Below are 72,089 nucleotides of genomic sequence, written 5' to 3' on the forward strand. Positions count from 1 at the left end.
CAAGGATACTTTGCTGTGGGGGACAGAGAGTGTCTTTGATGTGGATATCTTTACTATATTGATGAGGTAATTCCAAAATGACTCCTGGGAGAGGCTGAAACTCAAATTAGGTATTACGTTTTGGTTTGCTGAAGTGGGGCTTAGCTTAAGTGACTTTATTTTAGGCTTATTGTCTCTTTTTTAATAGATACAGACTTACACTCCCTACAGTCATTTGGTAACTTGTGTAATATCAATTTTAATATACACTCTCCTTACTGTACGTTAGTTTTCACATCTGATGCCTTTGAGTCCTTCACATAATCTGAGATTCTGCTTTGCTGTATCTTTTCCCTCCTCCCCGCCTCTTAAGCCAACATCCTTTGGTTTATAAACTTTTTTGTATGCTAACTTTTACCTATAATTTCTGAGAAAAAAATACAAAATCCAGCAAACTTAGTCTATTTTCTGCAAATGATGTTTTAGTCAAGATCAGGCATATAAGGCTTTATTCATCGCAACTATTATTGTTATGGGTTGACAGCCATCTGGTCCTTTACGTACAGTTGCAACTGGGTTGTGTAGAAAATTAAGCTGCAAATCAATGCTTTTCTGCAGTTTGGGGTTTTAATTCAGGAGCACTAGCTAATTCCCAAGTTTTTAGCATGATTATATTTATCTATATTTAAAGTACAAAGGAATCCACATGCTGGAAAGTAATTGCTCTGTTGCCATAGGGAAAGAGATTAGGAAAACTGTGAGTTTAAGGAAGAAACTGCCTGGGTGTAGTAATCCCTTTTATTATCTACTCTAAGCCATAAATAATTCTATCCCTAACCTAATAAATAATTATGTCATGAACTCTAAGGTCAGAGGATTTTGGCAAGATTGTTAAGAAGTACAACGATTAGAAACTTTCCATGTTCCGAAGGTCATATTGTCTCTCTTAAAATATGTATTTGACAGCAGTGAACGCGATGCAGATGCTAATGTGCACAGCAGGGGAGGACAATTACCAAAACCATCCATTTACTCCATGATCTCTAAGTCCCCTTCTAACTTTAAAATTCTATGCCTACGTCTAAATTAGAGTCATTTTCATTTAAAATGACAAAGCTAATCATATGTTTTAATTAAAATATGTTCCTTCCCTTAAGTGACTGTGTGTCAGATCAGGGAATTATGTTAACGGGGAACCCAAAATTTGTCTAGAAAGCCGGGGTCCTAGAGCAGGCAGAATTTAGGCAGTGACTGAGATCTCACAATACAAGTGTTCTGGCAGAGCCTGTGCTCTGGCCTTGGTCGGTTGGGCAGGGAGAAGACCAATCTGTAGAGGAGGACCAGAACAAGAATCGGTGGTGAACCGATTTACATGGAGTAAATAGGTAAGGCCAACGTGCCTTTCATGAAAAGGCAAACAGAGCAAACTCTGGAGGTGTGAATCTAAACCTGTTTTTCTGTTGGGTTTCTGATTTTCTCCTGCCAGTTTTGCTCCCAAGACACACTGTCTTAAGCTTCATTTTAACAATCTTTAATAATTCTACAGAAACAATTCTAGACAATGTTGTTAGTGGCAGTTCATTAGATTCTAACAGGGACCTGCAAGCCAGCAAAAAGGAAGTCATGATCAGCTACTGGGAAATTCAGATGTCTGTCCTGGTAGCACTCCAAAAACAACCACAAGAAGCTTGATCAAACTAGATAGGCCCAAGATGGTGGGTGCCATGACAGGAAACCCTGGACCAGATAAGGAAGAGAAGAGGTACAAAACTTTGCTTCCAAGAAATCCTTGGTCCAGGTAATGAATATTCCACCGTCTTATTAACACCTGTCAATAAGATAAAAACCCAAACCCCATTGGCTGCAGCTGTTTTGAACTTGCCCATTCTGACATCTTGAGACTGTGCTTTCACTTTAATAAACTTTCTTACTTGTATCACTTGTCTGCTGTGTTGCATCTGTCCTTGAATTCTTAACACTGAGACCCTTTGGTTGACATCTTTGGTACAGGTCTCGGGGCCTGAGGTCTCCTCAGCTCACCAAGAAACAATACGCACAAATCATAAGCGTATCATAAGAGCTGGGACTGGGGTAGGGTGAGTTTTAGGATCTCATGTGGGTTGGCTAGGTAGTTGCTGACAATTTAGGGGCTTGCGAGTCTTCTTCATTGCCATTGTCTGCTCCTAGAACCCAGATCTCCACTGTCAGGCTGAAAAGGAGTCTGAACAGTCAGGCCTCTGATCAGAATTGAAACTAATCAGCTCCAACGAGTAGATAATAAATTTGACTCAATTTCTCTGGAATGTCCTATTTCCTCCTTACCTGTGTAAGGCTCACCATCTCTGAAACCCCACTCCTCATATACAAAGCTTCAATAATGATTCCTGATCAAGTTGGCCACCTCTAATTCTGAATTCCTCTGTCTTTTTCATTAGAGTCACTGGCTGCCTTATAGTAGCTTTTACATTGTTTCCTTGGATGATTTAACTAATGCGATTTAATACTTCAGATGCTTTTCACAAGTACCCACCAGGACCACTACCTCCTTGAAGAAATTAACCAGGAAGTGTAAGATACAATAGCATAGTTCTGACAGGGCGGTGATTGTGTCTTTCATGTTCAATGATCTGTCACTAAAGATTGCACCCAATAAATACTTGATAAATACACGCAAGTGAGGACAAGGAGTGGACAATCCCTAGTTCCAAATGGAGTGAATAAGTAGATATTTCCATTATTGAAAACAAAGGAAAGTTGAAGAGAAAAAGATAAATCTTATGTCAAGAATATTAAATATGCCCATGTGGTAATCCAGCTGTTGGTACACACATCGCCCCTCATAGATGTGTAATGTGTATTTTTTTCTTCTGGGTGCTAAGCTTCATGATGGAAGAAACTGATTTTTGTTTGTTCCTATATAATAGTGGGATAGTGCCTGTCACACACCAGATACTGAATAAATCTTGGTTATGTTAATAACTGAGTTAATTTAGTTAATATCCTATGCATGCCCCATTTTAGGAGTGTTAAAGTCATTTTTTATAGTTAATATAGTGTGCTTTGCATGCCAGTTAACATTCTAAGCACTTTGATATATCGACTACTTCAAATCTCAAAACTACACTGAAATAGTCACTGTTGGGGTTCCTATTCTACATATGAAGACATGCACAGATAGCTTAGGTAAATTGTCCAAGGTCACCAAGCTACCAGATATTGGGTCTGAAATCTGAATGCCAACGGTATTTCTACAGGCTATGCTGTTCATCTTATTCTTCTGTTACTTCCATAATGGAAGTAATGCTTCATACTTTTATATTGACTAGACTTTAAGCAAAACAATTGGCTGATGAGAGAAGGATCTGAAAAGAATTTATACCCATTTATACTTGGTGTAAAAAAGATGAAGAAAAAAGAAAGCCCTCGACAGTAACACAGAAGCATAAGCAAGACTGTTAGAAGCTAACACTGGGAAGAGGAGAAAGGAGGAAACATAAATACGTTTTCTATTTTAAATAGCTCACCCTAGCAGCAATGTAAATGTTCATTTTAATGCTGCCACTGAGGAAAGGGTTTGAATTAGCAGGCTCTTGGAATTCTCTAAGAAAGAACACACTTCAGTGAGAAGGGGACCAGGGTAAGGCTGAGGAAACTTAAAAAGTGTAATTAGAGGGACATGATGATAGAAGACTCGTGAATAATGAAAACATGTGGGGAGTAACTGTGGTTCTCACACTCCTGGGTTTGAGAAGATGGATGCTAGACCCATGATCATAAAGATGTAGGAGAATCTGGATCATATTTCATTGCCATGATGAATTCAGTTTGGGATACTTTAAATTTAAGAAACTTAGATGTACCTCCAGCCTCTTTTCGGGGCAATGTGTGTTTAATTGCCTACTTATCACTCACACTAGTTTATCTCTAGAACCCTTTAAATTGAACACGTGCAAAACTGGATTCATGAGCTCTCTCCAAACCCACTTACATGCCAGTGTTCTCAGTTTTAGTAAAGGGCATCATCACCTGTCTGGAAGCCCAGCCTGAATTTTGGAACTTCCTTAACTTTACCCTCCCCCTGACCTTCATACCTTCACATGTATATCATAACCCAATTTACCAAATCTTCATACAAATGAATATATTTTTTTTCTGTCCCCAAACTTAGATCCTCATTATTTCTCATCTAGATTTAGTACTACTTTGCTAGATTAATGGATGTTAACTGAAAGGTGAGAAAGTGAAACTTGCTTTTCTCCCATTCAAAAAAAAAAAAAAAAAAAAAAAAAAAGCCTTCTCCCTACTTCACAGATCAACTCTTCACTTATACTTAGAACTCAGCTAAAAAATGATTCCACTGGAAACTTCTAACTAAACTTTATCTAAACTAGGATAGGTCACTCAGTTCTATGTCCCCTTTTCTAACATTTGACAACCCCATAGCTACCCATTCAGTGTCTGTCTTTCAAACTAAATTGTGAATACCCTGAAAATGTGGTCTCTGTCTTGTGGACCTATTTCCCTAGTACCTTACAATGGGAGATATTCAGTAATTCATTAAATGAAGGAGTGAAAAGAGGTAAAGCAATAAAACACCAAAAAACATCCATTTACCTTCATAACATGAAAACTTGCCAGTTTACACAGGAACAATTTTAACATAGAAGGTGTACTAGGAGGCATAAAAGGAAAATAGTTCAAATACACTTCCAGGAAGTGCTGCTGACATTTTAGAGGAGTTGAAAGAGGAAATTGAAACAATTGGCTGAAGTACCTTTGCTCATTGATAGTTACCCACTGACCTGAATAATTGAGAACTTAGCATCCTTGAAATCTTGTAAACAACGGAATCGGCACTAACTACTACAGTAATGCTTTATTAAATTTCCTTGAAAATGCCAACCACAGATTTTATTCCTAGCTTGAGCAAAATGGGAAATATAAAATCACTGCCTATTATCATAATGCATTTGATAATTCCATAGTCCAAAAAGCATTGTAACATCCTAAGTGTCAGCTATATAGTAGTTATATTCAGAGAAAAAAATGGCCAGGGCCTTAACCCTCAAAAGACCCAGAACAATCTGACAGCCTCTCAGGCAGTTAATGCCACAGAAAAACTTTTGGAGGTTGAATCTGACCTGCTTTTCACCCTTGGGAACCTCATACTCAAGTTGGCTCTAAGATTCCCCCTAATTCTGTCTCAGGACTCAAGAGAATAGCAAAAAGGTATAATCTTTCTTGTCACTTAAAATTCTTCAAGGGATAAAGAGGAGGTCTAAGATCAGTTCTTCTAATAAATATTGTTCTTTACGTAAAAACTTTTTTCTTTGAAGACTTTTTTTTTTTAATTTCCCAAGTGATTTTTAACATGTAACCATTGCCCTTTTATTCCAACATAGCATATAGACTAGCATTAAGTCACTCAGAGATTTAAAATCCAAACAGGTGATTTAAAAATACTAACTCATTTTCAACTTTGGTCGCTCTGGGGATCTGAATTAGATAAGTACTCCCTTTTAAGTGGTTCCAGTCATACGGCAGATGCCCTTTTACTTTAAAAAAATTTTTAACTATACATTATAATAAGGGATTTCAGTTTTTTTCAGCATGGACTGTCTCAAAGGAAGAATTAAAATGCACCAGATTACTAACTATATTGGAATGAGTATAATAGCTTTATGCAGTAAAGAGTCAATGGGGCTAAGATTTCTGCATAATGAACATTTTTCACAAGCTGATGAAAATCAATTAAGTGATATCATTTAATAATGCCTAAGTGTGAAAATGAGGTTTTTAGTTCCTACCTCCAATATTCAAAACCTCATTCTGGCTGGGGAGGCAGTGGAGGAAGCACTTTTGAAAACAATTAGAAGTGGGTACTCCTTTGATGATGAAGATCATCAATATTCAAGTTTGTCCTTTTGTGTTCACTAGTCAGCTTTATAATTTGTCTCATTAAGATGTTTTTATTTAATACACAAATTCAGATTAACACCTATTTTTTCCCCCCGTACATATTAAAACCTACTAGATTCTTTAGAGGCTTCCTTCAGCCATGAAAAACTGGGTTATCTTGTAGGAAATGAGGATAATTCCACTAACTGTAAGAATTCTTAACCTAAGAAGTAGGCCATCATCGGTTCTGTGTGTATATTTATATTAAATAACTTTAGGAGGCCCAATGTGCTGACCTGTATATAAAAGGAGCTCTTAGAGCAATTCTCTAGAGAATTCTTGTTGGACTGGAAGACCCCTGCCTTCACCACCACCCCCCTCCCAGCCCCTAATATGGTTCTTAAGTTGCTCTCTGAGTTCTTTCGATCTGGCACAGCACTATTTTTTTAAGGAAAAGAAGCCCAAGGGAAGAATGTTACTGTGAAGATATGTAGAAAAGATGTGGAAGCCCTCTAAAACCGGTAGGACTGTGCTCCAGTGTGGTGTCCATGCTCTCTCCCATGGCATATTTGAGCATTACCGTATGCCTCTCTACCAACATTTCTCTGCTAGAGAGTAAGTCCTTTTTTTCAGACCTTTGAATTGAGCATTTTTCATTGCATGTTTTTTTTAAATCCTTCGTCATGACCATTCATCTGATGTTCTATAACGAACTTACTTTCTCAGATTTAATTAGTTAATATTTCAGAGTAACTTTATCTTTCATTTCAAAAGACCCTGACCAGGCTGTAGATTCATTGCCCCTGGATAAAGTATTTGCTCAGGATTAGTCAACTGTAACTAAGGTGAAAAAGGGCAGTGTGTGGTGGTAAAACAAACAACCAAAAAAAAACCACAAAAAATGTGGCCACCACGAGAATTGTGTATACGATAGTTAAGTGTTCTTTTGGGGATAGGCATCTGAATAAATTTAACATAAGAAATGGACTTATTAGATACTGTCTATTAAATTGTAAGCATTTTTATTTGGATGACATAATGGCAGTAGTAAGGAAAAACACATTGTTTTGAATAACTACAGTTTCCAGGGTTTTTTTTTTATTTTTATTTTTTAACATTTTATTTATTTTTGAGACAGGAAGAGACAGAGCATGAACGGGGGAGGGTCAGAGAGAGAGGAAGACACAGACTGAAACAGGCTCCAGGCTCTGAGCTGTCAGCACAGAGCCCGAACGCGGGGCTCGAACTCAGGGACCGTGAGATCATGACCCGAGCCGAAGTCGGACGCTTAACCGACTGAGCCACCCAGGCGCCCCAACAGTTTCCACTTTAATAGAGCTCTGTATTTTTCACTGTAATCTAAAAACAGTGGAAATTAATATCTTGTATATAAAATTTTGAGAAATAATTGAGTAGTTCCACTTCTCTCCATTATTATGAAATAATTTTACTAAAGTGTTTTTAATGCTTCATAATATGGATGCTAAGTTAATTTTTGCTCCAGATTAAATCAGATACAAACTTTTATTTAAAAAAAATTTTTTTAATGTATACTGTGGGAGTGGGAGAGGGACAGAGAGAGACTGAGACACAGAATCTGAAGCAGGTTCCAGGCTCCAAGCTAGCAGCAAAAGCCCGATGCAGGGCTCAAACTTATGAACCAGCAAGCTCATGACCTGAGCTGAAGTTGGCCACTTAACTGACTGAGGCACCCAGGCACCCCAGATACAAACCTTAATAAAAACATTTTCAGATGGGGCGCCTGGGTGGCTTGGTCGGTTAAGCGTCCGACTTCAGCTCAGGTCATGATCTCACGGTCGTGAGTTCGAGCCCCGCGTCCGGCTCTGTGCTGACAGCTCAGAGCCTAGAGCCTGTTTCGGATTCTGTGTCTCCCTCTCTCTCTGCCCCTCCCCTGTTCATGCTCTGTCTCTCTCTGTCTCAAAAAAATAAACGTTAAAAAAAAAAAAAAACATTTTCAGATGTTACTAACCACACTTTGAGAAATAGATAACCATAAGCAAATAGAATTGACTTTCCTACAGCAGACATTAGTGAAACGTACCCATTCTTTGCTTCTTTCAACATGTCCTTTAATTGCAGATCACTTTAATATTAATCTCAATTTGTATTTTGTTCTTATAAAGTTGCTCCTTTATTTCTTGTTTTGAAATAAGATACACATTTAAAACATGAATTTCTGTCCATTTTTAAAAATTTTATAAGCTCCTTCTCCATGAGGACAGGTCATAATTGCTTTTATCTAACTCACGTTGCATAAGCATTCAATATGCCTAGTCTGGACTTTAGACATATTATACATACTGTTATTATTCTTACTACTATGTGGTACATACTTTTCCAAAATGACATGCCACTGTACTAAACATGTCTGATCCTCCTAAAATTGACATTTTCCTTGTTACTTTTCATTTCACCTTACCACCTTTTCAGTGATACTTTCTCAAGAGGAATTCTCAAGCTCAAATAACTTTAAAGATAGAAAAAACTGTTAGAAATGAATTATCGAATGGTATTCAAAATCCAGAAAAGGCAGATGTAATTAGCGACAAAAAACAAAATAAATTGTTCCAATCAAGGCATCTTTTTATTATTTCATTCTGTAGGTTACTATAATTGTGAAACGTATGGATTCTGTAGTCCTTTTTGATTCCCTTTGAAAATCTCCAGTAGAAGACAAATGGGTTCGTGGGTTACAAATAATATCTCAATAGTTCATTGTAATAACATAATATTTAAATATAGTTATTTGGTTCTTTGTTTTTTAAATATTTATTTTTTGACAATTCAAGAGAGAGCATGAGCCAGGATAGGGGCAGAGAGAGAGGGAGACACAGAATCCAAAGCAGGCTCCAAGCTCTGAGCTGTCAGCACAGAGCCCAAAGTGGGGCTCGAACTCACAAGCAGTGAGATCATGACCTGAGCCAAAGTCAGATGCCTAACTGACTAAGCCACCCAGGCGCCCCTATGGTTATTTAGTTCTAAATCCACTTTATAAAAATAAAAGATTGTGGAACATAATATTCAGAAAATAGGCTACTTTTAGCACCTAAGACTTAATCATTAAAATTTACTTTAAAAATAAAAATTACTAACTTTAGGGGCTCCTGGGTGATTCATTTAAGTGTTCAACTTTTGATTTCAGCTCAGGTCATGACCTCACAGTTTGTGCATTCAAGCCCTGCATCGAGCTCTGCCCTGATGGTGTGGAGCCTGCTTGGGATTCTCTCTCTCCCTCTCTCTCTCTGTCTCTGTCCCTCCCCTGCTCATGCATGTTCTCTCTCTCTCAAACTTTAAAAAAAAAGTTACTTTAAAATTCCCCTGTCCTGACACAGTCCTTGACCTATTATGTGCTCTTGATAAATATTTGTTGAATAAATGAATACCCAAGGTTAAAAAAAAAAAGTTACCTGATTCTAGTAAAGGTTGTTATCTACCATTTAATGGCTTACTGGAGCCCTTTTAGATGCATAATGAAACAATTTCCAAGAGCATATACTTTACAAAATACACATAAGTGGTCTTTTCTGAGGGGCATATTAGAAAAAGCCTGTGGATCCTGAGAAACTTAACAGAAGACCATGGGGGAGGGGAGGGGGGGAAAAAAAAAGGGAGGGAGCCAAACCATAAGAGACTCTTAAAGACTGAGAATAAACTGAGGGTTGATGGGGGGGGGGGGTGGGAGGGAGGGGAAAGTGGGTGATGGGCATTGAGGACGGCACCTGTTGGGGTGAGCACTGGGTGTTGTATGGAAACCAATTTGACAATAAATTTCATATTAAAAAAAAGAAAAATCCTGTGGACTGATAAAAGTGATTCTGATGAGGGCTCAGAAAGGAAAAGGGACCTGTAGAGAGGTTCCATTGTAGAGAATACATAAGTTATCATGTACAGAACTTTGATAGAAATATGGGTGGTGAAGACCATTCTAATGAGGTCTCAGAGGAAAATGAGGAACATGTTATTCGACAATGGAGAAAAGGTGGTTATCGTTATAAAGTGACCAAGAACTTTGCTGAATTCTGTTCATGTTCTAGTGTTTTGTGGAAGGTAGAATTTGTGAGTGATAAAATTGGATATTTATGTGAGTTTTTTTTTTTAACTGTAGTTGACATACAGTGTTGAATTAGTTTCGTGTGCACATCTTAGTGGTAGGACAAGCTTGTACATTATGCTAAGTTCACCACAAGTATAGCTATGATCAACATCATTGATCATGTTCCTTATGCTCTGCTTTTTATTCCAGTGACTTATTCCATAACTAGAGGCCTGTATCTCCCTGCCTACTGCACCCATTTTGCCCAACCCCTCCCCATCCCTCTGGCAACTACCAGTTCTTTGTATTTATAGTTCTGATTCTGCTTTTTGTTTGTTCATTTTTTTTAGATTCCATTTATGAGTGGGAATATATGGTATTTGTCTTTCTCAGTCTAACTTATTTTACTTGGCATAATACCCTATAGGTCCACCCATGTTGTCTTAAATGGAATGATCTCATCCTTTTTATGGCTGTGTGATATTCCAGTGTGTGTGTATGTACACACATACATATATACACCATTTATTCTTTATCCATTCATGTATTAATGGGCACTTAGGTTGTTTCCAAGTCTTGCCTATTATATATAATGCTATGATGAGCATTAAATATGGAGTTGTATATATCTTTTTGAGTTAGTATTTTCATTTTCTCTGGGTAAATGCCCAATTATGCAATTATTGGATTATAAGGTATTCCTATTTTTAATTTTTTGAGGAATCTCCATATTGTTTCCCGTGGTGACTGTACCAGTTTGCATTCCTAGCAACAGTGCATAAGGGTTCCTGTTTCTCCACATCCTCACCAACACTTGTTTCTTTTTGATTTTATACATTCTAACAGGTGTGAAGTCATATCTTATTGTGGTTTTGATTTGCATTTCCCTGATGAGTGATGTTCAGCATCTTTTCATGTGCCTGTACACCATCTGTATGTCTTATTTGGAAAAGTGTCTGTCATATCTTCTGCCCATCTTTAAATTAGATTGTTCGGGTTTTTTGGTGTCGAGTTGTATAAATTAGTATACATTTTGGATATTAACCCCATAGGAGGCACATCATTTGCAAGAATCTTCTCCCATTCAGTAGATTGCCTTTTTGTTTTCTCAAAGGATTCCTTTGTTGTGCAAAAAGCTTTTTATTTTGCTGTAGTCCCGATAGTTTATTTTTGCTTTCTAGAAAAATACTGTGATGGACAATGTCAGAGAAATCTCTTCTGGGATTTTGATGGTTTCAGGTCTCACATTTGGATCTTTAGTCCATTTTCGGTTTATTTTTGTGTATCATGCTCAAAAGTGATCCGGTTTCACTCTTACACATGTAGCTGGCAGTGTTCTAGCACCGCTTATTGAAGAGACTTTTTGCCATGTATATTCTCACGAGCTCCTTTGTCCTAGATTGACCATATAATGGGGTTATTTCTGGGTTCTCGATTCTGTTCTATTGATCTATGTGCCAGTAAAATACTATTTTCATTACAGCTTTTGGTATGTATTGAAATCTGGTATTGTAATACCTGAAGCTTGTTCTTTCTCAGGAGTGCTTTGGCTAGTCACTATTCAGTGGTTCCATATACATTTCAGTAGCACTGAAGCTTTGTGAAAATTGCTGTTGCTATTTTGATAGGGATCACATTGAATTTGTATATTGCTTTGAGTAATATGGACATTTTGACAATATTCTTCCAATACGTGAACATGGAAAGTATTCCATTTGTTTGTGTCATCTTCAATTTCTGTCATCAGTGTTTTATAATTTGCAGAGTACACATCATTCACCTCCTTGATTCAGTTTATCCCAAGGTATTTTGCTCTTTTTGGTGCAAATGCAAATACTTTTTACAATTTTTCTTTATCTGACTTCATTGTATATAGAAACACTACTAATTCATATTAATTGTGTTAATTTTAATTGTATTAGTTTTGCATCCTGCCACTTTGCTAAATCTGTTTATTTTAGTGTTTTTTGGTGTTTTTTTTTTGTTTTTTTTGTTGTTTTTTGTTTTTTGTTTTTTTTTGTAAAGTCTAGGATTTTCTATGCCTGTTACCAGTAAGTAGTGACAATGTAACTTCTTTATCACGGCTTCTCCTTATTTCTTGTCTGATTGCTGCGGCTAGGACTTCCAGCACTATGTGGAATAAAAGTGGTGAGAGTGGACATCCTGACCTTAAAGGAAGCTCTATTTAGCTCTATCTGAGTATAATGTTGTCTGTGTGTTTTTCGCATATGGCCTTTATAATATCGAGGTATGTTTTCTCTAACTTCATTTTGTTGAGAGTTTTTATTGTGAATGGATGTTGAATTTTGTCAAATACTTCTGCATCTGTTGAGAAGACTGCATGATTTTTATCCTTTTCTTGAAGTGGTACATGTATGGCATTGGTTTTGTGAATATTAAAACATGTTGCATCTCAGTAATTTTACTTGATCATGGCAAATAACCTTTTAAATGTAGTGTTGTATGCAATTTGCTAGTATTTTGTTGAGGATTTTTGCATCTATGTTCATCAGGGATGTTTGTGGGGTCTTTTTCTGGTTTTTGTACCTTGGTAATGCCTCCTAGAATGTATTTCGAAACTCTCCTTCCTCTTCTATTTTTTTGGAATAATTTGAGAAGAATAGGTATTACTCTCCTTTAAATATTTGGTAGAATTCACATGTGGATCCATCTCATCCTGGAGTTTTATATTTTGGTAGTTTTTTGATTACTGGTCCAATTTTGTAACTTGTAATCAGCCTGTTCAGATTTTATATTTCTTCCTGGTTCAGTTTTGGAAGATTATTGTTTCTAGGAGTTTATACATTTCTCCTATGTCGTCCAGTTTGTTGTCATATAATTTTTTATAGTATTCTTTTAACATCCTTTGTATTTGTGATATTTGTTATTCTCTCATTTCTGATTTTATTTATTTGTGGTTTTTCTCTTTTTTTTCTTGATGAGTCTGGCTAAGGGTTTGTCAGTTTTGTTTTGTTTTCCAAAGAACCAGCTCTTGGTTACATTGATTTTTTTTTTCTTTTCTATTGTTTTTAGTCTATAACTCATTTATTTCTGTTATTATTTCCATTTCTATTTACCTTGGACTTTGCTCTTTTTCTAGTTCCTTTGGACATAAAGTTAGATTGAGTTTTTACTTGTTTTTGAGGTAAGCCTGTATTGCTATATGCGCTCCTCTTAGAACTGCTTTTGCTGTATCCTAGAGATTTGGGGCTGTTGTGTTTTCATTTTCATTTGTCTCCACATATTTTTTTTCTTCTTTGATTGCTTCACTGATGCATTAGTTGTTTAGTATCATGTTTAGTCTCCACATGTTTGTGATTTTCCAGTTTTTTCTTTGGATTTATTTCTCGTTTCATGCTATTTAGAAGGTAAAAGATGCATGGTATGATTTTAGTCTTAAATTTATTGAGGCTTGTTTCATGGCCTAACAAGTGATCTCTTCTGGAGAATGTCGAATGTGCACCTAAAATGAATGTATATTCTATTGTTTTGAGATGGATGTTTTGTATGTATCTATTCTATCCATCTGGTCCAATGTGTGATTCAAAGACATTGCTTCCCTACTGATTTTCTATCTGGATGATCTATCCATTGATGTAAGTGGAGTGTTAAAATCCCCTACTATTGTCATATTACCACCATTAGTTTCTCTCTTTATGTCTATTAATATTCGCTTCATGTATTTAGGTGCTTCAGCATTGGGTGCATTGATCTTTACAATTGTTGATCCTCTTGTTGGATTGATCCCTTTTTTATTATGTAATGCACATTTTTATCTCTTGTTACAGTCTGTTTTAAAGATGATTTGGTTAAGTATTGTTACTCTGGCCTTATTTTCTACTTTCGTTTGTATTATGAGTGTTTTTCCATCCCTTTACTTTCAGTCTCTATGCATCTTTAGGTCTAAGATGAATCTCTTGTAGGCAGCATATAAGTCTTTTTTTAATCTATCCCACTACTCTCTTGATTGGAACGTGTAGGCCATTTACATTTAAAATAATTATTGATAGGTATGTACTTAATAGCATTTTAAAATTTGTTTTATGGTTGTTTTTGTAGTTCTTTGTTCCTTTCTTGCTCTTTTTCTTTGTGATAGATGAATATCTATAGTGTTTTGACTCTGTTTTTGTCTATGAATATCTGTCATAGGTTTTGGGTTTGTGGTTACCATGAGATTCACATATAACATCCTAAGTAAATAGCATCTATATTAATTTGATGGTCCTTTAAGTTCAAACACATTATAGAACAAAAAAAATAAAAATTCTTTTCTTCCTTCTTTTCCTCTTTTTACTCCTTTCTACGTTTTATGTATAAATTGTCTTATTTTACATCTTTTATTCATAAAGTCCCATCAACATTTCTTGTAAGGCTGTTGTAGTGTTGATAAACTCCTTTATCTTTTGTTTGGAAAGCTCTTTGTCTCCTTCATATGTGAGTGATAACCTTGACTGTTAGAGTATACTTGGTTGTAATTTTATTCCTTTCAGAATTTTGAATATATCCAGTGTGCCAAATTTCTGCTGAAAAATCAGTTGATAGTCTTATAAGTTTTCCCCTATACATAATTTTTGTGTCTCTTTTAAGATTCTCTCTTAATCTTTAACCTTTGATACTTTAATTTTTATGTACCATGGTGTGGACCTCTTTGGGTTCATCCTGTTTAAATTCTGCATTTCTTGGACTCGAATAAGTTCCATACACCCTTCTTTCTCTTTCTTTCTGGGGGTCATTATGCAAATGTTTGTTCACTTTATGTTCAAGAGATCTCATAATCCTCATTTTTAAAAACTCTTTTCTCTTTAGGCTGTTTGTGTCCTTTGTATTACCCTATCATTGAAATATTCTTTTGTAACTTATGTATAGTTGAGTCCCTCTAGTTTATTTCAGTTACTGAATTCTTCAGCTCTTTTTGGTTCTTGTTACTATTCTCTCTTTATTGAAGGTCTCACTGAGTTCTTGCACTCTTTTCTCCAGCCTCGTAATTATCTTTACAGTCATTTCCTTAAATTCTTTATGCAGTGTATTGCTTATATCTAATTCACTTAATGCTTTTTCTGAGGTATTTTCCTTGTCCTTTTGGAACATATTCCTTTGTCTCCCTATTTTGTTTGACTTTCTGTATTTGTTTCTATGGATTAGGCAAAATGGCCACTTCTCCTAAAGTTGAAGAAGAGGTCTTGTGTATGGTGTCCCCTATTCATGCTGTGTGTGCTTATTCACTTTTGGTGGCTGGCTAGAGCTGTGGCTGTATATGCTAGTTACTCTTGTAAATTAGGGCTTTGTACAGAATAAAGAAAAATAATTAAAGGGAAAAGAAAAAAAGAACAAAACCAAAAAGAAGAATATATAAAAATAAGACAAATTTTAGAGTTAAAAAACATGGCTTAGTTGGTTAAGCATCTGACTCAGTTTTGGCTGAGGTCATGATCTCATGGTTTTGTGAGTCAAAGCCCCATACTGGGCTCTGTGCTGGCAGGGTGGAGCCTGCTTGGGATTCTCTCTCTCCTTCTCTGCCCCCGCCCCCCCCACTCACACTGTCTCTGTCTCTCTTAAATAAGCTTTAAATTTTTTTTAAATAAAAATTTTAAAGGAAATAAGCAATACACAACTACCCTTTGTTATCTGTGGCCCAGCATCACAGGGTGGCTGGTGCGGGTTTATAAACCATGGGCTCACTGAGGTTGCAGGCTCATTGTGAGCTGGATCTTGCTTCCGTCTAGACTTTTAAGGTGGATGGGGAGAGTATATTCCTGCAGTTCCTTGGCTCTTTTAAACATGGCATTTATCTGTGCCCCAGAAAAACTAACGATGGTGTGGGCTTGAGAGCCCTGGGCTTGCTAAGGTTGCAAGCTCCCTGTGATGACAGACCCACCAATTATGGCATCTGCCCCTGCCCCTTTTGGCATCCAGACCCTGCTCCATTAGGGCTTTTGGGGTGGAAGGGAAGAGACTGTTCCCACAGTTTCTCTGCCCTTTTAAAACCCCAGCTTCTTATCTGTGCCCTAGTGACTCTAGAGATGGTATGGGCTTATAGACCCTGGGCTCACTGAGCCTACAAGACTGGCCTCTTTTGATATACAGACCCTGTTCCAGTGTAGGCATTTAAGGCAGCGTTGGAATGTAAATTGTGTTCTTCTCCAGCCCCTCTGACCTGTAGAACTTTCTCACAGCTCCTCAGTGGAGTTCTTGTGTTCTCTTTCATATGCTAGTTGTCTTTAAACTGTAGCGCTATTTTTTCTGTGCCCAAGGATAGAGGGATCTTTTCCTTGTCCCACTTACCCTTGCCTTTCTAGCATTAGGGGTGAGGGCTCCCTTTGTTACCACATTTCCATCTCTCTTGCTGTTCTCTCACCATTCTCTCTCTTTGGTTGTTTAGTAGCTGTTCAGTCAGTTCTCAGTTATTCTTCAGGAGGAACTTTTCTATTCATAGGTGCAGTTTAGTGTGTTCTGTGGAGGAAGTGAATTCAGTCTTCCTACTTCACCATCTTGAACCAGAAACCTAGCTGGAGGAGATTTCTAAGCAGTGTTGAAGCAGTGACTTATTTCCTCCTGACAGCCTATAATAGAATGCAAGGAGAGAGAAATAAATTGAAGGATTTGTTAAGCAATAAGAAAAAAGGAGCTAGATTTTAGAGATCTGAAAAAGTTTTCAGCTGATCTGCTTGCCCCCCAAAAATGAGAAAGCCTGTTCCAAAGAGAACACTCAGAGTGTGACTGACTGCCCATGTAGATAAGGAAATTACAGTGGATATAAACCATAGACCTAATCAGCCATCTAATAGAAACCAGGAATAGAGATGGGATTAAACCAGCAGGAATACTGCCAGCTGGGACTAAAGAGAACACAGCTAAGTGGCATGAAATTAGAAAGGCTGCTGGACTTCTATAGGACAATATAATAAAGTTTTTTGTTTGTGGACTTGAGCTATTCTTTACAAAAAGGGGAGAATGGCCCTAAACTCAATGCAGATCTCATTAGGGCCACTACCTCAGGCCAGCCTGGCCCTGAAGCCATGAAATTAGGGTTTACCCAGAGCCATAGGGGTGCAACCTCTGCCAAGCAGAATATTATAATTTATATCAATATTGACAGGATATTTTGCTGGCAACAGTGTTCACAATCTATTTTTTCCACCTTAAAGGAGTACTCATTGAATAAAAACTTGGCAAAGAATGAAATTATTTTGATTACTGTTTTCTCTTAATCATTAATTATCTATGTGATTTTTTTTGTTGGGTCCTGTCATTCTCTCTGCCTGGGAATTTTTATGAAGACAATAATACTTAATCTATATACTCCCTAGGGTTGTTGTGAGCAAAATAACTGTGGTAATACTGTAATTTTGGAAATGTGAATGACAAAATATAAGATACATCATTGCTGGTGCAATTTTAGCAGTTTAAATAAATTTGATTATTTGAGTAATGATAGTTATATTTAAATATAGTTCTGGATATGCAAGTTGTTAGTGTGTGAATGTTTTTGCCTTCTCTGCTGGATATGCAATTTGTTAGTGTGTGAATGTTTTTGCTTCTTGGTACATTAGTGTTCATTGTACATCTTAAAATACTTGGAGCAGAAAATGTTCTTTAAATTATTACCTCTTACATAAGAATTTAAGTTCTAAAGGTAAACGTGTTTTAGCTTTAGTCTTAGAAAAACCTACTTATAATTGTTTGTCTCCCACTGCTAATGTCACTTAAGGTGTAAAGAATGATTTTATATTAATCCTGAAAACATCACCTTGACATTTAAAGGGAAAGAAAACATTTTATGAGACTGCAAATGAGCACTTAAGATATTGAAATGTCTCTTTGATGAAAAAGCAAAATGCTCTTTTGTTTTTCTTAAAAATGCTAACTTTCGTCTCCAAAGTAACATATGTCAGAGCATCCTACATAGATTTGAGGTGAAGAAGCCAGCCCATAACTCTTCAAAGTATCGTTGGGTTTTGCTGTGAACTAAAGCTATTTTTTATCTTGAAAGATGGACCTACTTAGGAAATAATTTTCAAGATGTCTGCTTTGGGAATGAGCAAATTATGCTTTGAGGAAAAACAGACAAATCAACCATTTTTTCAGTGACATTTGTTTATTTAATGGGACTATACATTTTGTGGGCATCTGACAGACAGATGCATTTATCCTCTTCAAACAGAGGTTCATAATGTTTGAGCCACAGGAGGATGACAATTGAGGCTTCAAGAGGGAGGATGATATTGAGGCATCAGGACATCAAAATGGGTCTGGGAATCCATATGCATGACTACAGACTGAATAGTTCATTTTTCAAGTGTATGCTGATATTTATATTGCTTTGCCAATATATACACTCAAATTCATTTGCCACTTGCCGTTATCAATTAGTCTGTTGCTACCAAAATCACAACTGCTATCAGTTGAATACCTACATACTTTTTTTTTTTTTTTTGGAAAAATTTAACTCAAATTCATTAAAGAGGTCATTAGACTCAAGTGGCCCCTAATGCCGTGGTACCCTACCTAAGCAAACTAAACCCTAAGCTCGTTAGTTTCTTAAGGTTACAAAATTAAAACCTAAGGACAGCTAATTCCAAACAGCCAACAAGGCTTTAAGCTATGGCCAATCCATAATTTTCTTACTTGGCTTCTGCCTATTCTGTCTGAAAGCATCTCCCCCAAGTTCCTGTCATGGAGCACTCCGAACTGTTTCACATCTGGAGCTGCTTGGTAGGAATGAATTTTGGCTCAAGTAAGTTCTGAAAGCTTTTAATATGTCTTAGTTTATTTAAAAAAAAAATTAATGTTAATTTTTGAGAGAGAGAGCGTGAGCTGAGGAGGGACAGAGAGAAAGGGAGACCAGAATCCGAAGCAGGTTCCAGGCTCTGAGCTGTCAGCACAGAGTAGTGTAGGGCTCGAACTCACTGAGCCCGGAGATCATGACCTGAATCGAAGTCCGGACACTTAATTGACTGAGTCACCCAGGTGTGCCTCGTCTTAGTTTACTTTTAACACTACTGTCTAAAACTAATACAGAAATTAAGAATTGAGAGGTTACAGAGCTTAGAGAGTGGTCAAAACAATCTGTAAATAAAATATAGTCAGATCAGTGTCCTTTTGAATTTCCAATAACTTATATGAAAAGTAAAAATTGCCCTTATAGTTGAAAAGGAAACTTTAAGCCAAATCAATCTACATAGCAAAAATTGAATCTTTATTTCTTTGTGTGTGTTTTACTTCTTTTAGCTATCCATAGGTTGTGATAGGAATTATGTTAATACAATCAAAGCTTCCTAGGACTTGAGAATGTTCAAACATTTACTGATTCAACAGTATTTATTGAGCAACAAGTATTTATAGCCACTGTCTTAAAGCACTTCAGGTAAACTAAAGAATAACAAAATTGTGGTTCATTTTCTTACAGAACCTAGTCTAAAAGAATTGTGGAAATTAGAATAAGCAATACAATCAGGAAAAATCTAAAACTAAAGGAAAATGAGTGGTAATAAATAGGACAAAGGTTTTTAATGTATGAAGAACTCATAAAAGCTGATAACAAAAGCACAAAAACACAAATGTTAAAAATTGTCAGAATCAGGAATTAGACAAAAATGTGAATAATGAATGGGGAGAAGAGGCCAATGTTCAACTCACTTCCTGTAAATAAAATAAAGTGCACCTCTTAATACCTCTTCTCTGACATTTGGCCTATATAAGGTTGTTAAGGGAAAGTTCAGTCTGGCTGTCTCACACAAACTTTCTGTACTTCAGTATAACTTTTTTTAATATTACAAAGTTCATTACAATATGAACAACTTTTTTTCTTATAAGTAAGTACAAAAGTAGTAAAACTCAAACCAATATTTATAGCAAGACATTTAATAAGAACTATTAATATATTCTTTGTAGTTTTATATACAGTTCTTCAGTTTCCCGAGACCTTGATCTCTGAGGAGAAGGGAAGAAGAGGTAAAGGAACAGGTTGACAGGACATAAAGATCTTTGGAACAAGGCATTTACTCTCTAACCTCTGGTATCCAAAATGGAGTTTTTGAGTACACATCAGAAATATTCTTGAATTGCCAGGATTTGTGAAGAAAAACCCATTTTTCTGAATTTTTAAGGACCTCTCAGAAGGCAGGTCTCAGGGGAAACAACGGATATTTTACAACCAGAGAAGACCTCTCCTCTGCCCCTGATATAGGCTATGAGGCAGCAGGAGACCTGAGGGGGTCGACAATGATGATGATCACATCATGTGGTCCTCACGTAGGCCCCAGTCTCTCCCTATCTCCTGTGAGGTGATACAGAGTTGCTAGCAGCCTAAGTCTGGAAACAAGGAAAAGAGGTAAATGTCTGGGACATGGGTTCACCAAACTCTTCATTCCAAAATGCCAGTGAGGACCCCATCATGATTTAGTTGTCACTAATCAGGACCCAGGCCAAACCAGGAAGGAACCAAAGGATACCAGCTGTATCTGAAGAGTTCTTTCCCACTTTGATGTAGACACAGTAAGCCCTGATTGTAAAGTCTTATGCCAGTCGGAAGCCTCCTGAAATTGACACTCAAGACTTAAGATTTAATTCTATTCCCAGAGAGCAGGCAACACATTTCACTTTTTAGTTATCTCTTAGGTCACTCTCACCATGGGTTTTGGTCTTATTCTTCATTACAACTGAATTCATTACAATTAGCTAGACCTTTTATGAATTACATCTTCATCTAGTGAGTTCTTTTTATTTGAAGCTCTGCTCTATAGGTTTTTTGTTTTTTTTTGTTTTTTTTTTTTGTTTTTTTTGTTTTTTTTGTTTTTTTACAAAATACTAACCAATGAATAAATTGTTTTATAATATAATTTAGACCTCCCCACGTTATTTTATATCACTGTTGACTGAGGCATGGAATCATTAAAAACTGATTGGGGATGCATTTTCAATTCCTGTCATAGCAAGACTAGCTTCAGACCCTTCATGTTATCCCCTCTAACAAAGGTGTTAGTGATACTTAATTTTGTATTTAAATTTTTCAAATGCTTATTTTTGAGAGAGAAAGAGAATGAGTGGGGAAGGGGCAGAAAGAGAGGGAGACATAGAATGTTAAGCAGATTTCTGGCTCCAAGCTATCAGCAGAGAGCCCTACGCAGTGCTCAGACTCATGAACCGCAAGATCATGACCCGAGACAAAGTGGGACACTTGAAACCCTGCTTAACTTTGTATTTAAATGCCAGGACTTCAGTATATAATACTCCATGACTCTTTAATCATGAATATTGTGCTGTTAAAGAACAGTAAACACTTCTGCATTTGATTTCATAATTATATTTTTCAATAAGATATAGCAAACCAAATAACATGCTTTCATATAGATAACTTTAGTGTATCCTAATGAGTACTTGAACTTATTAAAACCTACCCATTATTTTGCAATATCATGTGTTGGTCAGAACCTTAAAATTCTGTGTAACTAGTAGAAAACCCATTTTAACTTCTCATATATCAACACTAATATAGGAAATATTTCTCCCATTACTAAGTATTATTTTTCATCCCGGTTCACAGGCCCTCTGTTTTTAAAGATATTCATTATTGGTCGATATCGTGGTTAATTTGCAATATTTGTACAAAAGAACAAATGAACATTGGCCAAATCTGAGATCTGATAAGTATCAGAGTAACTAGATATAAAATTTCATCTTTCCAGAAGGTAAACTAAAGATGTGTCTTTAAAAGATGAATTTGCCCCATTTTAGGGAAGACGTGGACAGTAGAGTCAGTTCTACCATAGATTAATATCTAGTGATTACAGAGTCCTTAGCCTTCCTCCTTGAACGATGGACCTCATCTCCTCAAATGCAGGCTTTGATTAAAAAGATAAATGAAAACTATTTTCTTGGTTCTTGCCTGCCCATTTCTGAACCGACATACCCATTTAAATTCCATTTATTTCTCTTTCTTAAGTGCTCATACCTCCCATCCCCACAACATATTTTCACCTTTCTTTTAGTCTCTGCGCTAGTTCAGACCCTGTGAAAAGAATGCACAAGATCGCTCTGTTTCAAAACTAATTAGAAAAATAAGGGGCAAAAACTTTCATGGAAGAACAAGCCAGAAAAAACTTGGATAAGAGAGAGCTCTCAGGGGAGTCCTAATTGGGACTAGTTGGGAAGGCCTGGAAATAGCTTGCTCTATTTTTGCAAGTGAAAAAGTTCTGCACTGGTAGAAGAGCCCAGAGACTTTGACAAGATTCACAGGTTTTCATTCTAGCTCTGATGCTTAGCTGTGTCACCTCCACAGGACTTGTAACCTTTCATTATGAGATAATGCCTATTTCACAGGTTTTAGGATTGTTTCAGATAATTTGTATACTGAGACTTTATGAAATTGTAGTATGTTGGTGTAAGTTATTAAGTGAGAAAGGTAGGGGCTCAGTATTATTAAATGGTTAGTTTACTTGGGTCAGTACTTTTATAAATAACTATTGGCCCTTGTTATATATATTTTTTTGTAAGTTTATTTATTTTGAGAGAGAGCAAGTCAGGGAAAGGGTAGGCAGGTGGAAGAGGGAAAGAGAATCCCAAGCAGGCTTTGCACCATAAGTTTGGAGCCGGATGTGGGCTCGAGCTCACGAACTGTGAGATCATGACCTGAGCCAAAGTCAGATGCTTAACCAACTGAGTCACCCAGGCATCCCCATTTTATTCTTGATGAATGTTTTCCTGTATGAGTTCTTCTCTGGGTTCATGAGAAAAAAATGATTGTACAAGTCCGTTCACTTAATGTTATTGAGTGCTTACTGTGTATCAGTCATTGTGCTAGGAAATTTGAGTGCATTATTTTCCAGTGTTATTCCAGTAACTTTATATGGATGTCACTTTCTCTACATAGAAAACAGTGGCCTGAATAAATGAATCAGGGTAATATTTTTATATATTACACTATTGTGTTTTCCCCTATATATTTTTTGTTCCTCATGCATCCATATGTTAAGATATTTTATGGACAACACTTCAATAAGTCACCACAGAATTTTGTAATACTGGTTAAAAAAAAAAAAAACCTCATTTCTTTCAAAACTATAGTTTGAGTAAGTAATAGTATTAATTTGTTTTGACTTTTTACTCTATAATATTGAGTTTTTAAAGTATCTTACATTATTTCATTTAATCCTCTGTAAAACACAAGGAGGTACATGCTATGGTCATACACATTTTATAAAGCTGTACTGGGGTACTATAAAAAAACCTTACACAGACCTGAAATAAGGTACCTTTCCCAGGTTACATGGATGTTAAGAAGTAGAATGAGGCTTCAGAAGTCGAATCTTTACCCCCAAGGGAAGGCCTCGGTGACGGGAGAGATTCTTATGCCCTGTATTCTTCGGATTTTTAGATTAGCCTAACTAAAGAAATAATTTTTTAAAATCTTGGAGGCCTGAAGATCCAGTGCACCTGTGCCTTTATACTGCAGTTAGCAAAGAAATTGCAAGAGTCCCAAGTTCCTCTAAGGGCACCATCAGACCAGAGTAGAAGAAATGTTAGCACGGTATGTCTAGGTAGATGGTCCAAATGCAACTTGTTGACCTCCTATCATATTCAGATGTCTCCAGCATTGAAAGTAAAGTAGTATGACTTTTTCCTGATCTGTAGAAAAGCACAGAGAATGGAGCATGTCACAACTCTGCTAAATTTCTGAGAGCTCCAGAAAAGCACAAGATCAGCCAAATCTTTACAGGGCCTCTCAGGTGGGGAAGAGAAGAGGTGGAAGTTGCAGAAGTAACTGAGAGAGCTGCCCACACCAGTGCCTGCATGGACAGAAACAAGAGGGCACAACGGAATAAACCACCAACCATAGTTTTCCATGAAGCTATTGAAGGTGAAGGTTCAGAGCTCCTCACTTGCACAAGATCCTGTAAAGACACGAAGTGTATTGAAATTGCCTTATTATTTTCCAGCACTCTAATTGAAGATTAAATTGCAAAAATCTAGTGAATGGATTTAAAATGTAGAGGTCAATGAATTTTGACAAACTTATATTCTCATGTAACTAGTAATCATATCAAAATACATAACATTCTTATCATGCCAGCAAGTTACTTGTGCCCCCAAGGCTTCTGTCCCACTCAGGCAAACACCCTGCCTATTGTATTTTTTTCCCCCAGGTTGTTTTGGCAATCTTCAGTGTACACATTTTCATATAAATTTCAGAATCCCCTTATAATTTCTTCAAAAAGACTTTTATCAGGAGTTACACTCTAAATTCTGCCTCCTTTAGTACTCAGTGCCTGTTGATACTCTGTTCTCTTAGCCTTCCCACTATTGTTTTTTCTGAGCAGCTTGGGGTCTCCCCCAACATGTGCATAGTTCAAGGAAGAGCTAAAGGTCTGGGGAATCTTGAATGTGGGTTTGGGGAGCTTACATTTATGACTCTCTTTTCAAATAGCATTTTCTCTTCACTTTCCCTCTGCTTTTGACCTTGAACTGTGGCCTCTGACTTCTCGGTTCATTGGGACTTCACCATTTGAGAGCTCTATTGCTGGCATGGCTTAGCAAAAAAAAAAAAAAAAAAAAAAAAAAGCTGGATAGATCTAGTTATAGACAGTCTCTTTCTCTTCTAAGGACCATGTAATATGTGGTCTCTAACTAGTTTTGTTCACTTTCGAGCACCTTGAGTTACATAAAAAAAATAATAATTTGTCTAGTAAGAAAGCATAATTGTCTTTGAAAGATGTTTTAATTTCCTATGTGATACTTTGGTATTTCCAGAAGCTGAACCTATCATATCCTTTTAAAAAGTCATGGAAATAATGCATTTTAACTGCATTCTGTCAAGAGCACTGCCTCTTTCTACAGTGACTTCCACTCTACCACGCTTCGCTTATGTCGGGTCACATTAGAGTTGTTGCAAGCGTTTTAGGAGTCTGGCAAAGGAAAAATAGACCTGGCAATACATATAGCTTGAATTTATTGGATGTTAGGTGATTCTCAAATAGATTATTACTAGCATTCTGTAAATGGATGGCTTCCGGGAATATTCTTATTGCCCATTGCACTTTCTCAGCCGTTACAATAAGTGTGTAATGCCAGAGGTTACCTAACACAAGATATATATGGGTAGTGAGTGAGAACAAGATTTGACATGTTCAAAGCCAGAAGATTTTTTCCCCTTTAATAGACTTTATTTTTGGAACAGCTTCAGAAGTACAGAAAAATTGTGAAGATAGTACAGATGGCTTCCTTATACTTCACACCTCACTCACTTTATTAGCATTACATGTTAGTATGGTGAGTCAATATTGATAATTCTGGTTAGTCAAAGCTCATATTTATATTTCCTTAGTTTTTGTCTAATGTACATTTTTTGTTCCAGAATTACATCTAAGATACTAGATAACATTTAGTTAGGTCTCTTAGACTCCACCTGGAAGTGACTATTTCTATTTTCCTTGTTTTTTTGATGCTTTGAACAGTTTAATTTGTTTTCATATATTTTTAAATTTCTTCTTTGGTTGACCCAGAGGATGTTCTTTAAACTCCATGCTTTTGGAGGTTTTCCAAAACCTTTCCTGTGGTTGATTTCAAGTTTCATAGCATTGTGATCTGAAAATGTGCATGGTATGATCTTGATTCTTTTATATTTATTGAGGACTGTTTTGTGACCCAGTATGTGATCTCTCTTGGAGGATGTTCCATGTACACTTGAGAAGAATGCGAATTCTGCTTTAGGATGAAAAGTTGTGAATAGATCTGTCAAGTCCATCTGGTCCACTGTTTCATTCAGGGCCATTGTTTCTTTATTGATTTTCTGCCTGGATGTTCTGTCCATTGCTGTAAGGGGAATGTGAAAGTCCCCTGCAATTACCACATTCCTACCAATAAGATTGCTTATGTTTGTGACAATTGTTTTACATATTTGGGTGCTTTAAAATTCAGTCCATAAACATCTATAATTGTTAGCCCTTCTTGATGGATAGACTCAGTAATTATGATATAATGCCCTTCTTCATCTCTTGTTACAGCCTTTAATTTAAAGCCTAGTTTGTCTGATATAAGTATGACTACTCCAGCTTTCTTTTGACTTCCAGTAGCGTGATAGATCTCCATCCCCTCACTTTCAATCTGAAGGTGTCCTCAGGTCTAAAATGGGTCTCTTAGAGACCACAAATAGATGGGTCTTGTTTTTTGTTTTTGTTTTTTTTATCCATTCTGATACCCTATGTCTTTTGATTGGAGCATTTAGTCCATTTACATTCAGTGTTGTTATTGAAAGACAGGGATTTAGAGTCATTGTGTTATCTGTAGGTTTCATGCTTGTAGTGATGGTCCTTGCAGAATTTCACTCACAGAGTCCCCCTTAGGATCTCCTGTAGGGTTGGTTTAGTGGTGATGAATTCCTTCAGTTTTTGTTTGGGAAAACCTTTATCTCTCCTTGTATTCTGAGTGACAGGCTGGCTGGATGAAGGATTCTTGGCTGCATATTTTTCCTATTCACATTGAAAATTTCTTGCCACTCCTTTCTGGCCTGCCAAGTTTCAGTAGACAGGTCTGCTACTACCCTTAGGTGTCTACCCTTGTAGATGGTTAAGGCCCATTTATCCCTAGCTGCTTTCAGAATTCTCTCTTTATCCTTGTATTTTGCCAGTTTCACTATGACCCGTTGTGCAGAAGGTCAATTCAGGTTAAGTCTGAAGGGAGTTGTCTGTACCTCCTGGATTTCAATGTCTTTCCTTCCCCAGATTTGGGAAGTTCTCAGCCATCATTTCTTCAGGTATACCTTCAGCCCCTTTCTCTCTCTCTCCCTCCTCCTCCTCCTGGAATTCCTATGATACAGATATTGTTTCATCTGATTGCATCACTTAGTTTTCTAATTCTCCCCTCATGGTCCAGAATTATTTTATCTCTATCTTAGCTTCATCTTTTTCCATAATTTTATCTTCTATTTCACCTATTCTCCCCTCTGCCTCTTCAGTCTTTGCTGTCACTGCCTCTAGTTTATTTTGCACCTCATTTACAACATTTTTTAATTCATCATGACTAATTTTTAGTTCCTTGATGTCTGCAGCAATAGATGCTCTATCTTCTATACTTTTTTCAAGCCCAGCAATTCATCTTATAACCATTATTCTAAATTATTGTTCAGTTATATTGTTTATATCTGTTTTGAGCAATCCTTTAGCATTTCTTCCTGGAACTTCTTTTGAGGAGAACTCTTCCATTTTGTCATTTTGGCTAGTTTTCTGTCCCTTATATGTTTTAAAAGCTTGTTATGTGCCCTGAACCTGTGAGCACTACTATATTAAAGAAGGGGTCATATGCTGTCTAGGGCCTGGCCCTTCAGGAGGTGTTTTGTGGAGTGTGTTACCTGCTCTCTGTTGTTGTGACTTTGGTTACTTTATCTCCCTATCCATAATGATGTTTTGGACCCTCTGCTAGGTGGGCATTGATTTTTTTCACTGAAGTAGCCCTGGAAAGGAAAACAAACAAAAAAACAGAAACACCAGCTATAAGTATACAACAAGGTGGAGGCAGTGCTGATGGAAGAAGTTTTATCCCATACAAAGAGAGAAATGACAGGATCAGGGAAAAAGAAAAGAAAACTGACCAGAGAAACTATATGGTTTAGTCCAGAGAGAGAGAAAGGAAAATAAAGAAGGAGGTGTAGAATATGTATCAAGAGAATAGATTATATATGTCTGCTTAAACCAACAATTAGAATAACCAGACTAGAGGAAGGAAGGAAGAGAAGAGGAAATACATATATATATATATATATATATATATATACACATATACATATACATATATATATATACATACATTGTATATATACATACATGCATATATGCATGTGCATATGCATATATGCATACATATATATATGTATATATATATATATATATATATATAATAAGAATTTTTCGAGAATTAAATCAGGCAATGCAACAGCACTGGTCTGGAGGAGGGGCTGTCTGGTCAGCGTGTATCTGGCTCCAGTAGATACACAGTTACCAGGAGTGGAGGGGCGTGGTTTGGTGTATGTGTGTCCTGCCTCCACTGTGGTCCCCCGCCCCCTGCCTGCCATTCCCTGAAGCCTCACCTTGATGGTGATGGGGAGAAAAATGGCAACACCCTGGTCTCTCCTCCCAGGATCAGGTGTCCCACACCACTCTGTTCAGGCAGTCCTCACAGGGCCCTGTGGGCTCTAGCAGGCCATTTCCCCCCCCACCCCCCTCCAAGTCTCCGGTGCCTCCCTGGGGCTTCTGTGGGATTCAAATTCAGATGTATTGAAGGGTCCTGTTCCATGTGCCCTGGTTTCAGGGAAGTGCCACTCCACCCCACCAATGGAGGGGCTCCTCCCACTGCCACATGGGCATGAATGAGGCAGTTTGTCCCACTCTGCTGACTCCCAAGCTAGTGCTCAGCTGGGATCTAAACCCCAATGTCTCTGCACCCCAGGTCTGGGAAAGTGCTGCTCTGCCCCTCCAATAAATGGCCTCTGGCTGGCGGGGGCAGGCAGTCTTTGTCCTTCGAATGTTCTCCAGGGAGGGTGTTGCTTTCTCCCACTGTGGACTGCACCTCTGAGCTAGTTACTGGGCCTAGGGCTGGCTCCCCCCCCCCCCCAGGTGGGTGAACTGGGCAGCCCTCCCCAGTCCAGAGAAAGACCTGAAGTTAGAGATTGGATCTTTCCCTGTCCCAGGTCCATGGATTTTTTCTTGTCCAAATACAGCCCTACACTTCTACAGCCTCTCTTTCTCTTCCCTTTGTCTCTCCACAGAAGGGGATCCCTCCCCCCCATGTCTACGGTGACTTTTTATCTTTCCCAGTTAGCATTCATGCACCTATGGCCTGCAAAGTTGTCTCTGTGGGCCCCTGAAAATGTCTCTGTCACTCTGCAGCCCAGACTCTTGCAATCAAAGTCCTTTGACCTTGACACTGCTGTGTTTGAGGGAGGAGGGAACTTCAGGTTCCCCTCATCTGCCATGTTGGATCTCCTTTCCAGTCTGAATCCTTTTGTAAGACCTTAGGAATCTCTTCCTTAAATATCTCTAGGAGAATTTCTCCTGTATTCTCTTTTACTTTCAAGGATTGTAGTTTCGGGCTTACCTTCTTCTGTATTTAGAAGCATGGTCTTTTTGAAACTCACACAAACAGTGTAGGTTCTGCAAATAACACAAAGTGATAGAACTAGAAAATGTTGCCCTCAAAAGGATCTCTCGTGGATCTAAAAATTAACAAAAAGATAAGGCTCAAAGTAGTTACATTCTCACAACTGTATGTTAAATTAGCATGACAGAACATCTGCTTTCTAACTTTGAGCTTTCTGCCATGTACCATGGTAAGTAAGATGAGCATCAGTTTTAAATTTTGTGCTGGGCTTTTTGTCTCTGAATTATTTGACGAGACAATATTGTAAGTGTTTTTGTGGGGAACTAAGGAGAGCCGCAAGTCACCCTGGACACTTGATAGAGTTTTGTTTTTTGTTTTTAACCTAAGGATGATGATTATAAAAACCCAAATGTAATTAACGTTTTTTTTTTTTTAATCCCTTTTAAGTGAACTCAAATTACTTACCAATGCAACATTATCCGGAACCAGTAAAGCAATTACAGGAACAAATACTTTGTTTTCAGTAAAATGAAATAGACCCAGGTGCAAGACCTATTTATATCTGTCTTCCCCCCTCTCCTTTTTTTTTCTGGAATGAGTTTCAAGGAGAAATGAAATTTTGAAACTAGATGACTCGATTATGTAAATGAATTAATTATATATGGAACAGATTCTATTTTGTTTTTTTTCCACTTTTCCTTATGACTAGAATTGTTTTTAGATACGTGCATTTTCCAGGGTTCTGAGAAGGTAAATGTTCCATAAATGTGCACCACTTAGAAATACAGTTCAATTAACTGTGTCCTCTATCGCTCCTCCAGGTACAATTATTTTGTAATGGGTAATACAATTTTAGTATCAGTGAGATGCATTGCTAAAAGTTTCCACGGACCTTCCACCTAATTTGAAGACACGATACTATTATGGCCTCATAAGTAGGTTATTAGGCTTAAGTTTATGCTAGAGGAAGTTTAAAAGCTGATATCCTTCCGCAGGACCACAACAATTACTGTTCTTTAAAAAAAAAACAAGTGCGTTTTTCACTGTTGGCAAATATTGTTTGCACTATCACTTTTTAAATCATGATGCTTTTTTGTGTACATAGGCCTACATCCAACACAGAACACTAGTGCTACCATATGGTTCGGCAGGAAATCGTTTACACCAAAACCCTAAAGGGCTTCTGAAAGTCAGGACATTTGAAAAATCCCTGTGACTCATTTCAAACATGACTGTTAAGTAGAGGAAATAGATAGACATGGATGTCTCTCTGATCTCTGCTCTTCAATCAACAATCCATTGTTCTTTCATTATTTCCCTTTTCCTAAGTGGAAATCTCTCAGACTCCTAAAGGAAAATGTCTTTATTCTGACCACATTCAGGTGTTTTCTAAGTTTTGTTCCTTCCCTATATGCCCATTCTTTGATTTTTTTTTTTTTTACCACATATAAATTTATATTGTGATATCCCTCCCATGTATAAGACCTATATCCTCAGTCTATTAATAAAAATCACAGAATTTACTAAAAATAGTTTCAATCAATCAATTGCAAGCAAACTGTCTTTAACATTTTCTGTGAAATAGCTGGCCACTTACTACCAGTGAGCTTTAGAGTGGTTCTCCTTTGTATCTTTGTGACCTGGCAGCTTTTTTATCTTAATTCTCAGCCCAGGGCACATGCATCCCAATGTTTATAGCAGCATTATTGACAATAGCCAAAGTTTGGAAAGAGCACAAAAGTACATCAACTGAGGAATGGATAAAGAAGATGTGGTATATATAATACAATGGAGTATTAGCGATCAAAAAGAATGAAATCCTGGCATTTGCAACAATGTGGAGGGAACTACAGTGTATTATGCTAAGTGAAATAAGTCAGAGAAAGACAAATATGATTTCACTGCTATGTGGAATTTCAGATACCAAACAGATGAACTTAGGGGAAGGGAAGCAAAATTATAAAAAGAAGACAAACCATAAGGGACTCTTAAATACAGAGAACAAACTGAGGGTTGCTGGTGGGGTATAAAGGCTAAAGGAGTGAGGGGGGAAAAAAAACACCAACAACTGCAGAGTGAATAATTGGAAAAATTAAAAGAACAGCATAATTGCCAGATACTAATTTTAACTTTAAGATTTCCATATAAAAGATTCACTTAGGGGTGCCTGGGTGGCTCAGTCGGTTAAGCATCCGAGTTCAGCTCAGGTCATGATCTCACGGTCCGTGAGTTCGAGCCCCGCATCAGGCTCTGGGCTGATGGCTCGGAGCCTGTTGCCGATTCTGTCTCCCTCTCTCTCTGCCCCTCCCCCGTTCATGCTCTGTCTGTCTCTGTCTCAAAAATAAACGTTAAAAATTTTTTTAATTTTTAAAATTAAAAGTGCCCTGTGTGCACTTTCTCTCTCTCCCTCTCTCCCTCAAAAATAAACTTAAAAACAGAAAGCTTTAATTCAAAGTGGATACACACAGGGGCACTCGGGGGGCTCAGTTGGTTAAGCAGCCTACTTTGGCTCAGGTCACATCCTCACGGTTCAGGAGTTTGAGCCCTGCATCGGGCTCTGCTGTCAAAGAATCCCAAGCAGGCTCCATACTATCAGCGCGGAGGTGGGTGCAAGGCTCAAACTCAACAATGGTGGGATCGTGATCGGAGAAGAAAGAGAGTAGGAAGCTTAACCGAGCCACCCAGATGCCCCAAGTTAAAGCTTTCATAAGCACCTGACGCACGTCTCTGCCCCTTTCCACAGGACTCTGCTTTCGCCATCCCCTTTGCAGGCCCCTTCTCTTCTGGACAAAGTCTAGAGAATGTTGGGAATTTAATATTTTTACTTCAATGATATGTACTGTGAATATACTAAAAATACACCATTAGGGTATTTTTGACACGGGAGTGGTGGTTGTCCCCTTAGCACCATCAATGATTTCTTCAAAAGCTGCCATTCCATTTCTCGGAATTCCTTTTCTGTGCTGCTCATGGTTATTTGCTGAGGAGAGGAACCAATGAGAGATTTGCAAAGTGGACGTTTAGTGGAAGTCAGGATTTTCAGTGTCACACCGGCCCCTGATGGGGCATGTTGCCAGAGCGCTTCCTGCCGTGCAGTTTACAGGCTTCCCTGCTCTGTGTGTCTGCCTCCCTCCCTCTACGCCAGCACCTCCTCTTTTGTAGCAAGTTAGCAGGTTGTGGTATCTCATTGCTGGCTGCCGCCTTCCTAATCTTTAGAACTTCATTCAGCTCCTTCTGCAAGGTTGGAAACCCTGATTCCTACATGAAATTTCTCATTATATTATCTCATAATAATTGTAGTGTTGTTTTTTTTTTTTTTCTCAACCAAACCCAGTCTGATACTACTTGCAGAGAAAAATGTTAGTATTTTTTACAGTACAAAAAAAAAAAGCCTTTCACATTTGGAGGTGATAATGATGGCTGAGGCTTACTCAAGCCAAAAACATGAGTAATTTTCAAAAGTATGTTCAACTTTCTATGATTTTGATTTGTAATAAGGAGCAAGGTTTAAGATTTAGAGGTTTTTCTTTTTCATAAATACCTAAAATTGAGGCCCAAATATGTTAAAAGATATAGCCAATACTGTGTTTTGTTTTGTTTTAAATTTCATACAATGGATTGAGGGGTTTTTTTTGTTTTGTTTTTAGATTTCAATATAAAAAGTTTTACTCTATAAAAATTTCACATAAAATGTTTTTTACATAGGTTATAGATGCTTTCTAATATATTTCCATAGAAAATACAGAAATAAAGATAATTATAATTTCTAGATACTTTCTGTTGTAGTTCTCTATAATACATATAAATACTGTTGAATGTCCATACCTCCCATCAAACCAAAGCCAGCAAAAACATTGTTACCTCACTAAATGCTTTCAAACAAGAATTCTAATTTTAAACAAGATCGTCTCTCTTGATTTTACTGGAAGTCAATGGTACATGAAAAAATTATTACATTGCTGACCAAGATCATTCTCATCAATCAGGTTGAAGAGCAGCGTGACCAAGAGAAAACTAAGCAAAATTTATTTCTTGATAAAATGCTAATTTCAATGTTTTATCATGCAAATTTCCTACTCTTAAAATGTTTATGCTCACCGTGCATCATAGTATGTATGAAAATAAGATGACTTAACAACTGCATTTTTTTGAAACCTGTGCTCTTATCAAAGAAGCTGTGCCATTTTCAAAGGCCATTCCCTAATACATTATATAAAACAACCCAGTAGCAAAGATTTTCTCCTTGTGACAATAACATGGGTCAAGCTAATGCTTTGAAAAGGACAATAAGGGTTGTAGACAAGCTGGCATGACTTTGGCTGCAATAACAAATCATAAAACATTGTTAAATAAATTCCATGTGCTGCTACTCACCATGAATCCCTCTAAATAGAGTTGTCCTGGTGGGAGGGCCACATTATCAAGCTCAGTATAAAATTCAGAGCATCTGCATGGAGTTAAGAGTGGAGAGCTCAAGCCTGAAACTACTTATTGTATCACCCAACAATGGTTTTTGCTGGAAGATGAATGTTTGCATCTGAAAATCAATCCGTATATTCCTTGACATATAATTTAAAGAAAGAACATGTGTGATAAAGAATTTAGAACTATCAAAACATTTTAAGTCCAATTTTACTATTTAAAATTGTAAAATTTTAAATGTTTGATGATACATAGTGCAGGAGTTAAGTTCTTAACACTGCAGGCTACACTCGCTGTCTATGCTTTTTACAGTTGCACATTCCAGTACACGCTGATTTGCAGCTGGCTCACTAAATATCACTAAACATATTTTTGCAGGAGAAATTGTTCAGAAACAAAATGTTTTTCAACATCAGTTTTTAAAGAAAACAAGTTGTTTCATTTGTACTTTAGGTAGCTCTCAAAAGCAACTTGTTCTTAATTAGTCAAAATATTTGGTGTTCTAGCACAATTATTTCAGCAAATTCGATTAAAGTTTTAGCCTCCATAAACTGAACACTCTAAGGAATTGTTTTAGAGCAAGTTTACTATTGTTGTTAAGCATATTTTAAACTCAATGCGTTTTTGAAGGCTTGTTATGCAGTTTCATTTGTGGAAACAAAATATGTTCTTGGTACCTCATTTACTTTAACTCTTCAGTTTTTTTGTACTTTTATGTTCCTTTTCAGACCAGATGAGAGATAATTTATTACAGATGTCCTAAGTGATTTTGGCAATTTTTCTCAGGGAAATTGGAGGTGGCAAAGTTACTGTTTTAACTTCATTTCATTGTCAACTATGTGAAGAATTTTCAGTAGGACTTTTCTTGAAACAAGTATGGTCTGAGTGGAAGTAAATGACTCTGAGATAAATATAGTTATTCTTTTTAATTTTGGGTCTAGTATAATTTCTAAACTTTTTATAAACCTAAGTTTGCATGAAAGGCTATTCATAATAAGTTGCTTAGGTAATGTAGTCTCTTTTTTAGTATAAAAAGTATAATTGATATACAAAGTATATTTGATATACGATATTCTGTTTCAGGTGTACATCCTAGAGATTTGATATTTTTATAGATAAGGAAACAATCCCTACAATAAGTCACCATCTGTCACCATACAAAGTTATCATAATATTATCATCTATTAACTGCTAATCTATTTTGCTAATTATTAAAATATTTTAAAGTTCGGGCTCCTGGGTGGCTCAGTCGGTTGAGCGTCTGACTTTGCTCAGGTCATGATCTAGCTGATCGTGGGTTTGAGCCCTGCATCAGGCTCCATTGCTGTGACACCTTGGAGCTGGAGCCTGCTTCGGATTATGTGTCTCCCTCTTTCTCTGCCCCTCCTCTTCTTGTACGCGCGCTCTCTCTCACTCAAAAATAAACAAACAATAAAAATAAAAATATTTCAAAGTTCTTAATTGCCTTATTACAGTTAATGACCGTCATATCCATCACTGAATATTGTACTATTTTCCTCAGAATATGCCTTTTAACTGGCAGAATTTTAAAACATGCAGCATAGAAAGTAATTTTATTTTTACTGTAAGTTCCATCTGTAATTTTAAGTATTTTGTTATTCATTCCTTGACCCTATTCCTGATGTTGTGTTACTGATGAGGTACAATGGTAGCCTGTGTGCTAACATAATCATTGATCACACACTAGTTCAGGAATGTCAGAAGTGACAAAGAAGTTGACATTTCCCTATTTTGTCTTTAAAGGGCTAAGGCTGGAGCAGAAGCTAAATGACTGATTTTACTAGTGACTGCAGCCAGAAATAATATGGAGCATTTATTCATCCATGTACACCTTTCACAAGAGATCTAAGTGCTTGCTTTCTGTGTATGAGGTGCTAGTCTCTGCTGGACATACCGTGGTAAGCAAAACACATAGCAAAACTTGCCCTCCATTCTGGATCCGAGGAAGGAGAGGCAGGCAAAAAAAAAAAAGTAAAATAGTAAATTCATAACTTGGCCAGATAGTGATAAAGCTGTGAAGAAAGAAAAAGGAGTTTGGGAAGGCATTTACAAATCATGGTCCGGAAGACCACTGAAGAAATAACCATTGAGAGATCTCTTAGCAATGCATCATCAGGGTCTCCCCTATGCCATAGTGTTGGGTTTGCTGAAGAATGTCTGCCTCTATCTTGGGGAGAATACTTAAGATGAGTCAAAAGTATTATTAGGAAACTGCACTCTAAATTCAATGAAAAATAAAATCAATGAAAATCTGTCTAGCCATTTTACAGAAGGTAGTAACAGACTATATTGATGGGATTTCATGGCTGATTCACTATGCTTTCTAACATTGTGCTTTTTACATGTCCATTTAAACAGGCATCCAGCTATTGACTTTTAAAAATGTTAAATGTTAAAAATCTATGTTAAAACATAGATTTTAACATAAAACATGTTTAAAATCTCTCTACTTAGGTAACTTTATTAAAGCAAATTGCAGCCTGTCCCTTTAAACAAGAATTATTATGGTTTAAGCATTTGAGCTTTTAAGGGAATGGACTTACCATGAAAAGGTAGGTACTGAAATGGGGCATTTCCTTCTAGCCCTTTATGAGTCTGTACAGTATTAGGTGAAAACTGGAATAGCAATGCTTTGTGGGTGAGAGAGGGTTTCCAGATTTTCAAAACCATGAAAAGAGCTTTATTTCCCACACCTATTCCATCATAGAGTTCTATGCTAATCTGATCAGCTTCCACTTCTACCTGCAATCCGTCAAGAAATCCAGTATTCACTTCAAATATATACACGTGTTTAGAAATACACATGTATCTGAGTCACCATTTTCTCCCTCCTGGACTACTAAAATAATACAGTGAGTAAAGACAGACTTATTTGCCCTATCTGGGTTGTGTTGAATTCAAGGCTGAGGTTGCAAATTTAGGAACTGCCTGGAAGAAGTAACTACTTACGACCAGTGTGTACCATGTTCTCATTGTGTTTCTCTTATTACTATTCAGTCTCTGTCTTTTGGGGTCACATGTAGAGCCGAGTCTGGACTTCACATGGTCTGATGTGTTAAGGGGGGGAAACTGCCTATGGCTTGGAGGAAACATACACCTACAGGAGAAACAAGCAGTTGATTTCAGGGGCCCACCAGGTTCTGCAGCGACAATTCTGAAGGAGGTCGGCAATCCCCTGGACAGTTTTGTGGAGCATTCAAGCCTTGTTCAATAACATGTTGAATTTTTTTAGGAAGGGAACCTAGTAGAAAAACCAGATGTTGGACTTGACATCATTCAAAAGGTAGCAACTCTGGGACTACTAGAAAGGAAATTTTTTACTTCTGCAAGCCAGAGGACTACTGAAATTGGGGCACAGACCCATTAGGCAATATTGTGCTTTTAGCATCGCTGTTAAGAGCAATCTGAGAATGTTTACAAGTTTACAGTTATTGATGGAGATAGACCACAATGATAAATAGGTATTTAAATGGGAGAATAAGGAAATGAGTATTCTATCAGTGCATCTTTAATCTCCAGCCATGAGCCTAGTTCTTTAACAATTATGTCTCAGATGAAATATCACCAGCCTTATTTTTGCTGCCCTCTTGATTAAGCTAAGAAATCACTCAATAAGTCACCTGGGTTGGATTCTTTTCTACCATTTGAACTGAATAGCTTCAATTGGTCTCTTAGAGACCCATCAGCTAAATATACTGCTGTAGTATCCTTGCCATGGGGCAACAGAGTGTAAATTTTAAACACAATTACAGAAGTTAGATCTGGAAGAACTGGGATAATTTTGCATTTAGATACTTGAGAAATTAGGTTTGTTTTTAATTTGGTAGGTGATTTGTGGTTAAATTTATTCTAAAGAGTTGCTCGTTAAAAAAAAAAAACTATGCTGGCATTTGACTAGAGTACTCGGAAATAATAAACAATAGTTACCTCAGCTATAGATTTTCAACCAAGAATGATGAATCACGGTTTTAAAAATGGTAAAGTTAAATTTCAGTTGGTGATTAAGTAATTCTCTTCAGGCATTTATGCCAACGATCATTGTTTTAAATCCCTGAAATAGAAATATCCTTTTTAGCTTGATAAAACAGAATGCATTTCTATCTTCTATAGTTTTTAAAAGATACATGAAAGTAATAGAAATATTTCTATTTGTATTAGATAACAAAGGTATTATAAATTAATGTAGGGTTTTTTTCCCTATGAACTTAAAAAGTTTTAAAAGCTAGACAAAAACATTCAATATTTCAAGTTTGTTTAAAGAAAGTTTACTTAGATCTCCTTTGAAGTTCAAGTATATAATTTTTTTAATAGGACAAGATGTTATAATGTGCTTATAATAGCATTGCTTCAATTTTGTTGACAAGCCTGAGCTCACCTTTCATAAAAGAGAATTTGACTTCATGTATATATCACAACTCTAATAAAATATGTAAAAGGTCCTACTTTATTTCAGTTAGAGGAAAGAAGAGATATTCCAGATAAAGAAGGGAAAAAAAAATCCCTGAGTATTCTAAGCTAGGCAATCTGATTTAAGGTGGCGGGGGGAGGGGGGGAGGAGCCAGACCAAGAGTAGCAAAGCCTCTCAGAGCCTTTTTAGAGACTGTTGCTTAGTAAAACAAATAAATAAATATTACTGGAACAGCTGCAGAAGAAAGTCTGGCACAAAGATAGGGCTCTGGTGATAATATGCTCTATTGCCTACTAAAACAGAAGGAATCACAGTAGCATAAATGTACAAAGGACGAGAGGGTAAAGCACCTATACAACAGTCAATAACGTAAAACGTCAATTCTTACTCAACCCTATTCAAACAACCATGCATGATTTCTCCCGAAATTACTACTCCGGGCTTGATGGTTTCTTCATTAGATTTCCTATTGCCACCTCTACATGGTGTTAAACCAGGGGTGAATAATGGTGGCCCTGCAGCATCATAAAGCAGAACCCCTTTGCTAACAGTCTCTAACTACAGAGCGAGAACACTGATTAGCTGTGGCATGTTACTTCGAGGGAACTCAGCTGGGAAATAATTTCTCTTCCATCATCCCAGGTGATTAGAAGAAGTAAAAAGCAATGTAATTTGCAGAGTGATTTTATTATTTAAAACATACATGAAACCTAGTGTGGCCTTAAAGTTTATGGAAATATAAATACTCTTTTGGGAAGCAAACACGATAGTTTTTAAAAGGAAAACCAAGATTGATTTTGACCTTTAGCTATGAGCTAGTTCTCAAAAGCAGTATTTTTGGAATGGGAAAGAAAATAATGATACTCTTGAGTTTTAGTTTTGCTTCTGTTAAACTGTATTACAGGGGCTTTGCACAACTATGTAAAAAGTTACCCCCAAATTTCAGGATTTAAAACAACATTCTTATTACCTCATAGTTTCTGTGTGTAGGAATATGGGTACAGCTTAGCTGGGTGCCTCTGGCTTAGGGTCTTTCATGAGGTTTCAGGCAAGCTGTTGGACTGAACTTCAGGCAACTTAAGACTAGGCTGTGGCAGAATGATACTCTCTTAAGCTCACGCACATGGCTAATGGAAGGCTTTGGCTCCTTACCACCTAGGCCTCTCCATAGGCTGCCTGAGATGCATAGGCTGCATTCTTCTTGTTAAAAGTCAATAGGTCCGGTCCCCACTCAACTGGAGGCAATTACATAAGGGTGAGACTAACAGAGGGCCAAGATCTTTGGGGCCATCTTAGAGATTGCCTACAACACCTGTGTTTTGGGGTTGTTTTTTTTTGTTTTTGTTTTTGCTTTTCATGTCTACTACTTTTAGGAGGAAGCAAGCCTTATTCTATCTAATGGCAGGCATTGGAACAAGGTCATCTTACTAAAATCACGATATGATGAATATAATCTTGTATTTAAGAGCACATGGCATAAAACTTAAAAACAGTCTTGAGGAATGATCATCTTAATGTTCTGTAGAAAATGACTTATGTTAATATGAATATTTACTGTTTCAAGAAAATAATACATGTTCACATACACATACTCATGTAGGTTTTAACTTAGGTTTTAGAAGGAAATTTTATTTTCACCGCCCATTTGCCAGATTCTATTTGAACACTGGCCGTTCCTTCTCTGTGTACAGCACTTGCTAATTTGGATGGAAAAATTTAATATGCATGAATAGGGAAAAGCAACAAACTTCTTTTAAAAGTTATATGTAAATTAGAAAGGGGTTGGTATTCTGGAACTAGCTCTACAGAGATCTAATTCCACTCTCCTATCTGCCACTTCTCAGCTATGACCACAGGCAAGTTGCATAGCATCATCAGATTAGTGTCTTAGGTTAGCACCATTCAGGGTGCTGTATACACTGGATGGTTTACAAACAACAGAAATTCCTCATAGTTCTGAAGGCTGGAAGTCCTCAGAGTTCCACCATGGTCAAGTTCTGGGGAAGGCTGCCTTCCAGCTGCAGATTGCCAGTGTCTCCCTGTGCCCTCTCATGGTGGAGGGGACAAGCTAGCTCTCTGGGATCCTTTTTTATAAGGTACTGATGCCATTCATAGGATTCAGTTTTTATGACTTAACCACCTCCTAAAGACCTAACCCCAATACCATCCTAAAAAGGAGTGGGTTAGAGCATTAATTTTCTATCCTTTGTAAAATGCTGTCATTTTAAGTCAAACATGCCATTATGTAAGAATGAGGGCAATGACAAAATAGTATTCTTTCGTATGTAAGAATATTCAGAATTTTAATTTTTAGATGCTAATATTCATAGCCCTATAGCTACTAATTTAGTGTATTTGCAACATGTACCCCGACCTTAAGTAGAATCATATTTATTGCATTTCAGTTTATTGAAAGTCTGGAACATTAAAAAATTCTCTGTATACTAATTTTTTATTAAATTCCCATTTTAAAAATATAATAAATAAAATACTATTAAAATTTTATTTGAAAGAGATATTTTCCATATGCTCAAATACATGTAATATATATCACTTGCACTGATTTTAAATGGTAAATAATGGAAAGATAGACCAACAAACTGCTTGTTTATGTCATCGTAAGCATTCAGTAATTGAGTTATTTGTGATAGAATATTGAACTTGAGCACACACTCAATGTTTAATTGACTTGAGAAAATATATGCAGAAAAGCTGACGAACTAACATAACAGTGAAAACTAATTATTGATTAATATTTTTTAACACATTTCATACTTTGCTAATGTATGTTTGAAAAAAAGATTTAAGGTTAAGTTATGCTGAATAATGTCTATTAGGGAGTATTAGAATCAGACACAATTTTTCATCAGCTTTTTATTAAGGCATACTGTATTAAATATTTTTGCTTCTAATTGTTTAATACCAATTTAACTTTGCCCCTTTTTATCAGAAAATCAGCTGAGAGTCCAGTGTTATTTTACAGCTCCATCATTAAATAAATCTGTAAATTTACTTAAGTAATTTTGTTATATTCAATATCAAATGTTAAGATTATTTAACTCATATTATTTTACAGCTCCATCATTAAATAAATCTGTAAATTTACTTAAGTAATTTTGTTATATTCAATATCAAATGTTAAGATTATTTAACTCATATAATGGAAATATACTCTAATGAAATAGTACAATAGATGTCTATAAAACCTTAAAGTATATTATCTGTATTCATAAATATCTATATTTTAAAAAATTACATGGATAGCCAATGGTAAATGGCAGAGAAAACTATCAAAAGATCAGAGAAATTATTTGAAGATTAAAGGATGAAGTCAGTAAATCTAAACAGAAAAAAACATAAAGTGTGAGATATTATCAGTCGTTTTATCATGTGTATTTTCAATCTTAAAATTAGAGATTGGAGTATGAAACATGTTAGAAAAATACTAGCTAGAATTTACCCAAATTTAATTAATAATAAATTTAGAAATCAAGAAACAGCATGAACTTGTAGCAAGATAAATCCCTGTGCTCTAAGAAATCTAACAAGCATTTTGGGCTGAAGGAAAATGACATAAGAAAGAAGGAATTAAGTGACTGAAAGAAATAAATGTCCTTTATTAATAAATTCCAAAGATATAACTAAAATATAAAGTTATATTGTGGAGCTTATAATCTATGTAGATGTAATATTAGGGCCACCTGTTTTGATGAGTACTGTGTGTTATACATAAGTGATGAATCACTAAATTCTCCTGAAACTACTACTACACTAAATGTTAACTAACTAGAATTTAAATAAAAATTTGAAACAAAAAAAATGAAAAAAAATCATAGCAAAACCATGGGAGAAATGGTACTTAACTGTTGCAAAGTTATTTTATATGAAGGGGCACAGTGGTAACTCTCAGTGAACTCTGACAAGTGGAGGATACCTATCGTAAGCCCTTGAGTCACTACACGTGCAGAAATGAGGTAGGGCTAAAATGCCAATAAAGGAATTAAAATGAAGTAGTAAACAACATACAATTAATCCAAAGTAAATATATATAATTTTATATGTATGTACACACACACATATAGTAGGGCAAATAGAAAATGGCAAAGTAGCAGACCTAAATGCATTTATTTAATTTTTTTAATGTTTAATTTTGAGAGAGCATGAGGGAGGGAGGAGCAGAGAGGGCGGGAGACACAGGATCTGAAGCAGACTCCAGGCTCTGAGCTCTCAGCACAGAGCCCGATGGCGGGGCTGGAACCCACCAGCCGTGAGATCATGACCTGAACCGAAGTCAGGTACTTAGCTGACTGAGCCACGCAGGTGCCCCAGACCTAAATTTAAGTATATTAAAAATAATATTAAATCGTAGACCAAACATTCCAGTTAAAAGGCAGAGATCATTAGGTAATGTTCTAAACTGAATTGTGTCCCCCTCCCCCCAAATTCATATATTGAAGTGCTAACCATTAGTACACGAGAATATAATATTTGGATATACAATTTTCAAAGACACAGTTAAAGTTTCAAGGGTGGGTCCTAATCCATCACGACTAGTACTTAGAAAATTTGTACATGGGTGCACACAGTGGGAAGTGAGGACATAGTGAGAAGGCAGGCATCTCAAGCCAGAGTGAGCACTCAGAAGAAACCAAACCTGCCAACACCTTGATCTTTAAATTCTAGCCTCCCGAATCATGAGAAAATAAATTTAAGTCACTCAATCTGTGGAATTTCATTTTGGCAGCTCATACAAATAGAGTGTAAACGGGCAAAATTCACTTTTATGCTATCTAAAAGAGATGAGCTTTAAAACAAATTAGTATACAAATAATACAGGAATGTGAACTTGGTTAATATTTGTAAATCGATGTCCTATGAATGAGTTGAATGACAAAGAAAATACATATGATCTCAAAAGATATTTAAAAAAAAACACAGGAAGATGCCTGGAAAGACATTTAGAATTGAAAAATAAGTTTACCTCCAAAGGAGGAACAGGAAATTGGGCAGTTAGTCAAGGACGACATACTATTAGCATAGGTTTTCTTTTTTCTTTTGTTTTCCTGATGTGATAATTATTTCAGAATAAACAATATTGGAATAATACTTCTTATATACTAATGTCTGATTCTAATGGCAAGGATTCAAAGCATTTTATAGTTAGTAAAATAATATTTAAAAAATTCTTAGTACTATTTGACATGAGCTAATAGATATCTCATATAAAAAAACATTATTTCTATTAAATGTTTTGACTCCGTGATTATGTAGGAAATTTCAAATTTCAAGAATCTTATTTTTTCTTTAAATATTCATTTGCTTTAAGTTGATGTTTTGTATGGCTTACTGTATCTCTGCTATGAGGAGATATGTGAAATAATTTAGCCATATTCGTTAATTCTAGCTTTTATAATTTTTTTCTCAATTTAATAAGTTTTAAATAGTATCTTCTAAATAGTGAATGATTTAAAAACTCATTGCATACTGTGAAAAATATGTTGCCATCTCAAGTTACAGATAACAATTCTGTGTGCTCTACTTTAAGAAGATTTTTTTATAGGCTATACCTGCCAGCTTATGATTAAAATATTGGCCTACGCAGTTGCCATGTACTATCTACGCCAAATGTTAAGACCTTACGTTGACATACCAGTTCAAATTTCCAGAGCAATTTTTGCTTTTCTGGGAGAAAAGATAGAAAAAAAACTTCAATAGATCTAGAATACGTTATTGATAAAGATGCAAATTTTTATTCAATGTTCTCCATGCCTACCAAGGTCCCCTCCTTGGGGAAGTAGGACACCTTTTCATATAGACACGCTTATCTCTTTCCTAAAGCAAATAGATCCAACCACAGCCAAAAATTCAGATTACTTGTGCTTTAAGTCATCAACTAAGGATAAAACTAGAACTCTCTACTACTTCCTATTATAAAGTTTTTTAAGAGACATGAAGTTTGGTGAGCATTGTCTAAAGAGCAGTGCTTAATTTTGAAACACAAGAGAAAGTAAGAGCTATAGATCCTCCTGCATTAGGTTAACTTTATAAATAATAACCTACGTATAAACAGCATCATTATCTTTATAATGTTTAGATACATAGATACATGTAGTGTTTAGATACAATAGTTTAGAGCCCTATTTTTTGAATGGAAATCCTGTTTCCTGTAACATCGTTACCTTTATTTACCCAAGCAGAGGCAAGTTTGGAGTACCACTAGGAAAAAATATGTAGGTACCATTTGCTTGAAACAAGTTGTATATTTAACCTAAAGTGGAAAGAATGATTCAGAAAATGTAAACTCAAAATTTTTGCTCAATTTTGTGTCTAATTTATAGGGTCTATCATAGAAGTATGCAGTCCCATGTAGAAGGGACCTTATGTCATGTAATGTTATGCTTAGTATGCATGATCAAGTGTTGATGAATAAGCAGTATAGAGATGACACAAGAAGGAGAGAATAAGAGCAAGAGAAAGAAAGATGGATGGGCACAGGAGTCCCTTTCTCTTCTTACATGAATGTAAACTTTTATAGGTTTTTGTTAATCGAAGAATGTTCCCAACTTGGTGATAAGAGAACATACAGAAACATCATTTGATTTCCGAGGTCTCAGAACTCATGGCTAGAGCCACCAGTTGGTTTAGGATTGCTTTTTCATTGCCTTTCCCATATGTTGCTTTCAATTTCGTTATATTTAGTGGTTTAAAAAAATAATTCACCCTACTATTTTATTTTGGAATTCAGATGTAATACATACACACACCTATCAGTGATGTTATGTCGATTTTAAAGAAAGATCTGAAATGGAGTGGTGAAAGGAATATGGTCCTATATTTGAAGTGAGATATTAAAAATAGATTAACAGGAGACATGAGATATTCTGCACAAAGACTTAATATCATGTCTAAAATTGTACAACAGAATGTTTTGCTTTAACTTAAAATATGCCTACTGATGACTGTGCTCCTATTGAAAAAAAAACATCTGAGTTGGTTAGCAAATCAAAGCATTACATTTGTAGTCAAACAGATTATCTACCTAACTCTGCCACTGGCTGGGGCATAAACATCACTTTCACAGCATTCAGTGTATTATGTAAATTGAGGGGTGATGGTTCTCTTAATACCTGAGGTGTCATGGGAAAGATAGCAATAATCATTACTTCAACAATTCACAGCATAGCATCTTGACAGCCAAATTTATGTCTTTTGATTTTATAAGCCGAGTCTCATAATTTTTTATGTATTAGTAGTTTTATTCTGTTCTGAATAAATTTGTTTTAAGGTAAATTTTGTAAGGTGACCATGAATAAGAAATGCCAACACTTTGTTTAAACGCTTTAAATATCTGTGTTTGGCCAATTATTTTCTGCGTTTACATATGTATATTTTTATTCTTTTCCTGGTAAGATCTGGATTCTTGCAAGAGCTGAATGTAGGACAAAAGGTTATTTCCTTTTCTTTTTCTAACCATTAAACCAAGCTAAAATGTTCCATATTCCCATATTCCCATAAACTGTGAATCAAAACTTAAAACAAGGTTCCCTATGAGAAACCAAACACCGCATTTTTATACACAGCTGCTAAATCCTTGTCAACTCTGAGTTCCTAAGCCATTCTCCTTGTTTCACTATCATTTATAAAGGGAAAAATGAGTATATGTGCTGTTTGCTTGAATATATTTGAGAATACATTGTTGCTTGAGGGAGAGTATTTTTTATTTGTTGACATTTATTTCTTCTTCTGCCATTTTGTATTTATACCTTGTCTTCTCTTATCTTTATTGTCTCACTAATCTTTCCCCTTAGCAGATCCTTTATATTAGAAATAACCAGCTTTTTCAGAGAAGTACTTTTTATGTCCCTGTAGAACTAAATTGGCCTCAGTTGTTCATTTAGCACATCAGCTTTCTAGGGATGAATTGGAGGCCTTACAAGTGTTTCTTAACATAATGCTGATGCTTAAAAGAAATCTCCAGAAGATTTTCTGGGTAGAAACAATCATGTTTACACACACAAATTCTTAAAAATCTTGCCAGCCATTTAATTTTAGTTTCATATACAAGCTGGATTTGTATGCCTTTGCAGTTAAGCTTTTTTTTTTTTTTTTTTTTTTTACAGTATTCCAAATCAAATCCTTCTAAGACAACACGCAAATAGTTATTCATTTATACTCTCGAATATTTGGAAAGAACTGTAGTTGTTGGAATAAGCATGGCATGGATTGAATTGAAAAAGAGATTACATATTAGTCATTTTTTCCCCAAAATGTGTCTTATATTTGTAGGGAATATTTTTGAATACATAGATCATATTATGTAATAATATATCCATTGACACTATCTGAATACAATGTTGTAATTATGGTCTTTCTAAGGCTATGCATGTTTAGCTAACCTGTCTTCCTTGGAATCATTTCTTTGCAAGCTTGTATAAATCTTCCTGTCGTAAGCTCCCTTTTACCTTTATTCTTACCAGGGAATGTTTCATCTCCTATAAATCCTTTTTAGAAATATGTAACAAGCAGTCATATTGGTTGGCAGTGGTAAGTTTTAAACTGAATTTCATTAAATGTTTTATCACCTTGTTCTTTAACCATTCTAATAGATTAGGTACACCAGGAGGATGAGAATGTGTTTTTGACTCTCTTTGGTTACAAGAGCCTCTTCATGCCCTCCTGGGATGGTGCTTGTTGTGGAGTTAAATGTCTTACACAACTTCTTCTAATTAGGTGACTGCTTATTATTTTCATCCTCAGTGTCATGTGTATTAGAGTCCCCTTTCATCTAGAGAATGAATACTATGAAGTCTCAGGCAGTGCAGCAACCTACAATCTGTGTCCAAAGCATCTTTCCATCCTGCCTTATTTTTGTTTCTCGTTCTACATCCTCATAGCTCACACAGAGTTGGGGAAAAAATTGGTTTAATCAATGAATCAGAAAAAGGTGAATAAATTAAACTCGTACCTTTTCAAGCCAGGTACCATCAATCCAGAAAAATGGGTGTACTTGACTGCTCTAAAAGATCCTTACTTTTCCACCCCCCCTTTCTTCTTGCCCTTTTCCCTCCATTTCTACATGTTAGAATGCTTCTTAGTTACAGGTGCAGCTCAATCCCACCTTATTAAAAGTCTTTTCTGATCCATCTTATTAGGAGCAACTTTCCTATTTTCTGAATTCCACAGAACTTTGCATCTCTCTCTTTTTTTTTTATTTTTTATTTTTTAACATTTATTTATTTTTGAGACAGAGAGAGGCAGAGCATGAACGGGGGAGGGGCAGAGAGAGGGAGACACAGAATCGGAAGCCGGGCTCTGAGCCATCAGCCCAGAGCCCGAGGCAGGGCTCAAACTCACGGACCGCGAGATCGTGACCTGAGCTGAAGTCGGACGCTCAACCGACTGAGCCCCTGCATCTCTCTCTTAGAGCGAGTATTATGCCTATTGATATTAAAGCTAGTTAATAGTTATTTTCATTTAAAAATGTTCATTTTTTTTTAATCTCCTGTAACTTTTAAAAATCACCCAAAATATATTTTAAAGATGAGGAAACGGAGGTACGGAACATTGGTATATAATAGAATTTGGATTTCAACCTGGAGAGCCTAATACCAAGAGGCCAAGCTATTAACATTATGCTGAATATTTTAAAGATGTAGTGTCGTGATTCCTCTAAGTTTTAAATAACTCCTCATCTGTGTGTGTTCAAGAAATATTGTTAAATAGAATTGGACCAACTCTATGATTTGGATTGGGCTTATATGCTTCTCACATTATAGCCCATCAATAACTATACTTAAAGTACCTACCTCTTGGTTTTTTCAACATTTATCGTGTTCTCCAAAACCAAACTATATCTAATTATGCCATTAGACTGGTCTTGCTTCCTGTTTTTTTTTTTCTTTCAGTTTGAGACAGAGCTAACGTGCGCCCGCACGTGAGCGGGGGAGGGGCAGAGAGAAAGAAAGAGAAAGCCCAAGCAGGCTCCGGCACTGTCAGTGCACAGCCATGAAACCTCAAGATCATGACCTGAGCCAAAACCAAGAGTCAGAGGCTTAACTGAGCCGCCCAGGCGCACTTCCTGTTTCTGAATAATTATCATTTTCTTCATGACCTTTTATCTTTCTGAAATGAATACATCTATCTTCAACTAAATTTAGCTAAGTACATACATAAGAGCAATTTGTAGGATAAGTTAACTATAAACAAGTTGAAATAATGACAAGCTTATATTACAACAGCATTCTAAAAGATTATATTGCACATTTTATCTATATCCAAAACATAGTTCAAGAAGCTAATACATGCAGATAGACAAATGGGCCTCTTGCACTGGTCAAGTTTGTTTCATTGTCTGTATTCCACGGCTCAACATTTCAAGCATACCATTTGTGAAATTTCATTATATCATTTTATTATCATGTATTTTTTCCATATTTCTTGAGGACAGAGAACATATCCTTTTAACTCTATGCAATCTTGTGTGTGTGTCTGCCACACAGACCTAGTGTGGCATTTTCTGACTACCTCGCCTACAGGGAAAATTCCCACCCTCTCCCCTGCCCATTTGACTCCTTTCCTTCACATTATTCTGTTGTACTTTCTTAATAGCCCAAAATAGTCTTTCATATATTTATCTTTGAACACTTTCTGCCTCTAATATTTTACCTTAAGGGCCTACCTCCCATAAGAACAAAGACATGTTTACCCCTGAATTTCCTAGAAAAAAGAGTATACCATGCTTTTAATAAGTAGTTAATAACTGCTTGCTTATTGAGTAACGACCATGTCTTCAATAAATTGGAAGCTAATTTTGTGGAGTTACTGATAATTCCAAGACTACAGCATGTGGTTGTGACAGGTACAATAAAAATCACGTTAGTATCCAACATATAGGACATTTCTCAAATACTTTCTGGAGTTTGACTCAAATTCTAATTTTTTTTTTGAATTCACTAATGGGGTAAATCTATGTCCTCATAAATTAGAATCATGCTAGACTATTATCCTAACAAAAATTTTTTTCATTGTTTTGGGTTAAATGCTATAGTTATCATATCACTTGTTCCCTTGTTTGGATGGCACCTCTATAACCCTGGGATTTTTTGTTTTGTTAAATTTGGGGTCACAGACCACTTAGATGAAAGAATGGCATTTTTCTACAGAAAAATAAAGATGTAATGATATACTCATAATTTTATACATAATCTCATGTGTCTGAGGAAGGCCATGACCAGGCTTGCCAAATTATCTTGTGTCATCTGATGGAGGACAAATGAAACGTGTATATATCTGTAGCATAGCAAGAAATGGTTACTGTTGCAGAATCATGGTCTATAAAGTTGACCCTGGGTCTACTAAAGTGGACCCTGGGTGGGGGAGGGGGGGTTGTGGGAAGACCATAAGCTCAAGCCTCTGGAGTTTCTTCATCAGCGTGACTCCTCACTCTCCACGAAGAGTACCAAGACCTCTGAACTGAGGTGTGCCATGGGGAGGAACCTGACAAGTATCGGAAGGTGTTGCCTTGACCGCATACATGCATATTATATTGTTTATTTCCTGGCTGGGTAGTAAAATTAGGTGGAAGCAACGTCAGCTGTATCTAATGATTCCTTGTTAGTCCTAAGCCCAGATCACCCCTTTGAGCATGGCCTAACTCATTTGGCATACTCCTAAGGATCTGTCACATTGATGTGATTATATGAGAATGAGTGGAGACACCTAAGAATGAAACCTTCTGGTACTGAAATTACCTGTAAGAATTCTTGGTATCTGATGGCCTGTGCATTTTTAGGAAATGAAAATTGAGGGTTGAACTGTGGTTTAGGGTTTTGGCTGCTGGCTACCCCTTACTATCTAAAGAGGAATGGGCTTTTAAGTGTACATGTTTGAAGTTGCTAATTTTTAGTTAAAGAGGATTCCTGTGAGTATTCAGGATAATCCTCTTAGGTCTTTGCCAACCCTTACACTGTGCAACTGTACTGATTCTAAGCAAGTACAGACTATATAGAAAATTCTAGGAGGATGGGATATTTATAGAACACAAGTATTCTAACCCAATAACAGCAAGAGCCTCTGATTGATAATCTTATATGGAAATAATAAATTTGTATCTGTTCCTGGATATTTCAGTGGGACCAGAAAAGAATAGTGTATTGTTGAGGAGAATCTCTAAGGTGTGATTCGCTGGGCTACTCATTATGTCCTCTCGGCATTTGGGATCCCTGCTCCTGTTGCTCCCCATTAAGAAACTCATTTCACTGCCATTGATGTCAGACTGTGCTCTTAGAACTGCAGTTTCACTTCTGATTTTATCTTTAGGCAGGGGAAGTAACAGAGATTGATGGTCTTTTAAAGGAGCAAATATGTGAAAATATTCTTAACTTCAACTTATGGACATTTCCTAACCAACAAGAACCCAGTTAAAAACTGGAGCCAAAATTAAAGAGGACCTTAATTTCATTGGGACTTCATGACAGTCACTAACACAAAGGAATTTTTTTGGCTATTGTAACACTAATTCTAAGTTGTTTGGTTTTTTGTATGGTACTTTATTCCGGTTGCTGCCAAGGACTCTATGACCCTGTACTGCTCTGGCCCATCTAAGGGAATAATAGATGCAAGAGAAATGGCAATAGTAGTCTCATGTATTGTACCAAAACAGTGGCTCAAAGTGATTACAAAGAAGGAACGAAATGGATAGCACAGGAGGGCAAGGGCAGTATTGGTTACATTCTTGGACGAGTTTATTACATTCTTGGATGGGTAGCCCTACCGAAATCCATCAGGTATTACCCATGTGATCAGTTATCATCGGGACACCCTGATTATATTGGCTCTGAGTGAGGCTTTTCATCACCATCCTGAGGTGAATGACAGCTATGAATGCATTCATGGTATTTGGCCCCACAAGTGAATACTGACATCAAATCTCAAGAAATGGCCTGGAGAGATTATACCAAATAACCAGAACTCCATAAACTGAAGTGTGAGGTGAACTCACCCACATCTCCTTTACTAGTTAAAAAGAGGTTTGCTTGTATGTGAGGAAAAAAACCAAATAGTAAGTCATCTAGCTGTTGAACAAAATGGAGGTTTTTTTGTTTTTTTTGTTTTTCCTAACAAAATCTGTTGGGACTTTTTGGTCCTGGAATGGCATGGTCTCTGTTTTACAAAATAATCAGGAAAACTATTCTTCCAGTTCACTGTTCTGCCATTCTAAAGGTGATAGCTCTTGTCCTCAAGATCCATTGTTTTAGTCTGCTCAGGCTTTCATAACAAAATACTGTAGACTGGGTGGCTTAAACAACAAATTTATTTTCTCATAGTTCTTTAGGAGAATGCTAAAATGGACAGGTTCTGGTGAGGGCTCTCTTGCTGACTTGCAAGTGACCATCTTCTCACTGTTCTCTTACCTGGTGGGGAGAGAGAGAAAGCTCTTGGTTCTCCTCTTATAAGGGCACTAATCCAGTCGTGAAGACCCCACCCTCATGATCTCATCAGATCCAATTACCTTCTAAAGGCCTTGTCTCCAAGTATCACACTGGGGGTTAGAGCTTAAACTGAATTTCAGGAGACGCATTCAGCCATAGCAGGATTATAGCCCCTGATCTGGGTGACCACAGTTTTAGGTTAAAAAAATATATAATAATTATACAGAGAATCAAATATTGAAGGACATCTTATAGTGTTAAGAGTTCAAAAGTGAGCTACACTGATTCTGGGAACACTGGCTTCCAAACACCAGATGTTTGAAGTTCTGTTACAGCTATGGCCTGTTCTAAGAGTTGGTTCCCCAGCATAGGGGTTAGTAAACTATGGCCTGTGGCCAGATCTGGCACATTGCCTAATTTTGTAAATATAGTTTTATTGGAATAGACTCATGCTTATTTGTTTGCTTATTGTCCAATGGCTGTTCTATAGCAGCAGAGTTGAGTAGTTTGGCTAATAACCTTATGGCCTACAAAGCCAGGAATATTGCCTTTTACAGAAAGATTTGCCTACCACTTCTCTAAAGCTTCCATAAACTCACTTTATGGGTTTGTGAAAACTGAAATGACAAATAGAATGATATGTATATGGGTCCTTATTGTGGACCGGAGCCAAAATGTTTACCGACTTTGCAACATATATGTGATCTGAAAATGTTCATAAACTCTCTATAAACCTTGAGTGGGAATCTTGGTATAAGATTTGCTTAAAGGAACATGTTGATAGGTCCGTAAAATGGCAACTAGTGTGTGAGTTGACCAAGTATGTGGAGTCCTTTAGATTAGTACCATGAAAGTAACGGTTATAAAACCAGTTAGTTAGAATGCCTTGTGAAACACCAATAGAATTTGGACTTCATACAGACATTTTACACCTTTGTAAAATTATTTTTAAATATTGACATTTTGAGATTATTAACTAAAGCTGCAAGAAAACTCATTAGCAACTCGAATTCTGTGAACATAATCCACTGTTTTGGGTCCCTTCACCAGTTCAAATGTTCGTTGAAAAAGAGATCATGATACCATAAAAATACTACTTTTCTTTATGGCCATGATTATTTTAAATATGAATATCTAATCTTTTTTTTTCCAATTAAAACTTCATTCACTAGACTTTCTGCTTGAATTTTAGATGGTTTCCTTTCTCAGCTCGAGATTTTTAAGGCTATTTTCTTCTTTAACAAGTAGATTAAACTATTGAAATGAGAGCTGTCAATACTGCTACTCCTTAGAAAATGTGTCCAGTAGCCTGGTTATTTCAAAGTAACATCAGTTTGCTCTGTCTTATAAAGGCATGTAGCATGATAACCTTAAAGTTCAAGAAAGACAGGTAACACAAGGTCAAGGTTACATTTTTTAATTATATAAGCCTTTTTAAGTTTATTTTAGGTTGGCATGAAGAAAGGCATTAATGGGTCAGAAAGATTATATCTCTGCCTGCTAAGCATCTAAAGATCATTTACATAAAACTCACATTAAAATTTATTATTTCTGGATTGTAGGCCAATCTTTCATTTTTATACAACAATCTCTAAACACCTTGGATTTGCATATCTTACAACAATGTTTTTAAAAGTGGTTTCACATCTATTAATTCACAGCCACCCTGTGAGTATGGCAATTATGCTCTTTTTATGGATTAAAATTTTGAGGTTGAGAGAAGTTAGGTCTGTGATAGAGAAAACCTGACTTGATTGAATTAACATCTCCAGTTTTGTGCTATTTTTTCTAAACTACACTCCTAAAAATGCCTCTACCTTTTGTACACCAAGAGCAAAGGAGTGCTCACATACTGAACAAATGCATGCAGTTATCAACATTAAGAAACAGAAAATATACTTAATGATCACAGGTTCAACCTATACACATAGCAAGTTTAGCTTTATTGAAAGAGAAGACATTGAACTTCAGGTTTCTTAGCATTAAAATGCTCCAGTTCTCAGGGTGCCTGGGTGGTTCAGTTGGTTGAGCGTCCAACTTCAGCTCAGGTCATGATCTCACGGTCTGTGAGTTCGAGCCTGCGTCAGGCTCTGTGCTGACGGCTCAGAGCCTGGAGCCTGCTTCGGATTCTGTGACTCCCTCTCTCTCTGCCCCTCCCCTGCTCATGCTCGCTCGCTCGCTCTCTCAAAAAAAAAAAAAAAAAAGTGCTCCAGTTTTTAAACTGACACAGATAACATAGGATATTTTGGTCATTATTGCATGGATATTTTGACATATGGACATTTTAAGTTTATATACTTCTCATTAACCATAGAGGAGCATCTCACTCCACTCTTCTGTGTCCCTTTGTCCAAGCATTACCATTGATGGAGAGAGGAAGGAAGGAAAGTGAAGGTTGCCAGAAAAGAAAGTTACTGCCACAGAATCACAGGGATGAATATTTAAATCAGATCAAGGTGAACATAGGTTTTCTTTTGAATAGTTAAGTTACAAGGATTTTGTTTATATGGGGTCATGTTCTGCTTTCCATTTAAATTTAATAGGTATAGGAACTAGCTCCTCTATGTGTATTGGGCCAAATGGTCAATTACATATTTTGAACCTCTGAGGATTATAGAAACTTGATGCTTTTTTCAGTAATGTGAACAATTCTGGCTCAGTCTGAGTATAGATAAATCAAAAATCAGTTCTGTTCCATTTTCTCTTAGCATTTTAGTCTACATAATCACTATTTGTACTTATTAAGCCAATAACCAAAAATAATTCAGCTATTTGGTCTTCTGAATAATTGAAAGATGTGTCAACTAATTAAGCTGTTTGAAGATACAGTTGTAATTAAAACAATATGTACTGAGGGGTAACGTCTTAGTATTTGTTTTTTAGGACACCTGTGAAGTTACTGTAAATGTGCACCACAATAGGATTCAGCATAATAACAATGTTAGAATTTACAAAATGTCATCAAATGCTTGTGGCCCACTTCTACAAAAAATATGAATAATTCACAATACTATATATAGAATTAGATTTTGCTGCCCTGATTCCATTTAAATAAATGTGTTTATAAGTCACCAATTTCATTTTCCTCTACTTATACGTGGTGACCTTTCACTTATAAGCTGAAAAGCAATCAACTCTGAGTACAGCATGAGGTAAAGGAAAGTAAATTTAAATATTTATAGTAAACATTTATGATGGCACGTGCATTAAGAATTCCAAACACATTGTTGTGTAGAGAAAAAATACGTACCAAGTTTATTCACTACACAAATATTTGTTGAGAAGTCACCATGTGCCTGTTGAAGCATGTTGCACGGTTCCAGTGAAAATTAGTAAAATATACAGATGTCGGCAATACAATAATATTCAATACATTTTTCCTAACTTTTTAAACTCAGAATGATACTGCTAATATGAGTGATTCTTCTAAATTTCTACCTATTGGTATGTTCCACACAGTTAGCCAAGGTATTCATCATGATGATTTGATGGGACATATACTGAAATACAGAGGTAATAATGAAAACAGTGTTAAAAGCCAAAAGGAGATGGCTTATACCTGCTTATATCAAATGTGTTTTCTACTCTCCTTTACTTGAAAATTCATCTCAACCCCCGCTCCCATTACCTTGATATCTGAATTTATTTGGGGACTGTCAGTACTCTTTATAGAGCTCTGCAGCTTTGTTTATACATCTGTATAGGACCTATTTCACTGCGTCTTGTATGTTTGCATGACCGTTGTCTACTCACATGATACCATTGGGATATGCCTTTATTCCATTGATTCCTACAGTGTTTGAGCAATATTTTGTTCATTTTGGATGTTGACTCACTAGTTGGAAAATGAACCGGTCACACCACTCATTTTTACAAAAGCCTATGATGATTCTCCGTTACCAACTGCATTTGATTTATCTAAGCCCAACAGCTCTTAACAGCCTGGCCCCAGACAAATTGTCAAATGTCTTCACAGCCATTCTACTCACAGTGAACACCTCTGTCATCCTGCTCTTTTCCATTCTGCTTTATTCAAGCTGTTCTAGTCTCTCTTAAATATCTACTTTCCTTTTCCTTTGGCCAATTTTTTAAAATTCAGGTCTTCTGTCCATTGCCCTCTCTCTTCTTATCCTGTCCTAAACATTTCTTCCTCTACTTATTTGCATAGCATTTATTTCTACCTTATAAGGTCAAATGGAATTTGGAGTTAAAACTGATTTGCTATGAACACAATTCTATGCAGAGAGCTTGCTTTTCTCTCTTAAAGTAGGTTTTTGTCTTTTAATTGAAAAAGACCCCTGACCCAAAGTAAGTCTCAGGTCTTAACATTTACATGTCTCTATTTGGTCAAGCAGAGTGAAGAGCACAACTCTCGATTTCAGATGTTTATTTAGATCCCATTACCTTTTCTCCCTAGTTATGAATTGAATAAGCTACAATAATATTCAAGTTAGTTTCCTTATTTGCTAATCATCTCTACACCACAGGATTACGGTGAAAATTCTACACCTTAAATATATACAATTTTTGTCATTCAACAACACTGAAAAAGTATTGAACTCTCAACTTCAGTATTGGCAGCAACTAAACAAATATACAACAACTCTTAGGTTTTATTACACCAAAAGTGATGTTTTTTGAGCCACAACATACCTCATCTCTCCTGTTCAGTATATAAACTTGCTTTAAGGTCAATTTTAGAGTCAGACCGCCTGGACACAGATTGCAACTCTGCCCTTGAAGCCTTGAGCAATTTAACTTCTGTGTGCCTTAAATATTTTAGAGTTGAGAGGATTAAAACTAATATGTAGAAACCCCCTGGAACAGTCCCAAATACAAATATGCAGTATGTATTAGGTATTGTAATTATTGTATACCTTAAATTGGATCACCTTATTTACTACAGTAATAATTTCTATGTGCAATTTTAAAGACTAGTAACTCAAGATAATTTAACAAAAAATTAAAAGGGATATTCCTGAAACTGGGAAAGGTAATAGGGAGATCACAGGGTCAAAGTGCCTTGGCCTAAGTATTCAGTTCAATGCCACTATGATATAGTAAGTATCATCTTTCATGAGCTTTAAAAAAATTATTATATATTGTCTTTATTTTTACCTGTTGTAGTTAAATTTTCAAATGTCAGGGAATGTATATGAGTCAAACATAGTTTATTGTGACCAAAGATAGAAAATTTAAGGTTTTTTTTCCCTTTCATTTTCCATGTGTCAATACCAGAGAAGAATTCACATGCCCACTGTTTGGATTAATCATTTTTTGTTGGAGAATGGAATAATCAGATTGTCCATATCTGACCATTGTGCTGAGTTCTCTTATTTGCAGTCTTTCCAGAACTGTGTAATATACAAGATGGGTGCTTTTATTTATTTTTTAACTTTATTTATTTTGAGAGAGCGTGCACATGTGTGTGAATAGGTGAGGGGCAGAGAGAGGGTAAGAGAATCTCAAGCAGACATCATGCTGTCAGTCTGGAGTAAAACATGGGACTCAATCTCACAAACTATGAGATCATGACCTGAGCTAAAATCAACAGTCCGACACTTAACCAAGTGAGCCACCCAGGCACCCCCAAGATGAGTGCTTTTAACCAAAGATAAAGGGATTCTTTTTGGGCAAAAAAAACTTGTTTACATCTACTTCCTAGAATAGAGAACCCCTGTAATGGAGAGAGAACAATGCCAACTTCATGACGAAGGTGGGAATAACCTGTTATCACACTTTATGAAAGGCACATAATTTCTCAAAGATAAGCCAGAGAAGTTATTGCTCAAGAGCTAGTGGGTTAGGATTAAAGTATAGTAATTTCTGAGACCATGTGCTGATGGGGGTTATGCCAAGGAGAAGCCAGTAAGCAACTAAATTGTTAGTGGTGTTAGGGCAAGGCAATGAAATACTGAAGAAAATTCATGGAGACTTCAGAATTTGATCAATTGCTAATCATGTTTCTTCATTCTGGTGAAATGTAGTGTAAATATACAGTTCCACATTGTCTGGATATATGTGATAAATTTTATGATCACATTTTCACTCTAGAAGGAACTGCACATGGATGATATTCCCCAAATTAAAGAATATTGAATCTAAAGAATACCCCAGCTAGGGCTTAAATATGCCATATGGAGAAGGATGCAAAATACTCAACGGACTTTACGTCAATATGAAGGAACTAATCCTAAAAGAAATGTTTCAGCAGAACAGTGGACTCTTTTATTTATTTTTTAATGATAGTAGATAATATGCCATTACACTTCTTAAGACAGGCATTCAATAAATGTTGATAAGGGGAATTTATTTCGTTTGACTCTCAATATAGACAGAGCAATCAAAAATAGAATCTGATAACAGTAATAGGGGGTACATCTGTAGAAATTTTGCTACATCACAACTACTGCGGAAAGTAATTTATTCTGCTGGAAGCATATCACAGAAAACCAAAGGAAGTCTGATGTAACCTAGGTTGCAACTCCCTGAGAACATTTATTTGCTACAGTAATTATCTCTGATTAGGAAAATAATGATAAGAGTCCCCACGTTCTTATCAAAGATTCATGTTGACAGCTCTCCCAGTGGAAATGGTTATATGGTGTTAAAATTATGACCGTTACTATGGACAGTGTGGCTATGCTTTATTTTAGAAAACAGAGTCAAGACTGTAAGAGAGGAATTATTCTATCAACCTCTTCCCGGGGATCTAATAACAAGAAATTAGTGTAGGTGCCAAAGATTGTTGGTAGTTGACTAGTGGTTTTGGCTGCAGATCCTGGGCAGTTGCAGCCATCTGTTCCTCCAAAATTGCTTTTAAAAAGATATATAAAACAATCAGCAAGTTGGAATTCTATAGACTAAGCCAAGAAAATGCAATTCAGTTGAATTTGGTACAAAATAAGGTTCATTTTAGATAAAAGAGGGAATAAAATGGAATTTGTTAGAAGCTGCTGTAGGTCAAAACAAACTACCATGATTCAATGGTGGACAAATTGGAAACAGAGGTGGTCTTTGACAAGGCAAACTATGTAGCTGGTGAAAGATGATACAAATTGAACAAGGAAGGGCAATAAAAAGGACAAAGTTATAGATGGAAACAGGGCACTCTCTGTAGTATTCATAGTGTGTTCCTCGTAACACATTATTCAGTAATGTCACTCATGAGTCATACTTAATGCTAAATAGGGAGATAAAAACATCAAAAACAAGCTACTAAAATTCACTCAATGTGCAAGCAAAATATGATCAACTTAAGTCTATTGGACAGAGCTCACATGGAGGCTAATACTAATTGTATGTCATACAATACTTTGGATAATGCTCTGTTAGGTGAATGCTAAAGAAAAGTCTTGAGGGTATAATAAACACCTTAAAACAATGTAAAAGGGGAAAAGCATGAGAGAGAGAATAGCTATCCAACAAATGCATGGATGCTCCTGTTAAAAGCCTGTAAGACAACAAAATGGAGAGTTAAACCCAGTACATCAAGAATCAAGGTCTTTGCAACTATACAGTATGGAATGGACAGTTGGCTTATCAGGTTTCTCAGCCACTTTAATATATGTAAAAATGGCACCACTGTAGCTCTCTTTGTAAATAATATTTAGATACAGAAGTTCTGACCTTGAAAGATTTGAAAGCTTTACTTTCTTGAATGCAAATCAAAATGGATGTAAAGTCGTTTCTCTAATAGAGCTCAAAGAAGACAAGATCTGGTTTAACCGTATGTTATTTATATAGTGTGAAGTATGGAAATAATAGATTTCTCTTAGGTGTTTATATGGATAATTATATTAGACACAATTGAAATACTTCTTGATACACCATTTTCTCCCTGTTCTCAGGAAAGTCTCAAGCTACTGACAAAAAGTTTTTTAACATTAAATTAACAATATTTTTCATTGATAGTAGCTGGTGACCTCAATTGGCCAAATTAATTCTTGCCTTTTAAATATCTGTATCAAACAACTAAAAGCTTTTCAAGATCAGCGTTTATAAATATCTGCTTATTCTACATCTAGACCTAAATACCACATATTGAAAACATAGGCTAAATATTTTTGGATAGTATAGGTCTAAATTATAACTATGTTTTTAAAATTATAAGTTTTATGTTATGATAAAATCTCTTGGATGGCATATCGAATGGTGCTTTCAAATTTTATCTTGCATATTTCATCCACTTACAGCCATATTGATTCATTAGAATGATTAATCCTTAAAGTTCATACAATAATCACCTTTCTTCTGGTAAAAGTCACACTTGAAGAGACTGAGCCAAATTAGATAATGAAACTATTTTCAGTTCAAATGTTTTAGATTTCATTTTTCTGAACACACACATATATATATATATATGTTTTTAATCTAAGATGGAGGAAAAATATAGCAAATTGTTACAGATAATTACCTTAAAATCATATTTAATAAGAATCCAAGATTTCCTTGTCAATTCCATGTTTGGGATAAATATTTTATATAGCTTTTTTCCTATTCTTTAAGCTTGTTCTTACATTTTAGCCTGAGCATATCACAGCAATTTTGCAAAAAAAAAAAAAAAAAACGAAACAAAAACCTCAGTTAAGTGCTTGACCAAGACGATTTAAGAAATAATTAAAATTTTATAGTTTTGGTGGCCTAAATATATTAAGACTCTTTGCTTTGTCCCAAATGTATTTAGTAGTCATCCTATGTCGCGACCAAAAAAGTGCTCCTAAGAAGAATTACTAAGTTATTTCTGTTCAATCCTCTTACTACTATTAGATTGTGAATTATTAGTTGACAACTACTTGATTCTATCAAAAAGTATTCTTTTCCTAGCAAGATTCTTTCAATATCCTTGACTTCATTATGATGTATTTGAGATGAAATGACCAATTATGTTGCATAAAATAAAAATCTGATTCATGTTTGGAGAGATTTTGGCATTAACAGGCATCACAGTTAAAATTGAATATAGAAAAAGCTTGAATATAAAATTAAACCTGAGCATATAAACCAGCAAAGACACAAAAATCATTTCATTGGCTCTAATTTTGAAACTTCCAAAGTAACCTAATTTTCTCCATTTTCACATCTACCACTCTAGACCAAACCAGCCCACCGACACCTTCGTAGTTTTCTTAGACAAATTGTATCAATAACACTTAGAATAAAAACCAAGATATTCACTATTTACTACAAGGAAATCCTACATATTTTGGGCTCTACCACTGATCTCATTTCTTATCACTTTTACCTTCCCTACTATATTTGCATAAATGCTTGCTTTCTGTTTACCAAGAAGCTCACCCCTTCCAAGTTCTTTGTACCAGTGCTTCTCGTCTCAGAATGTTCTTCATCCCTAATATCTGCCAGCCTCTCTTCATCTGTCAAATGTCAGTTTCAAAATCACCTTCTTAGAGGGCATTTTGCCGATCCCCCTTATCTAATGTTACCAGTTGCCAAATTGTTATCTATCACATGGCTCTGCGTATTTCTTAAGAGTATTTAACAATCTCTAAAATTATTTAATTTCTTGTTCATTAAGGAGAGGAGGGGTTTTGTCTGTCTTGTCCACTGTTTTATCTCTAGTTGCTGGTACCGTGTCTGGCACGTAGAAAGTGCTCGGTACATATTTGTCGAGTAAATCATTTAACATAGCAAATCAAACTGGGATTCACAGGTTCAGGAGAAACTATACAATCGGATTTTTAAAAGAGCACTGAGAATATTTTTAAAGGAGAATAATGAAGATTCAAGGTGCAGGACAGCAGCCTCTCAGTGTCTCATGAATGTATAAGAGAGTAATGAAAAATGTCAAGAAATGAGGAGACCATGCTTCATGGGTTGTGTGTATTTCTGCACTCCTCATGGAAGCTTTCCTTTCTGGATTATCTTTTCAAATATTTATAGGAACAGCTTTGGAAGATAGAGAAAATATTTCCTTATGGGACCAAAGGCAGATTTGTTTGCTGTCTAACATAATAAAGACATCTCCCTCCAAGTCAAAAGCTGGACAGATTTGCTAGATACTTCCTAAGACTGGACTGTGTATGCAACGTCTGTTTGGGCTCCTTCACTGCCCCCATGGACTTGTAGGGGAAAGAGAACTGATGTGAACATGAAGCTCATGCTTCCTATGGGGCCATGAGTGATAAAGTCCATTGTCTCTGACAGGGGAGTCTCCTGTCTTCTGCCAGCATGTATAAAACTACACAGGCTAACTTGTTAGTTTGCAAACTGGGTGAGCATTCAGACCCTTCAGTTTTTGACACAATGATACCATAAGCTGATGTGTTCTTTTAAAAAGTGACCATATATTCAAACCCGGTGGAAATTACCATTAAAAGTGCCACAAATGGAATGATTTTTTTAAAATACGTGTGTGGGTTATATATTCCCCACATACTAAATCAAGTCAGCAGTGATGGCTCCCCCCTCTCCCATGGTCTGCTGCTAATCTGGGTTTTAATGGCTCTATCGATTTCCAAATCCATACTGGAATTATTGCAGAGCAGGCCCCCTCTCTCCCGTTTTTTAGGAGATTGCAATTTGCTTTTAAAAATCCACAAAGGGTGGCACCTGTATGGCTTAATTGGTTGAGCTTCCAACTCTTGATTTTGGCTCAGGTCATGATCCCAGGGTTGTGGGATCAAGCCCCATGTCGGGCTCCAAGCTAAGCATGGATTCTCTCTCCCTCTCTCTCTGTCCCTTTTCCCTTCTTGCCTGCACATTCTTTCTCTCTCTAAAATAAATATATATATATCCACAAAGGATTCTTAGGAGAACTAAATGTCTCCGCTTTTATAAATATTTGAGACCATGCCTAGAGCATTACAGTGATTTGTAATTTAAAAGAAATCACAAAATTATTTTTTTCAAGAAACACTGGGTTTGAAAAGAGAATGGAAGTTGTGCAATTATTAGGCTTTCTGGAGAAGACACGAGATCTTGCATTCATGTAACAAATACTGTCTACGAAGTATGTATTTACGTCACACAGCTCTTTTTTCTATATAGAAATATAAATATGATCTAATCTTAAAACGAGTGTTCCTTTCAGACAACAGAGTTTTTTTTCAACAGCTACTCCGGGCCAGGCATCATTCTAGATACTGGCCACTTGCCACTGTGTAAAACAGACACATTTCTGCCCTCTGGCACTTAAATTCTAGTGAAGTAATTATATACAGGGAGAGTTGCAAGGGAGGGGGAGGTGATAGGGGTCCCAGATAACGAGTAAATATGTAAAAAAAACTTGGATTGCAAAAGAGTGGTAAGTGACAGGAAACACTGGGATGAGCTTTATATTGGACGATCAAGGACGCGTCACTGAGGTTCACCATCTGATGAGATGCACGTCCTAATCAGTGTGCCCACTACATTGTCTGAGTCACAGGACGACTTTCCAATTCACTTCTGTTAGTTTTCTAGGGCTGCTGTAACAAAATACCACGACTGGGCCACTTAAACAACAGAAGTGTGTTTTCGCACAATTCTGGAGGCTAGAAGTGTAAGATGCGAGTTTGTGCAGGTTTGGTTTCTTCTGAGGCCTTTCTCCTTGGCTCGTAGTCAGCTGCCTTCTCACCGTGTCTTCACATGATCTTCCCTTTGTGCTCATGCAGCCCTGGCATGTCTCTTGTGGATTCACTTTTTCTCTTATACGGACACCAGTCACCCTGGATTAGGGCCTACCCTAATGGCATTTTAACTCAATCACCTTTTTAAAGGTCTCATTTCCAAATACAGCCATGTTCTGAGATACTGTAGGTTAGCGTGGTAGTATACGAATTTGAGAAGACCCAATTCAACCCACACACTTCTCTGAGAGTTAGAGAGAGCTGGGATTAAAACACTGGTTTTATCTTCTTGTAACACTACTCTCTGAAACATAGTGAATTGTGGTACACTAAATTCACAGTACCCGTTTTTGGGGATTGTGAACCCCTGACATTGCAGCTGCCCAGGACATCTGCCTGGTGAGGCTTCCCGGCAAGTGTGATGCAAGTGATGCTTAGGAGAAGGAGGCAACGCTCCCTTCAGTCCTTTCCCACTCAGCTTTGTCTCTCGCAACAGAGCATACCCCATGCATGGAGTGGCCTGGCCTGGTGGCTAGGAGAGATAGTACAAGTTTTTCTCACGCAACTGCTATTTGTGTGTGTGTGTGTGTGTGTGTGTGTGTGTGTGTGTGTGTGTGTGTGTGTGCGTGCGCGCGCATGCATGCCCGCAAGCACTTAGGACGCTTGCTTTGAGTTAGTCCTTCACATCTAGGTAAAATCACTGATGGGAACCTAATCTAGTCAGTTTTTTTGATCTTTTTTCCCCTCCTGTTCCAGTCCTGAAACTAGTTAGTATATTAGAGACCAGGTAAAATGCAAAGTCAAAGAGTAGTCCTAAAGAGTTTCAACAAACAGGGATTGAATATGTTGGTCAAGCACAAAAGAATGGTCTTCTCAGGGAGGACAGAGGAAGCAGCATTACCAGAGTGTGAAGGTGTCAGACTCTAAGGTACTGATTGGGGACTGTTTGCTATAGACAAAGCATAAATCAGGATACGAAAGGGGAAATTGGGTTTGAGATCATGAAGGATTCTTTAAAGTTTCGTAAGAATTCATTTTGTATTGGGTAGTCATTTGATAGCAATTTAATGGAAAAGCATTAAACTGAAGAATTCGATGTTCACATTTGCATTTTTGAAAGTGAATTCCAATGACCAGATGATAGAGTATTTTAAATGCTTTTTTAATATCTAGAGAAAACGTTTCAAGATATCATTAAACCAAGGAACTATGATCCAAAACATTCGTTTTGTTGAATGCTTTAGAAATGTGAGGCTTGCAAATGTTTCATTGCAGGAAACACCAAACATGTAACACTCTTTAAAATGAGGTGTGCTTATCACATTATGGTGCTGTGCTTAAATCTTGACATGCCTCTGATCTAGGATACATGTAGAGAAATTTTTCCATGGGTGTATTGGATGTGTGCAAAGCTGCTTATTAAAGCATAGCTAAATTTGGATACAAAGTATCCACCAGTCAGGAAATGGATAAATATTTGTGATATGTTCATACACTTGAATCAGGTATAGAAATGTACAGAGAAGAGTTCAAAAATACTGTGGTGTGAAAATTGCTTTGTATAAATTGACAGCATTTATTTAAATTTGTGAAAACACAAAGTGATGAAACAAGGGTATAGACGTTTTCAGTAAAAGTGTGCAAACGTGGTCCAATAAATTTGGAAAACACCAAATTTATCATGGTGGTTGCCTCTGAGAGGGAATGTAGGAAATAACTTTGAGGAAATAAAAAGTGGGGGTGTGGGGCTACAATTTTGTTTCTCCACTTTTTAAAAAATGAAAAAATTTAAACATAATTATTGGTGATAAATACATGTCTTTCAATCTCTGTACTTTTCTACAATAGTTTAAACTTTTCAAAAAAATTTTAAAAGAGAAATTTTTCTTACCTGTAATCCCTTATATGTATACCATGCCCTGTATTCATATATTTAATGCCTCATAACCACCTATGATGTAGGTTAGGTAAAGTAGCTATCTTATTATTCATCTACCGAGGCTCAAAAACATGAGGCGCCTCACCCAAATTTTTCTTACAATTACTAAGAGGTGAAGTAGAATTTCAATCCCAGTTCTTCTGAGGCTCACACCAGTGTCGTATAGCTCTCCTGAGTGTCTGTCAACATTGTAAAAACTTCTGCACTTATCCAGAGTTGGCAAAACAAAACAACAACAACAAAAAAAACCACTAGGAAATTTTAGTGTGCTCATCTACTCTCCCTACTCCATATTTTGTTTCTTAAGAAAACACAAGGGACTGGTGCTCTAGAATTTCAGTACTGGCATATGATGTAGTAGATGAAGGCTGTGCCTGACTTTGAATTTCAGCTCTGCCACCTTCTAGCTTTGTGGACTTCAGTAACTACATACTTATTTACTCTCTGCTTTAGTCCATCAGGAACGGGGAAACTCATAGTACTGAGATGTAAGGTTGTTAAGAGTGAACTGAATAATCCATGAAGTGCTTAGAGTACATCCTATTAGAAATATTACAAGTGAGAAAATAGAAAAAAATTTCAGTATGTAAAAACTGCAGGCTGGTAAGGAGAAAGTCTTGGGATTAATTTCTGAGTCAGCTAGTATGTTCTCTGTTAGCACAGAGGATCTCAGAAAGGGGTTGGAACTTTTTATTCCCATGATTTACTCATGCCATAACTGGATGCCTGTGTCTCCCCTTCAACCGTTTTGCTTAAACCCCACTCCCAAACCCTCTGGCAACCATCACTTTTCTGTATTTATAGGTCAGATTCTGCTTTCTATTGATTTTTTTGATTCCTTTTATGAGTGGAATCATGTGGTATCATTTGTCTTCTTCAGTCTAATTTCACTTACCATAATGCCCTCTAAGCTCAACCATGTTTTCTCAAATGGCACAATCTCATCCCTTTCTATGGCTGTATATTATTCCATTTATGTCACATTTTCCTTATCCAGTCATCTATCGGTGGACACGAAGGTTGCTTCCAGGTCTTGGCTATTAAAAACAATGCTGCAATAAACATAAGGATGCAAGTTAGTGTTTTTGTTATTGGATCACACAGTACTTCTGTTTTTAATTGAGGAACCTCCATACTGTTTCCACAGTGACTGCACCAGTTTGCATTCCCACCAACAACGCACAAGTGTTTTTTCTCCACATCCTCGTCCATACTTTCTCTTGTTTTTGATTTTAGCCATTCTGACAGGTGTAAGGTGATAGCTTATTGTGGTTCTGATTTGCATATTCCTGATGATGAATGATGATGAGCATCCTTTTATGTGCCCATTTGCTGTCTGTATGTCTTTTTTGGAAAAATGTTTATTTAGGTCCTCTGCCCAATTTTAAATCAGATTGTTTCTTTGGTATCGAGTTCTATAAGTTCTTTATATATTTTATACATGAATCCCTTATTGGATATATCAGTAGGTTGTCTTTTATTTTGTTGTTTCCTGGACTGTTTTGTGTTTTGTTTTATGTTGATGTCCCACTAGTTTATTTTTGTTTCCCTTGTTTAATCCATTTTGAATTTTTGTGTAAGGTGTTAGAAAGTAGTCCTGCTTCATTCTTTTGCATGTAGCTGTCCAATTTTTTCAATACCATTTATTAAAAAGACTGTCTTTTCCCCATTGTAAATTGTTGCCTTCTTAACACAGATTGATGGACTATTTAATTGTGAATTTATTTCTGAGATCTTTATTCTGTTCCATTGATTTTTGTGTCTGTTTTTGTGCTAGTACCATACTGTTTTGATTATTACAGCTTTGTAGTATATCTTGAAATCCAGTATTATGATACCTCCAGCTTTGTTCTTCTTTCTCAGAGTTACTTTGGCTAGTTAGAGTATTCTGTGGTTCTATACAAATTTTAGTATAAATAGCAACACTCAATGATATTGTAATAGCTATGTAACAGGACAGGTGGTAGCTACACTTATGGTGAACATAACATAAGGTATAAACTTGTCAAATCAGTAAGTTGTACATCTAAAATTAATGTAACACTGTTAATTATATTTAAAAATGCCTTTGGAATTAACATTGTGTTGTTAGGAGTACATACAATTATAGAAGATGAGTAGACAGTATGACAAATATTTAATGAAAGTTACCTATATCTTGAGGCATGTGAAAATAATGATCTTGGTTCTCCATTTTGTAGGTTATTCAAGAAAAGGTATGTGAGAACCTTTAGTTTGGGTTTTCTTAAATCATTACCTGCATGGCCAGAGAGGCCTGATTTTGGTCTTGTCTTGTTTGTATAGCCTAGGTATCAAGATTCTATTTTTTCTCCCTCTCTCACTAAAAGAAATAATAAACTGATATTTTTTTTAAAAAAGGAAAACTTTAGCAAAACACACTTTAGTTTGCACAAACACATTTTACTGCAAATCACATTTTGAATAGTTTTATTGTTAATAAAAAATAAAACTATGTAAAAAGGATAGAAGGCGATAAAGGCAGTTACCCTCCCTCCTCAAAAATAAATATCTCATTAATCTATTTGCCAGTTGATTTTTTAAAATAGTACAGCCTATTCTGTAGTATACATCATAGAATGCATCCTAAAGACACACAAAAACGTAATGTCCATTTACCTCCATGCATAAATGTACCTGAAAAAGCTAACTCTAACATGGAAAGCAAAACAAGTTTTGAAACTTAATGTTTCAGAGAACATTCTCTAAAAGTAAATAAACATGAATTGCTGGTATCAGAGCTTGTCTAAAATTCCTTCATTAGAATTAGCATTAGAAATCCAAATTTGGAGGGGGGAAATCAATGATCTACTTTCAAAGGTAGAGTCAGCAGTTTAAAAAAAGAGGCTGTGCAGGTTGTTTTAGTAGTGTCACTTTTATCTCACTCCGATCTTCAAAAGCAGATGACCTTGTTTGGGTTTCAGTAGAAAAATCTCTCATGAATTTACATGGCCATGTTAGCTGTATGGTGTTGATTGCAAAGATATAAAACGAAATAATGCCGTAAACCAGCCCTTCAGACACACTGCCTTTTAAGCTATTTGCATAAAGATGGACTGCACATTGTTGTGTGCCTGTAGTTAAACTCTCAAATCCAAAAGAATAAAGTACTCTTTGGGTTTTCTAGAGAGCTCTAAAAGTGTAACCTATACAATAACCTCACAAAGCAACCTTAAGAGAAGCAAAACAGAAAAATATATTAAACTTGTGAGCATTAGCATTTAGCTTGTTGTTTATCACATGCAACCCTAAAGCAAACACTAGTCACCTAAAATAGCCTTTCTCTGCAGAAAATGTCAATATCATTGACACTTTGGGTTTGGTAGGAGAAGAATAAGTAAAAGTACTGTGATTTCTCAATTCTTCAGGTAGATAATGAAAATAATAATGAAGCTAAGCAATAAAATAAAGTATGAGATATTTATTAGTCCCTTTGGAAAAGAAAAATGTTTCATTGGTGTGACTTTGAGATTTCTTCTGATATCCAAATGTCTTTGTGTTTATGTGTGTGTCATATAAGTTCATATAATTTATACTTCTGTGAATGATTTGTGTTTTAAATATGAATCACTGTTGAGTTAGTATTTTAATTATATTTATGCAATTAGAATTAAATGTGTAATTCTAGTCAAAATTTTTGGATGGGTGAAATATAGCTTTTTCTAGAAAATTAACATCCATTTCACTACCAGTATCACAAAACAAATAACCAGGCAAATAGTTCCTGATTTTCTTTTTACAAAATGTTTTGAAATAAGGACTCTTTTACTTCATACTCTTGAAGAATATACTACATCGGTTTTCTTTTATTCTGTATCAACTGCAAAGAAAGAATATAAAAGTATGTGCCTCTTTTAACTTGTATGGTCAAGGACTGTTAATTTGTTTCTCAGGGATGGTTGAATCTTTAAATGAGGGATTTGATCTTTGGTAATGGTGTTCAGTACTTGATGTTCAGTGACACTGGAAGTTCTTAAGAGGTGTCTTGAAGATGGATCACTCTGAAGACCAGGAAAAACTGAGTTGGTGGCACTTCTTCCCCCCTCCCCCAACTTGAGCCAGAGTGGTTATTTTACTTGTTTCTTTAAAACATGTTTCATAATTGGGGCACTTGGGTGGCTCAGTTGGTTAAGCGTCTGACTTCGGCTCAGGTCAGATCTCACGTTTTGTGAGTTTGAGCCCAGCATCAAGTTCTGTGCTGACAGCTTGGAGCCTAGAGCCTGCTTCAAATTGTGTCTCCCTCTGTCTCTGTTCCTCCCACACTTGTGCTCTGTCTCTCAAAAGTACATAAAAATATTTTTAAAAAACATGTTTTATAATTAGACTAACTTATCCAATAGTAAAAGTATCTATTACCATTTTTCTCCATAGTTGCTAAGATATCTTCAATGGTAAGAATTTTGTAAGTTCTTTTATAATTTATGATTTGTAAGTGAAGTACTAATAATCGTAAAAAGCTAATATATGTAGCACTTTCTAAACATAAGGAACTCTTCCAAAAGGTATAAAGTTAATTCATTTAGATTTCGAAGAAATCTTTTCAAAAATACTTGTATTAATATAGCTCCAAGTAATATGTCTGAAACATTTAATATTCATTAATATTCTTCTACAAATATTATACAAATCCATTAGAAAACCAAGACCCTCCCCAAAATTAACATGTTCATACTGTTAGTTTATTAGTGGTCAAATTTAATTTTTAAAATTTTTTTTCGTGTTTATGTTGAGAACAAGGGAATGTGAGCTGGGAGGGGCAGAGAGAGAGGGAGAGAGAGAATCCAAGCAGGCTGATGCAAGGCTCAGTCTTGTAAACCATGAGATCATGACCAGAGCCAAAATCAAGAATTGGACACTCAACTGACTGAGCCACCAGATGCCAAATTTATTTATTTTTAAACATTTTTAAATGTTTATTTTTGAGAGAGAGTGCAAGCAGAGAGGGGCAGAGAGAGAGGGAGACACAGAATCTGAAGCAGGCTCCAGGATCTGAGCTGTCAGCACAGAGCCTGACATGGGGATCTAACTCACAGACTGCAAGATCATGCATGACCTGAGCTGAAGTCAGCCTCTGAACCGACAGAGCCACCTAGGCCCTCCCAGATTTAAATTAAAAAAAAAATATTGCCAGATTGAAAATACCAAAAATCAAAATTTGATAGTACTCCCTTCCACTGAAAGTTGATGAAAAGGAGATTTTCCAGTTTCTGGGGTGAGTAGAAAGTGGTAAGTTCCTGGAAAGTGATTTGTCAGTAGGTATCAATATCGTTAAAGGTAAAACTTCCAGGAATTTCTCCAAAGGAGGCGATCATATTTAAAACTATTTAAGTACATGGTGGTTTATTACAGTATTAAATGTAATTCCAAACTGGTCTGAAAAAAACTAAGCAGAAATTTTAAATAAAATATGGAGTGTTCCTTTTACAAAATACTATAGAAATCGTGTTTACTAGTACGTTTGTAGCTTTTTTTAGAACAAATTATAGCCTCAAAAAATGAAGACATTTATATATAGTGAGATCTCAATTGCGCATAAGCACATATCCACACACATAGATTTAGATTTTAAAAAAGTGACTCTATATTATAAACCACCAGTTAGCTAAAAGCCCACTGCAGATAAATTTGGATTTAACTCCCAACGTCATGTCATACACTAGTTCAGATTACCCCCTCCACATGCATAGCTTCTGAAATTTTTCAAATTCTATACAATTTTCTTTCCCCATCTTTCTGTGTACTCCTGTTCCCGATTTGCTGACACAGCATCTCCTGCATCAAGCTAAACATGAAGACCAATTCTTTCATATCCTTCATCCCCCAACAAAATGACTTGCTTGAAACACTTCATGAGTATTAATTTACTAAAATTTTGAAGGAAGCTAAGGTGTCATCACATACTGGGCAAGAATTTTTCTTCTATTTCCTGCATCCCTACCTCCTCCTAAACCTCCTTTCTGGAATAGCCAGTTTCGCCCCTTCTTCATATGTGATGGTTCTGCTGGCTTGAGACCCCTGATGGTTTGTTTGACCTGATGTGAGTGTTAAAAATTTTTGAGAAAATACAATTGTAGCCTTGACAGCATTCCTGAAGAATACACATTTTTGTTATTATAAATAATAAAGATTTTTTAGTGGCAAATAATGCTTCTAGAAGTAGAAAAAAAGATTGTTTTTCTCTATTGAAAATTCTGATTCAGATAATACAAGTCATCTCCCCATTGGTCTGTATAGGGGTTATCTAAGAATGGCATCTACAACCTGGGGCTGCATGAACTGTTCTTGCTCTCTGGTTGTGTAGGGGAATTCTTTCTTACCTGCTATCCACCAACCCTCCAGTTCAAACCACTGAGCTGTCCTTGCTACGTCACAGACCCGGTCAGTGTCTGTTTTTCTCTCTCTCTCTCTGTATTTTTTTTTAACTAAGCTCCAGTATGAAGTAACATTCATATAGTTAGAAGGATACATTTAAATTGGCAGATGAGAAAAGAGCAATCTTCATCCTACAGTCATTTGTCATTTGTCATTTGTCATCTTCATAGTCCTGTTGGGCTTCCTTCCTTTGGACTCCTGGAAAAAGGTGGGTGACTTTCCATCCAAAGGACTTTTGCACCAAGATGTGAACATATGCTACATAACCGAAATGGATTATTTTAACTGAATTTATTATTGGATTAATATTTTACTCTTCGTATCTTACCACCTGTGTCTACTTGGGATGTCAAGTAATGAGGCCATGATAATAGCCCATCTAAGATCTCCCTTTCCTTGTTTTCTGAAGTCAACTTAATATTCAACCTCATCACTTTCTCCAATATTTCACAATTTTAGAAGTATTTTTAAAACATACATGAACCAAATAATGAACTGTGTGTAGTACTTTTGTTGGAGTCTCCTAATTTGACTCAAACAGTAAAAGATAAGAGAGCTGAAGAACCACTGGCTAGAGACTCCAACCCTGCATACGACCTCGCATTTAGAGTCCCGGCTTCTTCACTTCCTTTTTATGCTGGAATACAGAGGAGAACACAGAAGAAGCGGTCTGCATCTTTTATTTATGTCAAAAGGTAGCTGGGATGTACCTTTGGTTTTCAGAAAATCCACATGGGAAAAGGAGTATCTAAATGATGAAGAAAATATGTATGTAACAAGAAGTGGAGCAATTCTCACGCAAGTCATAATGAAATCTACCTCAGTAAGGATATGCTTGAAAATGAGGCAGACGCTTTGTGCAGTGGCAGTCTCGTAGCCAATGAGGTTTATCCGA

General features: G+C 36.3%; 1 long non-coding RNA gene and 1 pseudogene across 1 annotated transcript; one reads left to right on the top strand and one right to left on the bottom strand.

Annotated features, from left to right (window-relative positions):
- Window positions 1-23,058: 23,058 nt before the first annotated feature.
- Window positions 23,059-47,762, bottom strand: LOC122231054. The gene is made up of 5 exons (XR_006208168.1): window positions 47,675-47,762; window positions 37,388-37,511; window positions 29,015-29,132; window positions 23,761-23,820; window positions 23,059-23,554 (listed from the first exon to the last, which is right to left on the bottom strand). It is a non-coding gene; the product is annotated as an uncharacterized LOC122231054 (long non-coding RNA).
- Window positions 47,763-72,045: 24,283 nt separating this feature from the next.
- Window positions 72,046-72,089, top strand: part of LOC122231983 — a 156-nt pseudogene continuing 112 nt past the window's right edge.

This window comes from Panthera tigris, chromosome A1 (genome assembly GCF_018350195.1).
Source record: "Panthera tigris isolate Pti1 chromosome A1, P.tigris_Pti1_mat1.1, whole genome shotgun sequence".
In the NCBI taxonomy this organism is placed as follows: Eukaryota; Metazoa; Chordata; class Mammalia; order Carnivora; family Felidae; genus Panthera; species Panthera tigris.